Here is a 72,089-nt window from a genome sequence, read left to right on the forward strand (position 1 = left end):
ACATTCTTAGTTTTTGTTTTTCGTTTTTTTTTTTTTTAAATAAACAACCTTTAGGGTTTCCTCAGCGTCCCAGAGGAGGGCCTGCTTCCGGCACCCCGCCTTCGGGGCTGCCTCCGCATAGCACCAAACTCCCGTCCCCGCCATTCCAGGCCCTGGCACTTAGGAGCGAAAACTTCAGGTCAGGCGCACTTTGGGCCTCCAGCCCAGCCCCGCCTCCTCAGCGCTAGCTAGTAGGCAAAAGGAAAACAGCTGCCCCTTAATGAGGCTATGTGGACATTGTAGTTTTTTTTCCAGTCAGTAGCGCAGAGACTGTGATAAGAAAAATCACAATTCCCAGAATGCCGCGGTGCTACGGCAGCCGAAGGGGCCATTCCGTGTGCAGCGCTCCCGCCCACTCTCCGGTCTCGGCGGCTCTCCAGAGCGTCTGTAAACACCCAGAGACTGTCATGGAGGGGGAGGAGGAGGCGGCGGCGGCGAAGGGAGGCGTTTGGGGCCGCCTCCAGGGTCCGCTCTGCCATTCCTGAACTGGTCCCTCGTCCCCGTGACTCTGGCATCAGGGAAGCGAACTGTTAGGCGAGAGGAGGAGGCAGCCAGAACCATATCCCCTTCTTCCTCGGGGCGGGGGCCGGGCCAGGCCGGCTGAGCCGGGGGAGGGCTCCGGGAGGGAGTGCCTGGCCAGGCCGGCCTGTCTGCCGCGATGGATGACAGTAAGGTAAGTCTTGTGGTTTGCACGCGCCGCCGCCTTCTTGTCGCTCAATGCTAGTCCCGCGGCTGAACCTCCGCTATGTAGTTCACGCCAACACCCAAGAGACACCTGCCTAAAACATCCCTGCGCCTCTCCAGTCCACTGCCCGATGGTACCCAGCCAGGAAATCAGGGAACACCGGGGCTGCGTTTTTCCAGGAAGGGCCCTCTCTGGAAATTTTTCACTCCCAGGGCGTTTGCTAGCTTTCCAGGTAGTGCAACCCCTAGTCCTTAACTTGCCTGTCGAGATAAGAAACTACTGTACTTTTTCTTCTTGCACTTTTTTGCTGCCTCCTCTCTCCAGTTTGGAGACTTTAGTGCACGCTGAACCAGCCTTATTCCCCTTGACGATTCCACTTCTCTCAGGCTCCCTTACTCAATGCCCCATTCATATAATCAGTTCACTCCCCCTCTGAGCTATTTCCTGTGGTTGGTTGGAACACCGCTAAGCTCCTGTTGCTATTTGGCCAGTGTGGAGTTTAACCTCCACTAGAAAGCCTTCTCTAAAAAAATACTGATTTTCCTCTTGTTAACCTTAATAGCCCATCACCATCCAATTTCCCTGTCCAAATCACTTACTTTATGATTATAAAATAATAGATAATGTTCATTATTGGTTAATCCAAATAGTTTATCTATGTATAGCCTTTTTGTCTTTATTTATTAATTGAGACGGAGTTTCGCTCTTGTCGCCCAGGCTGGAGTGCAATGGCGCGATCTCGGCTCACCACAACCTCCGCCTCCCGGGTTCAAGCGATTCTCCTGCCTCAGCCTCCCGAGCAGCTGGGATTACAGGCATGCACCACCATGCCCGGCTAATTTTGTATTTTTGGTAGAGACGGGGTTTCTCCATGTTGGTCAGGCTGGTCTCGAACTCTCAATCTCAGGTGTCCGCTCGCCTCGGCCTCCCAAAGTGCTGGGATTACAGGCGTGAGCCACCGCACCTGGCCGCCTTTCTCTCTTCACATCTACCCACATTAGTGTTGTTTAGTTTTATTTCCTGAAGATAGGGATGGGCAGGGATTTGTTTATTGATGTTTCAGGTTGTTTTGGAATTGGACTTTTTTATTTTAAGGAATCAGACTTCTAAAATTTGCCAGTTTTTAAAGTAAAAACCGTCCTTCTTTGTGCTTCTCAGCGTCTTCTGTTTCACAGTCTTTGGCAAACTCTTTACGATAGCTTTGTCCTTTGTTTGGGTGTCTTTTTTTTTCTGCTGCTGCAGTTTTTGTTTCACATATCCTCAGAGAGATTCAAAAAATTTCCAACTTCTCTGTGTTCCTTGTTTTATTCTTTCCTTCTTGTTTTTTCTTCCTCTTCATGTAGAAGGCTGTGAGGAAGTGACAGATGGAAGGGAAAGCCCAGTGCAGTACTCTGGAATTGTTACTCACCTAGAGGAACGGATTGCTTGTGAAGTAGTAAACCCCTCTTAATAGGAAGTGGTATTTCCAAGACAGAAGGGGGGCGAGTTTCAGGAAGCTATCAGCTCATAAGAGTGCTTAATATGCTCAGTACACACATTAATTCCCTTGACAAGAATCTTGCCCTTGTTTGTTTACAACAATGCAACAGAATGCCGGATAACATTGTAGACTCTTCAGTTTTACCATAGTAACATTCGTGGGGTATGATATTGGGGAAGTGGTATTTCCAAGACAGAAGGGTAGCGTTCTAAAAGTTTTCCAGAAAAATCAGCAATTTTTTTTTTTTTTGCTTTGAATATTTCTTTGGGGAGGGGACATCACACTTCTTTCTTTTTTCTTTTTCTTTTTTTTTTTTTTTTGAGACGGAGTCTCCGCTGTATCGCCCAGGCTGGAGTACAGTGGCACGATCTCGGCTCACTACCGAGAATTGCTCTTGGGTTCAAGCAATTCTCCTGCCTCAGCCTCCTGAGTAGCTGGGACTACAGGCGTGTGCCACCACATCCAGCTAAATTTTTATTTTTCGTAGAGACAGGGTTTCACCATGTTGATCAGGCTGGTCTCAAACTCGAGTGACCTCAGGTGATCCGCCCACCTCGGCCTCCCAAAGTGCTAGGAATACAGGTGTGAGCCACTGCGCCTGACCAGGACATCACACTTCTACTCAATGAAGATAAACGTTTTTACACCTTTTGTCTTTTTTACCCCTATTATGCCACGAATTCATAGGGAATAAGTTCTAGTAGCTCAGGCTGTTTTCCACTGGTGGAGTAGGCTGGTGCTTCAATTGAACCCAGGTACCTTTCTTATTTAGTTTGCTTTTTTTTTTTTTTTTTTTGAAATAGGGTCTTGCACTGTTGCCCAGGCTGGATGGAGTGCGTTGGTGTGATCACAACTCACTGCAGCCTCGAACTCCTGGGCTCAAAGCAACCCTCCACCTCAGCCTCCCAAGTGGCTGGGACTACAGGAATGCACATCCATTCCTAGCTAATTTTTTGCAGAGATGAGGGTCTCACTGGCTTCTTTTTCTGATCATTTTCCTTCGCATGTTTCTGGAAGCTGTCAGCTCTTAAGAGTACTTAATATGCTCAATATACACATTAATTCTCTTGGCAAGAATCTTTCCCTTTTTTGTTTACAACAATGCCAACAGAATGCTGGGTAACATTGTAGACTCTTCCAGTTTTGCCATAGTAAGATTTGTAGGGCATTAGTGTTTGTTTTTTTTTTTTTTTTTTTGAGATGGAGTCTCTCTCTGTCCCCCAGGCTGGAGTGCAGTGGCATGATCTCAGCTCACTGCAATCTCTGCCTCCTGGATTTAAGCGATTCTCCAGCCCCAGTCTCCCGAGTAGGTGTGATTACAGGCATGGGCCACCATGTCCGGCTAATTTTTTTTTTGAGACAGGGTCTTGCTCAGTCGCCCAGGCTTGATGCAGTGGCGCAGTCTTGGCTCACTGTAAACTCCGCCTCCCGGGTTCAAGTGATTCTCCTGCGTCAGCCTCCTGAGTAGCTGGGATTACAGGTGCATGCCACCACAACCGATTAATTTTTGTATTTTTCTTAGAGATAGGGTTTATTAGAGCCTGCCATGTTGGCCAGGCTGACAGGGTTTTGCCATGTTGGCCAGGCTGGTCTCGAACTCCTGGCCTCAAGTGATCCGCCCACCTCGGCCTCCCAAAGTGCTGAGATTACAGGCATGAGCACTGCACCTGGCCAACTTTTTGCATTTTTTTTTTTTTTTAACAGAGACAGGGTTTCATCATGTTGGCCAGGCTGGTCTGGAACTCCTGACCTCAGGTGATCTGTGTAAGGTATTCCCTTTTAAACAGTCCCCATTCCATTGATGTCTAAAATATCAACTTTTTTTTTTTTTTCTTTGAGACGGAGTCTTGCTCTGTCACCAGGTTGTAGTGCAGTGGTGCGATCTTGGCTCACTGCAACCTCTGACTCCCTGGTTCAAGCAATTCTCCTATCTCAGCCTCTGAGCGAGGATTACAGGTGTGTGCCACCATGCCCAGCTAATTTTTGTATTTTTAGTAGAGCTGGGGCTTCACTATGTTGGCCAGGATGGTCTCAGTCTCCTGACCTCGTGATCCGCCCACCTCGGCCTCCCAAAGTGCTGGGATTACAGGCATGAGCCACCGCACCCGGCTACAATATCACCTTTCTTGTAGGTTTCCACGTATGTGGCCAAAGGAACAACTCCATGTGTTCTAAAAGGCCTGGAGAACATCTGTTGGTGCCTTTTCTCTTTGCCTTTGTGTTAATCATTTTGGTGAATTACTGGAAGATGGCAGTTCCAGCCAAAAGGCAGAAATAATATTTCATAAAAGTCTTTGCTAGCTTGATCTTTCAGTGTTAATTTTGAAATTAAATGTTAACACTGTATCCATTATCTTGACGAGAAAATAATACTAATGTTATGGGTATTTAAGGATGGTAGAAGAACATACTGTTCTTTATTTTTCCTAACTTGAGATTCAGAATATATTCTTTCTGATTTTCAGTTTTTTCCTTTTCAGACCTTTGAAACATTTAACAACTTTCTGAAAGTCTTCAATAATTTCAAATAAGTCAAAGAAAAATACATAGGATTTTGGGCTACTTAGCTGTAAGATCATATAAAGGTTATTTCTAAAACTAGCAATCTGGTGGGGTGAAGGAAGGTTCAAAATGTCATTGTTTAGCTTAAAAGAGTGAAGTTAAAATTTGAGGGCAAGCTATCCATGAATTACTTCCTAAAGGATACACAGGTAAGCACAGTGAATTTGATTCTCACTCTTTATTAATTCATTGTTTTTATAAGTACTTAGAAACCAGCAGCTTTAAAAACCTTAGTGAACATCAAAAAGAAAATTCATTTAAATGTCTCTGGATGGAGAGTGCCTCTGGAATACTCTACTTGCACTTTGAATACATGTTGTAGTTGTAGATGAGTAATATTTACATGTCATGTATAATACTGGACTCTCCTTCAACAGTCAGGCAGTGTGAAACTGTCCTTATGTAAGGCTTTGGCAGCTCCCAGCCCTGCGTTTTCTGTGCCCTAGTTATAATCCCACAAAATTGTACTGTCCTCCTAGTATATACAGACATAAACACAAAACACACTTTTCCCTCACATTCTGTATGAGTCACACTCTCTCGTCCCATTTTCCTCAGTGTAAGGGAAGACGAGGATTGGGGTTTGGAAGTATGGTGGCTGTGCCCGTGAGAGCATAAAGGATGATAAACTGGCTGACAGCAAGACCAGGGCAACAGGAAGACAGAGTAGGCAGGAACAGCAGTTATAGAGAGGTAGTGTTTGAGTGAGTAGGTCAGGAAACATGATGATGATAATGTGAGGGCCTCCCTTTATAAAGATTTTGTATTCTGAGTTGTTTTTAACCAGTGGTGATAAATGAGTTTGCTGCGAGTTCTCCACACTCTGCCATCTAGCTGGCTGGAGTGAGAGCAGGACAGATTTGAATGGGGAATAGCTTTGCCTCCCAAGTTTCTAGCAGTGTGCCTAATACAGCATAAAGTACTCATTTATAGAGATTGAATTGAATTGAATCAGGGTGACATTAAGGAGATTGCCCTGATGTACTCGGGCTTTATTAATCAGTGTGCTCCAGCTGAGCAAACCAGCCAGCACATACTTACAATGGCAAATGAGAGAAATAAAGCAAGAGACAGATTTGGCATCTCTAAAGTGGGGGTTTAGGAAAGTGTTAAGTAGCAGAGCTCAAATACTGAGTAGATCTCCTACTAGGCTAGTTGGCTAATTTATTTAACTTTTTTGAGCTTCCATTTCCTTATCTGTTAAATGTGGCCAATAGGTGAGGCCTTGGTGAAGATTAGGGTTGATACATTTAAAGCTCTAGTACGGACTCTAACACATAGTAGGCTCTCAAAACACGTTATCATTATTATATTACCTAACAGTGATTCTTTGGGCCTTACTATGGCGCAGTATGTCCCTGAGATGCTCATTTTAGTAATTCTTTTTTTTTTTTTTTTTTTTTTTTTTTTTAGTATTTATTGATCATTCTTGGTTGTTTCTTGGAGAGGGGGATTTGGCAGGGTCATAGGACAATAGTGGAGGGAAGGTCAGCAGATAAACATGTGAACAAGGGTCTCTGGTTTTCCTAGGCAGAGGACCCAGCGGCCTTCCGCTGTGTTTGTGTCCCTGGGTACTTGAGATTAGGGAGTGGTGATGACTCTTTAATGAGCATGCTGCCTTCAAGCATCTGTTTAACAAAGCACATCTTGCACTACCCTTAATCCAGTTAACCCTGAGTGGACACGGCACATGTTTCAGAGAGCACAGGGTTGGGGGTAAGGTTACAGATTAACAGCATCCCAAGGCAGAAGAATTTTTCTTAGTACAGAACAAAATGGAGTCTTCTATGTCTACTTCGTTCTACACAGACACAGTAACAATCTGATCTCTCTTTCTTTTCCCCACATTTCCCCCTTTTCTATTCGACAAAACCGCCATCGTCATCATGGCCCATTCTCAATGAGCTGTTGGGTACACCTCCGAGATGGGGCGGGTGCCGGGCGGAGACGCTCCTCACTTCCCAGACGGGGCGGCTGCCGGGCGGAGACGCTCCTCACTTCCCAGACGGGGCGGGTGCCGGGCGGAGACGCTCCTCACTTCCCAGATGGGGCGGCCGGGCGGAGGGGCTCCTCACTTCTCAGACAGGGCGGCCGGGCAGAGACGCTCCTCACCTCCCAGACGGGGTGGCGGTGGGGCAGAGACACTCCTCAGATCCCAGATGGGGTTGCGGCGGGGCAGAGGCGCTCCTCACATCCCAGACGTTGGGCGGCCGGGCAGAGATGCTCCTCACTTCCTAGATGGGATGGCGGCCGGGAAGAGGCGCTCCTCACTTCCCAGACTGGGTGGCCGGGCAGAGGGGCTCCTCACATCCCAGACGATGGGCAGCCAGGCAGAGATGCTCCTCACTTCCCAGGCGGGGTGGCGGCCGGGCAGAGGCTGCAGTCTCAGCACTTTGGGAGGCCAAGGCAGGCGGCTGGGAGGTGGAGGTTTTAGCGAGCCGAGATCACGCCACTGCACTCCAGCCTGGGCAACATTCAGCACTGAGTGAGCGAGACTCCGTCTGCAATCCCGGCACCTCAGGAGGCCCAGGCGGGCAGATCACTCACGGTCAGGAGCTGGAGACCAGTCCGGCCAACACAGCGAAACCCCGTCTCCACCAAAAAATACAAAAACCAGTCAGGCGTGGCGGCGAGCGCCTGCAATCCCAGGCACTCGGCGGGCTGAGGCAGGAGAATCAGGCAGGGAAGTTGCAGTGAGCCGAGATGGCGGCAGTACAGTCCAGCCTCGGCTGGGCATCAGAGGGAGACCTTGGAAAGTGGGAGACGGGAGAGGGAGAGGAGGGAGAGGGATCATTTTAGTAATTCTTAAGTATATGCTGTTGTATAAGATTTGTAACACCTACACTACCCTTTGCTCCAGACTATGCTCCAGATGGGACAGGGGCAGTGGGGTGGGACATAAAATGAACTTAAGCTCTGTCATTAAGTTAGATAGTGTGAGAAAGGTAGTCTCCTGAGGCCACCTCCATGTTTACCACTAGGAAAAAGTGCTTGTTTTTATGAAAATTTCTTCTTGGCCAGGTGTGGTGTCTCATGCCTGTAATCCCAGCACTTTGAGAGGCCAAGGTGGGTGGATTGAGTTCAGGAGTTCAAGATCAGCATGCACAACATGGCGAAACCCCATCTCTTCAAAACATATAAAAAATTATCCAGGTGTGGTGGTATGCAGCTGTAATCCCAGCTACTCAGGAGGGAGGCTGAGGCACAAGAATCGCATAAGCCCGGGAGGTGGAGGTTGCTGTGAGCCGAGATCACGCCACTGCACTCCAACCTGGGCAATGGAGCCAGACTCTGTCTCAAAGAAAAAAGGAAAGTTTCTTCTCCCTTGACCTGCTGCATTCAATTAGAAAATAGAAATGTGTTATTTTCAGAGGCTTTGATCATAGATAAAAGGTTCTTATTTTTTATTTTATGTTGGACTTTATTGAATGAACACATGAATAAATTGAAATATCCTAAGGCGTCAAGATCCAGTTGAGGGACTGATGCAGGAGTGGGCCAGCTACTGGCTGCAGCATGCCAATGTGAGCTGCCATTTCCCTCCACACTTCTTTTCTACCTTGTGTTCTACGTGATTATCTGGAAATGAGGTTTCTTACACTTTCCTTACCCTTTTAACCCCCTCCCTCTGCCAAAGTCTTCTGATTCTTTCCAGTTCTGAGTAGTGCTGGTTCTCAAAAAAATTTTAATTTGGCAAAAAAATCTCTTTGACATTCCCTCATTTATCTTTTGGCTCCTTAACCATCCTCTGCTGCAGTTGGAGCTACCTTCCTTGGGCCGTGCCTTATAGCCCAGACATTTTCTGCTTTTCCTGTCCTCTTACTCAACATCAACACTTTTCTAGAAGACCAAGACAAAAGAGCCATGTCGTCTATTAAACAAATCTCTGACAGTAGACATTAATGTGCTTGCTTGCTTTTCTTTTCTTTTCTTTTCCTTTTTTTTTTTTTGAGACGGTCTCACTCTGTCACCCAGGCTGGGCACAGTGGTGCAATCATGGTTCACTGCAGCCTCCACCTCCCTGGCTCAAGCAATCCTCCCACTTCAGCCTCTGGAATAGCTGGGATCACAGGCGCCTGCCACCATGCCTGACTAATTTAAAAATATTTTTTGTAGAGACAGCCTGTGTTGTCCAGGCTGGTTTCAGACTCCCAAGCTCAAGCAATCTGCCCGCCTCTGCCTCCCAAAGTGCTGAGATTACAGACATGAGCCACCATGCCCGGCCGCCTTCCTTTCTTGTCTAGGTTACATGCACATTTCAACTTGAGTACCTCTACAGATAATTCAGAAACCAAGGAGTAATTTAAATACCACAGAAACCAGTTGAAATCTAAGTTTAAATAACCTTAATCTAAGTTTAATCTAAGTTTAAATAACCTTATTCAGAATGTTTTGTCCTCTAAGATTTTCAGAAAAGTTTATTTATTAATTCATTCAACATTTGTTGGACACCTGATATGTACGAGGCATTGTGCTAGGCATTGGAGTTGCAAAGATGATTAAGAGTTTGTAACTGTTCTCGGGGAACATTTTATTGGGTGAGGCAGACAAATAGAAAAGTAATTACAATACAGTGAGGTAGAAAATGAGGGCAATAGAGGCAAAGTTCTTTTGGGGCAGTAAGAGTGGGTGCTTAACTGTCAAGGAACGTCAGACATGGGTTTACAGAGTAGGAATGAATCTTTAAAGAACTGGAGTCCCCTCCAAAACAGGAAAGATGGAATATCCTGTTCTAAAGCATCTTGCACAGTAAAGTAAGTATTTTGGTACAGCTAGAGAAGGATCGACAGACTTTCTGTAAAGGGCCATGCACACCATATGGTCTCTGTTGGAATTATTCCACTCTGCCATTGTATCATGAAAGCAACCATAAGCAGAATATAATGAATGGGCATGGCTGTGTTCCAGTAAAACTGTATTTTCAAAAACTGGGCCAGGCACAGTGGCTCACGCCTGTAATCCCAGAACTTTTGGAAGCCAAGGCGGGCGGATCACCTGAGGTCAGGAGTTCGAGACCAGCCTGACTAACATGGAGAAACCCCATCTCTACTAAAAATACAAAATTAGCTGGGCATGGTGGTGCATGCCTGTAATCCCAGCTACTCGGGAGGCTGAGGCAGGAGAATTGCTTGAACCTGGGAGGCAGAGGCTGTGGTGAGCCGAGATCACACCATTGCACTCCAGCCTGGGCAACAAGAGCAAAACTCTGTCTCAAACAAAAAAAAAAAAACAAAAAACTGGCAGCAGGCTGTATTTGAGTTGCCAGCAGGGCGGTGATTTATTAACCCTGAACTACAGCGTAAAGCACAAGTAGAGGTGTGGTCAGAGATGAGGATGAAAGATAAGCAGGGACCAAATTACAATATACCTGGTAAACAAGGCTGACAAATTTGGGTCAGTATCTTTCAGAGTGGAAGAGACCTGGTGAATCAGATTCTTTCGGGATAGGGTCTGGGAATTTAAATTTTAATAGGCTTCCCAGTTGAGTGGCTCTTATGTGTAATGAGGTTTGAAAACCAAGGCCATAAATGTTGGGGAGCCATTGAAGGGTTTTAAAGCAGAAGTGACAAAATCTGATTTGTGTTTTTGAAGAAAAATGCCAATGGCTATATGGAGAACAGATTAGGGTGAAAATGTAGGAACTGGGACAAGACCAGAGGCAGATGGTCCAATTATGAAAGAACATGGGTTTTAGCATATGACTTGAGTTCAAATCTCATTTTCACCCTTTCAAACTGTTGTGATTTTGGACAGATTATTTAATCTCTTCAGATATTACTTTCTTCAGATATGGACTGGGTGTGTTAATAAGGACCTTATTGAGTTATTGTGAGAATTAAATGTAATATATGTGTGATCCCATACCAAAATAACTTAATACATACTGAGTTCAATAAATCCTGGTCTTTTCTGAATTCTCACTGGCATGGTTAGATTGCACAGAAGAAAGGCCTGGACTGAAGACCATATTAGAGACTTTACAATGTAAGTTGCAGTTGATGCGGCGTGCATAAAATTCTGAAAAGATAAAGAGTGAAGAGAATAGAGAGCTAAAGAGAACCCTGGAAAACTCTAAAGTGATCAGAAGATTCTTGAAGAATAGGACTCAGCAAAATAAACTGAAAAGAGAGGTCAGTGACGTAAGAGAACCAGAAGACAGGGCTGTTAATGCCATCTAAGAGTGGAGAGACTTTTAAAAAGAGGACTTACCAGTTGCAGGGGATGGGGGAAGGGATAGGGGTTGAGAGGAGAGGCAGAAGTTAACTCTCAGGCTAGAGATGCCTACTTGATCTTTCTCCTGTCGACTAGAAAAACTGGCAGAAAGGTTAGCAGGAAGATGTGAGTAGACTTTGCTGCTTTCTGTAGATCTGGCAAATATAAAAAGAGAAGAAGCCTAACCCACAGCTGTGAAGGAAGTTACGGGAGCCTTAACATCAAATGAAAACGCCACTGCTTGTTTTTTTTTCTTTAAAGTGGTAAAGAGCAGTGGCTAGCCACATTCATATTTATCTTAATTTTTCTTTAATCCGTGGGAGATAACTTTTCTCTTTATGTTTTTAAGAGAAGGACAAAACAAGCCCTCCTGTTTTCCTTTTTGGCTGAGGCTGCTGGTACTTCTTCATCTAAATACAGTAGTTCTCTTAACTTTAACAACTTGAAACTTTTATTAGTTGCCTTAATTAGAGCATCAGGATGTAAATAAGTGTAAAAAGGGTGATAAAAGAAGAGTTCTTAATTGCTTTTCGGATTTTACATCCCTGAGAGGGAGCATTTCTTTGTAATAACTTCTTTTTTTTTTTTTTTTGTAACAACTTCTTTAAAGTTGTTGGTGGTAGTAGTATCAGTTTAAATCACTTTCAAAATATTGCTGATTTTTCTTTTTCATTTATTCATTAAATTATCAATCTTTTAATAAATATCTCTTAAATGCCTGGCTCTGTGCCGGATACTATGGGGTTGCAAAAGAAGTAGAAAACACAGCTTCTGTGCTCGAGGAGCTCAGACTACTTGGGGAGATAGAAAAATGTGTGAGTCCACTAAAAAAAAAAATATAACAAAGCATATAAATTCAGTGTGTTATTAACTCTGTGTTCCAGAACTTTGAAGAAAAATGACTTATGGACTAAGGGTGGTGGTCAGTGAGAGCTTCAGAGAAAGAGGGCTACAGCTGATCTTAACAAAATAAAACAAGATTTTCCCTTTTGGATGGTGGGAGGATAGAGGGAAAATAGAAATGTAGGTGTAGTTAGAAATGCAGGGGATGGGGTTCAGGCTGGTGGTCTCTAGGGAGACTGGCTTGAGTTGATACAGAGGGTGCCTGCTGGGGATAATGAAAGAGAGAACTGGCTTTTTGTGGGAATCCTGGATGCAGTGGGCTGAATGGTGGCCCCTAAAGAGATATGTCCATGTCTGAATCCCTGGAACCTGTGGTTATCACCTTATATGGTAAAACAATGAAATTACCTTGTATGGCAAAAGATGTGATTAAGGATTTTGAGAAGAGGAGCTTATCCTCCATTATGTGGATGGGCCGTAAATCCAGTGACAAGTGTCCTTATAAGACTAAGGTAGAGGGAGCTTTGATGGACAGATGAGGAAGCAGCGTGACCACTGAGGCAGATTGCAGGGATGTGGCTACAAGTCAAGGAATGCTGGCAGCCACCAGAAGCTGGAGAGGCAAAGAATGGATTCTTCCCCATGACCTCCAGAGGGAATGCAGCTCCACCAGACTGCCCCAGTCTGGACTTCCAGAGCCAGAGAATAAATTTCTGTTGGTTTAAGCCACCACATTTGTGGTAATTTGTTACAGCAGCCCCAAGAAATGAGTATACTGGATATGGTGACTTAGTAAGTAGTGCTGAGCCAGAGGTCTTTTCTTGAACTTGAGGGTGACATGGCCAGGGGCCATTAGAGAAAATTTATTATTTCTATAATGATCAGGTATTACTTTTTTACAGGGAAGAAAAACACCCTAAACTTATTAAAAGAAAGGTTAATCTGGCAGCTCTTTGCAAAATGGATTGACTAGGGAAGTGGGGTGGAAAAGGAGAGATGGTGGGGAGATGCACTGGGAACCTATTGTAACAACCTGTGAGTAGTGCCCTGACTGGTATTAGGGAGTCAGTGAAGCAGGATATTTCCCTGACCCTTTCACGGGACTCACAACGGGTGCCTCATATACTCAGCCCACCACTCTCAACTCCTTGCAGGAGGGAGCATGTGAGCAAACGAGTGAGGGAACTGGAGTGAATGAGCACGGGAATCGGCCAGCTGCTTTGGTGCTAGCAGGAGTGAACTTTATGCAGGCCCAATGGCAGCATCCAGGTAGGGGTGCCTGAGACTTCCGAAGCCCCAGAGGGAGTGTTACAGTGCTCTTTGAGCTCTGCCATCTGTGGATAGCTCAACTGTTAATAGCTCAGTGGACTCTTTGCCTTTTCTTGTGAGGCAACTGCCTTCCACCAGCAAGGACAAAGGGCCAGTGTGATAGCCTTTTGTATCTGCACTTGTGGCTCCCAAGCTCTTATCCAGCGTCCAGGTAAAATGAGGTCACACAAATGAATTGAAGGATGGTGAATGCAGGGGATTTTATTGCTGATGAAAGTGGTTCTCAGCAGGAGGGGGAACTGAAAAGGGGATGGGACTGGTAGGTAATCTTCCCTTGAAGTCCAGCTGTCTCCAGCCAGACTCTTCTCTGAAGTTATGCCATCAAGCCATTCCTCTGAAGTCAAGCCACTTCTCTCTGACATCTAGCCGTAGTCTCGTCTACCAGTCTCGTCTGGGGGTTTTATAGGCACAGGATGGGGTGGGGCAGGGCCATGGGTGATTTAGGAAAAGGCAACATTCGAGTGGGAAAACAGGGATGTAAGTTCTCATTTTGGGCCGTCATTTCAGGCTTTTCGGCTTGAGGATGGGGTTTTGTCGGGGACCCACCCTTTTCTGTCTAGAATTTTCTGTCCCCTGTCCCTCTCAGTAGGAATGGAGAAGAAGAGAAAAATCAGAGGTTTATAAAGGAATACATTGGCATCACTTTAGTGGGTGGGCATGGAGAATCACAATAGCAGAGGGAAACTTCAATGAGGTGTAACATGAAAAAGTTTATTAGTTAACCTTCTCAGCATACCCCTTAACTGAGAGCCTAATATCAAAGTGAGTTACATTAAGTGAATGACTGTATAGCATAAATACAGCAGTGCATTTAATGCACCTGTCAGTGTTAGAGCTTTTTCAGGGAATTATATGATCAGATTAATGTGTCCTGTCTGAGATGTGGATGGTAATAGGCATGCTTGATTACCTTCTGACAGGTTGCCATGATACAAATCTAGGGACTTGGGTTCTAGTCCTTGCTCTGATGGAAGTCTCTGGACTAAAATCTTGTCATCTATGAAATGAAGAGATCACATATCCTTATCTGTGTCTATGTATACACATCCCTCCACCACCAGCATTCTTGTCTATATTGATATTCTGCTATCTGCAATGTTATTGTTTATTTCATATCTGCTTCTTTTCACTAGTCTAAATACATTAAGGTTAGGTGTCCTATTGTTTTGTATTTATCCCTAGAGTTTTACAGTGTTTGGGACAAAGTGGGTATTTAATAAAGGGTCATTGAATAAAGGAATTAATGTGCTCCTCTTTACCTGAAAAAGATGAGAATAATAGTGCTTACCTCATCTGAGGTAGTGTGAAATAACATGAGATAGCGTGTAGAGTGCCTCACTCAAGGCCTTGTTCATAATGAGCGCTTTCTGACCACACACCCTGGTTTAGCCCCGAATTTATGTTTTTATTCTGTTTGTCCTGAAAAATGGGAAGTAAATGGTCCAAGAATCTTTGGAATAGGATTAAATGTGGGTGCTGGAGGCTTCCTCATTTTAAGAAGCCCCAGTTAACTCCTAAAGAGCATGCAACTATAATGATATGTTCTCTTTCTGTGGAAGTTAAACTTGTTGACTGTGAAGCCTAGGCCATCCATAATTTCCTCAGGCCTTTGCAGACTGATTTCTATTTTGTCTTTCGCTGTAATGGTTAATTATAGAATTATCAGCAATCCCTCCCTTGATTAAATCCAGTTTTATCTTAATTCTCAACCTTAAAACTCATGAGTTAGAACCTTATGCTTGACCGCTCCCCTCCAGAATACTCATTCTTCTCATAAGCTTCTGTATCTGTGCTACCTTGATTCTTTCCTTTCAGCTATTTTTGCTTTTTCAGGCTCACTAGGCAACCATGTCTTTTTAAAAAATAATTGCTTTATTGAAAGGTAATTCACAAACCATAAAATTCACCCTTTTAATTTGTTCATCCTGTGATTCTTAGTATATTCACAGAATTGTGCAATGATCATCACTATCTAATTCCAGAACAGTTCTATCACTCCAAGAAGAGACTCTTACAAACAAACTGTGGTACATCCCTCAGGCAGAACACTATTTAGCAGTAAAAAGAAACGAGTTGCTAGGTGCACCTGTAGTTCCAGCTACTTGGGAGGGTGAGGCAGGAGGATAGCTTGAGCCCAAGAGTCTGAGACCAGCCTGGGCAACATAGCGAGGCCCTGTTTCTTAAAAAAAAAAAAAGAAAAGAAAGAAAGAAAAAGAAAAATAAACAAGCTATCAAGCCACGAAAAGTCATGGAGGAGCCTTAAATGCATATTGCTAAGTGAAAGGAGCCATTTTGGAGAAGGCAAAACTGTAGAGATAGTAAAAAGTTTAGTGATTGTCAGGGTTTCAGGAGAGGGAGGAAGAGAGGGAGGAATAGATGGAGCACAGGGGTTTTTAGGGCAGTGAGACGATTCTGTATGATACTGCTTATCAAAATTCATAGAATATACCACACCAAGAGTGAACTCTAATGTAAACTGTGGACTTCAGTTACTAATAATAAATCAATATTAGTTCATCAATTATAATAAATGTACCACACTAATGAAAGACGTTAATAATAAGGGAAACTGTGAGAGTGGAGAGGGGATAGTATAGGAACTCCCTGTACTTTCTGCTTAATTTTCCCTTAAACCTAAACAGCTGTAAAAAAATAAAGTGTATTGATTTAAAAAAGAAAAAAAGAAACTCTGAGGCCATTAACAGGCACTCCCCATTTTTTCTTCCCTTCTCAGCCCTAAGCAACCATTAATCTACTTTAAGTCTCTATAGATTTGGAATAATACAATATGTGGCCTTTTGTATTTGTCTTTCACTTAGCATAATGTTTTCAAGGCTATCAGTGTTGTACCACGTGTCAGCACTTCATTCCATTTTATAGCTGAATAGTGTTCCATTGTATGGATGTACTACTTTTTGTTATCTATTCATCAGTTGATGGACATTTGGGTTGTTTCTGCTTTTTAGGTATCATGAGTAATGGTGCTGTGAACATTGATATAAAAGTTCTAATGTGGACATATGTTTTCATTTCTTTTTGGAATATACCTAGGACTGGAATTGCTAGGTTATAAACTTTATGTTTAACTTTTTGAGGAACTGCCAAAATGTTTTCCAAAGTGGCTGCACGATTTTACATTCCCACAGCAACTTATGAGGATTTCACTTTCTCCACATCTGCACCAGTACTTGTTATTGGTTGTCTTTATTTTTGAGACGGAGTCTCACTTTGTTGCCAGGATGGAGTGGTGCAATCTTGGCTCACTGCAAACTCCAACTCCCGGGTTCAAGCGATTCTCCTGCCTCAGCCTCCCGAGTAGCTGGGCCTACAGGCACGCGCCACCATGCCCAGCTAATTGTTTTTTATTTTTAGTAGAGATGGGGTTTCACTATGTTGGCCAGGATGGTCTTGATCTCTTGACATTATGATCCGCGCACCTCAACCTCCCAAAGTGCTGGGATTACAGGCGTAAGCCACCATGCCTGGCGTTGGCTATCTTTTTGATTATGTAAACATCCTAGTGGGTGTAAAGTGATATATTTTGTGGTTTTCATTCACATTTCCCTAATGACTAATGATGTTGAGAATTTTTTCATTTGCTTATTGGCATTTGTATATCTTCTTTGGAGGAATGTCTATCCAAATCCTTGCCCCTTTTTAAAATTGGGTTGTCTTTTTATTATTGAGTTGTAAGAGTTCTTTATGTATTCTAGATACAAGTCCCTTATCATATTTGTGATTTACAAATATTTTCTCCCATTCTGTGGGTTGTCTTTTTACCTTGATTATCCTTGAAATACAGTTTGATAGCTTGTGCTTATCATATCTAAGAAACCATTGCCTAATCCAAGGTCATAAGGAGTAAATCCTCTGTTTTCCTCTAAGTTTTATAGTTTTATCTCTGACATTTAGGCCTTTGTTCTATTTTTTTTTAATTTGAGACAGGGTCTCACCCTGTCATCTAGGCTGGAGTGCAGTGGCACAAACCCAGCTTCACTACAGTCTTGACCTCCTGGGCTCAAAAGATCCTCTCGCCCCAGCCTCCCAAAGTGCTGGGATTACAGTGTGAACCCCTGCACCCGGTTTGTTCAATTTTTAATTTTTGTATATGGTGTGAGGTAGTGATCCAACTTAATTATTTTGCAAGTGGCTATCCACCTGTCCCAGCACCCTTTATTGAAGAGACTATTCTTTCCCCATTTAATTGCTTTGGCACCTTGTCAAAAATCAATTGACCATAAACGTAAGGATTTATTTCTGGATTCTCTATGCTTTTCCATTGGTCTGTATGTCTGTCCTTGTGCCAATATTACACTGTCTTGATTACTGTAGTTTTCTAATAAATTCTGAAATCAGAAAGTGTGAGCCCTCCAATTTGCATCTTTTTCAAGATTGTTTTGGTTATTCTGGGTCCCTCATATTTCAATATGAACTTTAGGATTAGCCTGCCAATTTCAGCGAAAAGGTAGCTGAGTTTTTGATAGGAATTTTGTTGAAACTGTAGATCAATTTGAGGAGTATTCCTTTCTTAATAATAATAAATCTTCCAGCCCACTAACATGGGCTGCCTTTCCATTTATCAGATCTTCTTTAATTTCTTTTAATGATATTTTGTGGTTTTTAGTGCACAGATTTTACGCTCCTTATGCTAAATTTATTCCTGAGTATTGTATTCTTTTTTAGGCTACTATAAGTGGAGTCATTTTCTTAATTTCATTTTCAGATTGTTCATTGATAGTGTGTAGAAACACAACTGATTTTTGTATATTGATCTTGTATCCTGGACCCTTGCTCTACTCATTTAGTAGCTCTAATAGGTTTTTTCAGGGGGGAAAAAATTCTTTTGGATTGGATTTTCTATATATAAAATCATGTCACCTTCAAGGAGATAGCTTTACTTTTTCCTTTCCTTTCCTTTCCCTGAATGCTTTCTATTTTTTCTCGGTAGTTCAGTGTTAAATAGAAGTGATGAGAGAAGACAAGATTGTTGCCTTATTCATTATCTTTGGGGGAAAGCATTCAGTATTCCACCATTAGTAAGATGTTAGCTGTGGGTTTTTTGTAGATGTCCATTATCAGATTGGGGAAGTTTCCTCCTATTTCTAGGTTATTGAATGTTTTTATCATGTGAAGGTGTTGAATTTCTGTCAAGTCCTTTTTTTGTGTGTGTGTGAGATGAACATGCAAGTTTTGTCCTTTTTTTCCTATTGATACAGTGTATTATAGTAATTGATTTTTCAGATGTCAAACCAACCTTTATTCTTGAGATAAATCCCTTTTAGTCATGGTGTATAATCTTCTTTGTTGCTAGATTCAGCCTTCTAGTATTTTATTGAGGATTTTTTGCATATAAATTCACAAGACCATATTGGTCTGTAGTTTTCTTCGGATATCTTTGGTTTTGGTTTCAAGTACATATTGGCCCCGTGGAGTAAGTTGAAATAAGCTTTCTCCTATTCCACATTTTGGAAGAGTTTGTGAGGTTAATTATTTAAATATTTGGTAGAATTCATTAGTGAAGTCATGTAAACCTAGGCTTTTCTTTGATTACTAATCGAAGAAAATTTTTTATTACTGATTGTGTCTTGTTATTGCTATAGGTCTAATTCAGATTTTCTATTTCTTCTTGAGTCTTTTTTGCTACTTTGTGTCTTTCTAGGAATTTGTCCATTTCATCTAGGTTATCTAGTTTTTTTGGCATGCAATTTTTCCTAGTATTCCTTTGCATCCCTTTTATTTCTGTAGTGTTAGTAATGGTGTCTCTTTCAGTCGTGATTTTAGTATTTTTGAGTTTTTTCTTTCTCTAATGGTCCATCTAGCTAAAGGTTGGTGAATTTTGTTGATCCTTTTGAGGAACAATCTTTTGGTTTCATTGATTTTTGTCTGTTGTATTTCCATTCTTTATTTTATTCATCTCTGCCTACTATTTATTATTACATTCTATCTGCCTGCTTTATGTTTAATTCGCTCTTCTTTTGCTAGTTTCTTAAGGTGGAAGATTAGATTACTGATTTGAAACCACCTTTCTTCTTTAAAACAAACAAAAAGTTGTGTTCCGCTCCCTCTGAGGAATGCTCCAGTTGTACCCCATGAGTTTTGGTATGTTGTATTTTCTTTTTCTTTCATCTCAAAGTATTTTTCTAACTTCCCTTGTAATCACAATTGCCATCTGTTTTCCTCAAAGTATTTTTCTAATTTCTCTCATAATCACAATTTTCTTTGACACATTGGTTATTTAAGAATGTCTTTTGTTTTTTAACTGTCATTTATTAAATACTGATTACCAGGTACTAAGAATTATATGACACAGTTCCAGGTGCTTACTTTGAAAAAGTCATGACCTTTAGTTTAGCTTGTCTTAAAAAAGAAAGTGTTTAAAACAGGGAGTTGGAAAATTGGGACCTTTAGTCTTGCTTGTAATCAGTAGACTTTAACACTTTTGACATATAATGAAGACAGACTTAGTATTTCAGAAACCTTACTGATGTCTAACATCTTTAATAGCCCACCTTTGTGAAAGAAGCTCTCTGTGAAGGGTAAGAAAAATCACTGGCTAGCGGGTTTCTTTTCTAAGTGATTGGAGGTAGGGAGACAGGTCTTTATTGTTTCCCTTGGGCTCACTGTCCGCATCTCACAAATGTGCTCTAGGGCAGAAAAAGACATAAAATGGATAGTGGGTAAAGAGGTATACTGTTTTAAAGCCAGCTGTTTAAATTTTCACATGACTCTATGTCAGTAGAAATAAAATTAGAACAGGAAAAAAAGCTAGATGTGTGGGGTTATTTTCATAGTTTTCTTTGGAGTTTATGTTGGTATGTGAAAGTCAGTACTTTTGTTTACCCATATTAATATGCTTCCTCACAGAAGTATCAGGAAAGAGCAAGGGAACAATGTGGTTATCATTGAGTTTGTGAAAACTATGAATTGTGAAGAATGGTCTTTTGGCCCAGGAATTAGTGGGCTTGATTTCAGTTTTAGCTGCTGGTTCTTGGTTCCTAATTAACGCCCCCTATCTGTTCCTCAGTCTTTATGGCTTATGAAATTTATAAAGTTTAGTAGTTAAGGCAACTGGTACTAACCTACATTTGTATAATACTTTTTTCTCTTTTATTTTTTTAATCTGAAATTCCTTTTACCAAATACTTTTTTTCTTTATAAAGTAGTCTCATATACATTGTTATAGCTAAGATTTACAATAATCCTGTGTTATACTTACTCTCTTAGAACTTTAGGCATTAGCTGTTACAAAAAGCCAAAACATTTGGTTTATTACTGAGAAAAAGTTAAGCTAGAGAAGTGGTGATTATGTGGTTTTAAATGTAACTTTATAGGAAATGACATAAAATACAGAAACCTTGGATTCATATACTATGCCTTTCTAATTTAAAAAAAAGGAATAACACAGTTCCAATTAAAATATTTTGCTGCCATAAAAACTAAACAAAGGGTTATAGCTTTTATTTTATATTTTTATGATTGCTAGGTTTGTTTCAAAAATCAGTGAAGTCCATGAAGTACACTATGTTCTCTTTCTGGCGTCTCAAAAGCAGCTACTCCTGAATTAATTAAAAACAGCAATATATGAGGTATTGGATTATAGTGTTGTATGATTAATGACTCATTTTACTGCATAAAGAATAGATGTCATTATCCATTTATTTCACTACAGACATGAGTTCTTGATGTAATATATAAGCTTTTCAAAAAGTGTGTTCAATAGTAAATACACTTTGTTTTAACTCAGGGTGATTTCAAAATATTTTATTAAAATTATGTGATTGATGAGATATAAGCATAATTTTAAATTTAACCCATTTTAATATTTGGATGAACTAGGTCATCCTGCAATTGCTTTCAAATATTTGGCTCTGAAGAAAGTTTCATTTTTATATATATATATATATATATATTTTTTTTTTTTTTGTTTCAGCTGGGGTCTTGCTCTTGTCATCTAGCCTGGAGTGCAGTGGCCCAATCTGGGCCCACTGCAACCTCCACCTCCCAGGTTCAAGTGATTCTCCTGCCTTGGCCTCCTCCCAAGTAGCTGGGATTACAGGTGCCCACCACCGTGCCCGGCTAAGTTTTGTATTTTTAGTAGAGACGGGGTTTCACCATATTGGCCAGGCTGGTCTTGAATTCCTGACCTCAGGTGATCCACCTGCCTCGGCCTCCCAAAGTGTTGGGATTACAGGTGTGAGCCACCACGCCCAGCTAGATGTATATTGTTATAATGTAATAAAAACATGACGATTGGTTCAGGCCCGGTGGATCACCTGAGGTGGGCACCTGTAATCCCAGCTACTTGGGAGGCTGAGGCAGGAGAGTCGGTTGAACCTAGGAGCAGGAGATTGCAGTGAGCTGAGATCGCGCCATTGCATTCCAGCCTGGGCGACAAGAGTAAGACTCCGTCTCAAAACAAACAAACAAACAAAAAACATGACGATGATGCAGAAGAGAAAAGCTTTAAAAGACCACGTTTTGAAAACTTGAAACTAACTTGGAAGCAGTACTGAAGAACCTGGCTTTAAGACGATGATGGAAAGGACAGATTTTTTTTCCCCAGAGCCTTGGAGTAATCTGTCTCATTTCAGAGCCACCCCACAAAAAATGCTAGATACAATGGTTGGCCATCATGATGTGACAGAGTTTGGTAAATGTGGCTGATTCACATTTAAAGCTTGGTTTTCTTGACCTAACTATTAGACTTAGTAATGATCTCATCTTTTTAGGGTACTTAGCATTGTGAATGTGATACTAATAGTGATTTCAAACAAATCAGAGTTTTTGTATCCAAACAGATACTGACACTTTGAGTTTTGCTATCTGGGAAGGCACCTACATTTATTCTAATGATTTGCCAGTGTTTGAATTTTGCATCTTCTCTTTTAGAATTGCCTTTAAAGCCTTAGCAATATTCCTGTCAGGACACTAAAGATATAAAATGTTTATTCTTCGAGGGCGATTTTCAGAAAGAGCTAGACATCAGTCATTCAGAACCATGTCAGAAAAATGAAGTGGATAATCAGATTGGGAATTTGAAGAATAGTGTATAGCTCTAACATATTGTGTTATGCCTTATAAAACTTATAAAAACTGGCTCCAATACTACTTTCCAGAAAATCTTTGAACTGTGGCATTATTGGAATAAATGTACCCCCTTTCAAGGTGACTGCATTAAAGAACGCTTACTTGATGTGTAAGTTCAGGTTCAAGTGTTTAGTAATTCATCATCTTTACCATATAGTTACATCTTGCATAAAAACTTGGGAAGGTTTCAAAGCTAAACAATGAAGAAGATTAAATTACTTTGGCAGTCACCTAATAATTGTGCCTAGGCAGGTAATTGAGTAACAGGAATATTGAGAGGTTGCTTTATGACATCAGTGGGAGCAGGGAGAAATCTACTGAGACAGTTGAGGCTTTCTGTTTGTTCCTTTGGGCTCAACAAATTTGAGGGAATTTATAGCCAAATTCCTTAGGATACATATTTATGTATATATATATATACAATTTTATACACATATTTTATATTTTATTATCTAATTTGAAAATCATAAAAATATAGGTGAGGAAAAGCTATTTATAATTACACCTATCAGAGAAGTCTTCACTGACCTTGTTAACTTCCTTTCTTCTATGTATTGTCTTATAATGTTGAGATCATAATGAACTTACAGTTTCGAATGTTGAGTTCTTTAAATGTATTTTGTTGCAATTATTTTTCTCAAGGCAATAAAAACTTCTTCATGAGTCCAGGCACAATGGCTCACACGTGTAATCCCAGCACTTTGAGAGGCGGAGGCAGGAGGATCGCTTGAGGCCGGGAGTTTGAGACCAGCCTGGTCAACATAGCAAGACACCATCTCTACAAAGCGATTTTTTTTTTTTTAATTAGCCAGGCATGGTGATGCTCACCTGTAGACCCAGCTACTAGGGAGGCTGAGGCAGAAGATCACTTCAACTCAGGAATGCAAGACTGCAGTGAGCTATGATGGTGCCACTGTGCTCCAGCCTGGGTAACAGAGTAAGCGAGAACCTGTCTCAAAAAAAGAAAAAAAAGTGGGGCCTGGCACCATGGCTTACTCCTAGCACCTTGGGAGGCCAAGGCAAATGGATCACTTAAGCCTAGGAGTTGGAGACCAGCCTGGGCAACATGGTGAAACCCCATCTCTAAAAACAACAACAAAAATACAAAAATTAGCCAGGCATGGTGGCTCACGCCTATAGTTACAGCGACATGGGAGGCTGAAGTGGAAGGATCACCTGAGCCCTGGAGGTCAAGGCCGCAGTTAGCCATGATTGTACTACTGAACTCTATCTAGCCTGAGCGACAGATTGAGACCCTGTCTGGAAAAAAAAAAGAATTGTCATGAACAAAATATTTAGTAGACATTTTTCTTATCTATCTCCATATGGTTTGTAAAGTTTACTGGTGAGCTAAATAAATAAATAAATTAATTAAATTAAATTAATAAATAAAGTTTTTATTATCTCCATATGGTTTGTAAAGTTTACTGGTGAACTATTTAAACTTTATTATCAAATAAATAATAAAAATGTGTATTCTTCTTTCACATTCATGGTTTCAAAAGTGTCAGAAAATAAATTAGGGAAAGACCCAGAAGGCATTTGATGGGATTATACTTTCTTAGTTCCGTAGGGCTTCACTCACGTTTTGTTTATAAATGTTCTCTTTGCTAATATGCAGCCATATTCACTTTTCTGTACACAGAACTAAGGAAAAAATTATTTCTTCTCTCGCTTGCTGAAGGTGGTTGGAGGCAAAGTAAAGAAGCCCGGTAAACGTGGTCGGAAGCCAGCCAAAATTGACTTGAAAGCAAAACTTGAGAGGAGCCGGCAGAGTGCAAGAGAATGCCGAGCCCGAAAAAAGCTGAGATATCAGTATTTGGAAGAGTTGGTATCCAGTCGAGAAAGAGCTATATGTGCCCTCAGAGAGGAACTGGAAATGGTAAGAAATCGTCAGTAAACACATGAAAAAATCACCTTAACAGTCAAATAAATAATACATTAAAATACGAAAATACCAGTTATCACCTGTCCAGTTGGCAAACATTGGAGAGAATATTAATCTGTTAGCCAGGATGGGGGCAAATAGGCATCTTCATACACTGCTGGTGGGAGCAGAGTGTACATGACTGTTAACGCTAAGGGATTGTTTATGAGAGAAGAAAATGGAAAATAACCCAGATGGACAACAATAAAGGACTGGTTAAATAAATGTTACTACATCCATGTATTAGACTACTTCGTAGCCAGTAAAAATCACAATGCACATATATTTACTGATGTAGAAAGATACAATATATTGGTAAGTAGACAAAGCAATATAACAATATGTAACTATGCATAGCATACCATTCGTGTTTAAGTGACTTTATTTATTTATTTTTATTTTTTATTTTTTATTTTTTTGAGATAGAGTCTCGCTCTGTCACCCAGGCTGGAGTGCAGGGCGCGATCTCAGCTCATTGCAAGCTCCACCTCCCAGGTTCACGCCATTCTGCTGCCTCAGCCTCCTGAGTAGCTGGGACTACAGGTGCCCACCACCATGCCCGGCTAATTTTTTTTTGTATTTTTAGTAGAGACAGGGTTTCACTGCATTAGTCAGGATGGTCTCAATCTCCTGACCTCATGGTCCACCCACCTTGGCCTCCCAAAGTGCTGGGATTACAGGCGTCAGCCACTGCACCCAGCCAAGTGATTTTGTTTATTTTACATGTTTTATTCACTCATCCATTCAGACTTTGGACAGTGGCTGTAAAAATGTGAAAGAGAGTAGATAAAACAGAATCGAAACTGCATTGTGAGCTGAGGGAGGAAGTGACAGAAGAGAGAGATGATATTACTGTGATCATTACACAACTGGGACAGGCTTCTACAGGTTTTTAGAAAGTAAGACAACAAGGTTGGAACATGAAGAGGAAGGACATGAACAGTGTTGTATATATTGTCCAGATATATACTATTCAGTAGATTTTTTTGATATGTTGAATGTGACATGCTATCAATTATTTCTTACTTTCTGCAGTGTAAGCCACTTGAGGGCAGAATCTTTGGTCAGCTTTGTCTTTGTATACCCCCAAAGTCCCTAGCATGCACTCTGGTAGATAGTAGATGTTTAACGATTACTTGTTAAAGAGAGAAAGGAAATTACTAACATTCATTTCTTTATTTTGGGAGTAGAAATAATACTGTGACAATTATTAAAAAAAAAAAAGATTAATTCTAACTAGTGGCACACTGTGGGGAGATGTCCTTTTAACCACAGGGGCCTTTTAAATCTGAGCAACACTCCAGTACATCAAAGACAATTCAGCAGCAGTTTTTCCGCCTCTTCTGAAAGATGGCAGATCTCGTACATGTCCTCAGTTATAAATAGGTAATACCATGGAGGGTGGGATTCCCAGCAGCGAACGTGACCTCTAGCCATGGGAGTTCTTATGTCTAGGATTTCTACCAGTGGTTCCTGAACTCTGACAAGTAAAAGTTAATTTAAATATGTTTTAAATTTATATTTGTATTTAAAATTAAATATGTTTCAGTACAAGCAGTGGTGCATGGCAATGGACCAAGGAAAAATCCCTTCTGAAATAAAGGCCCTACTCACTGGAGAAGAGCAGAACAAATCTCAGCAGAACTCAAGCAGGCATACCAAGGCTGGGAAGACAGACGCTAATAGCAATTCCTGTAAGTGCCATCAATGGGAGAATTTATATTTAAGAGAGTGTGTCTGTTGGGCGCAGTGTTTCATGACTGTAATCCTAGCACTTTGGGAGGCTGAGGTGGGCAGATCGCTTGAGCCCAGGAGTTCAAGACCAGACAGGGCAACATGGCAAAACCCCATCTCTACAAAAAAATACAAAAATTCGCTGGGCATAGGGGTGCACGCCTGTAATCCCAGCTATTTGGGAGGCTGAGGTGGGAGGATCACCTGAGCCCAGGGATGTTGAGGCTGCGGTGAGCCATGATCATGAAACCCTGTCTCAAATGGGGGGAACAAAAAGAGGGTATCTCAAGGTAGGGTATCTCAAGGTAGGGTTTCTGTTGACCACTTTTCTTAGTATGTCTTTAAATAAAATGTTGATGCCATTTTTAATACACTAATAAGCAAATGAAATGGCATTAGATTCTGGCCAGGTGTGGTGGCTTATGCCTGTAGTCCCAGCACTTTGGGAGGCTGAGGTGGGCAGATCACTTGAGGCCAGGAGTTTGAGATCACCCTGGCCAACATGGTGAAACCCCATTTCTATTAAAAATACAAAGATTAGGCGCAGTGGTGTGCACCTGTAATCCCAGCTACTCAGGAGTCTGAAGCACAAGAATTGCTTTAACCTGGGAAATGGAGGTTGCAGTGAGCTAAGATCATGCCATTGCACTCCAGCCTGGGCGACAGAGTGAGACCTCGTCTCAAAAAAAAAGAAAAAGAGAAATGGCTTAGATTCTAAATATTAAAATGCATTTTACATGGAGTCTATAAAGAGCAACTGATAAATTTATCGAAATTTTATTATTAATAGACTTAGTCCATAAATGGGAGTGGCACGAATCTAGCTTTTTGTTAATAATACTACCTTTTATTTGTATTTTGATTTACAGTTTACAGAGTACTTTCATTTATATTTATCTTAAATATTCCCTCCAATGATTGTGTTAAGGAATTATACTTATTTTATAGATGAAAAAATAGCAGAAAGGCTGGGTAAGGTGCCCAAGGTCACACAGCTTTAATGGTAGAACCTGTCCTCACCTAATCCAGGCTGTCTAGTGCAGTAGCCCATCATTGTAAGGATTATTTTTAATTGAGGTAAAATTCACATAACATAAAAATTGAGAGCCATTTAGTACATTCACAATGTTGTGCAACCATTATGTCTACCTAGTTATGAAACTTTTAATCACCTCAAAAGAAAATCCTGAACCCATTAAGCAGTTATTCCCCATTACCCACTTCCCCCAACCCCTGGCAACCATGAATCTACTTTCTGTCTCTATGGATTTACCTATTCTATATATTAATATTTTATATACCTGGAGTCTATACAGTATGTGACTTTTTGGGTCTGGCTTCTGTCACCTAGTATAATGTTTTCGAGGTTCATTCACATTGTAGCATGTATCATCAGTATTTAATTCCTCTTTATGGTCAAATAATATTTATATATATACAGTTGTTTATCCTTTGATGGACATATGTTTTTACCTCTTAGATATTGTAAGTAGTACTGCTGTGAAAATGTGCATATAGGTATTTGTTTTCATACCTGTTTTGAATTCATTTGTATGTATACCTAGGAGTCAAATTGCTGGGTCATATGACAATTCTGTGTTTAATTTTTGAGGAATAGTCAAACTGTTTTCCACAGTACCTGAAACATTTTACATTCCCACCAGCAATGTATGTCTGCTCCAAATTGTCCGCATCTCATCAACTTATTTTCCATTTTTTAAAACTATAGCCATCCTAATGGGTATGGAATGGTATCTCATTGTGTTTGATTTGCATTTCCCTAATGCCTAATGATGCTGAACATATTTTCTATGCTTGTTGGCCATTCGTATGTGTTCTTTGGGGAAATGTCTAGGTCCCCTGCTCATGTTTTAATTAGGTTGTTTTTGTTGTTGAGTGGTAACAGTTCTATTGGGGGAACCTGCCCCCAATATTTCAACATAGGTTCTTTCTATTTTCCATAAATGTCGGCCAACTGAGAAATAAAGAGAGACAGTACAAAGAGAGGAATTTTACAGCTGGGCCGCCAGGGGTGACATCACATATCGGTAGGACCGTGATGCCCGCCTGAGTCTCAGACCAGCAAGTTTTTATTAAGGGTTTCAAAAGGGGAGGTGGTGTAAGAACAGGGAATAGGCACAAAGATCACATGCTTCAAAGGGCAAAAAGCAGAGCCACTAATAAGGGTCCAACAAAGATCACATGCTTTTGAGGGAACAGGACAAGGGCAAAAGCAGAACCACTGATAAGGGTCCAACAAAGATCACAGGGCAAAGGGCAAAAGCAGAACCACTGATAAGGGTCTATGTTCAGCGGTGCACATATTGTCTTGATAAACATCTTAAACAACAGAAAACGGGGTTTGAGAGCAGAGAAGCGGTCTGACCACAAATTTACCAGGGCAGGGTTTTTCCCCACCCTGGTAAGCCTGAGTGTTCTGCAGGGGACCAGGGCATATCTCAGTCCTTATCTCAACTGCACAAGACAGACATTTCCCAGAGTGGCTGTTTATAGACCTCCCCCCAGGAACACATTCCTTTCCCAGGGTATTAATATTAATATTCCTTGCTAGGAAAAGAATTTAGCAATATCTTTCCTACTTGCATGTCCGTTTATAGGCTCTCTGCAAGAAGAGAAATATGGCTCTTTTTGTCTGACCCCACAGGCAGTCAGATCTTATGGTTTTCTTCCCTCGTTCCATAAAAATCACTGTTATTCTGTTCTTTTTCAAGGTGCAATGATTTCATATTGTTCCAACACACATTTTACAATCAATTTGTACAGTTAACACAATTATCACAGTGGTCCTGAGGTGACATACATCCTCAGCTTACGAAGATAATAGGATTAAGAGTAAAGTAAAGACAGGCATAAGAAATTATAAAAGTATTATTTGGGAGCAGATAAATGTCCATATTAATATGAAATCTTCACAATTTATGTTCCTCTGCCGCGGCTCCAGCCGGTCCCTCTGTTCAGGGTCCCTGAGTTCCCGCAACAGAGTTCTTTATTGTGGTTATAAAACCTTTATCAGATACATGATTTGCAGATATTTTCTTCCCTTCTCTAGGCTTCTTTTCACTTTGTTGATAGTGTTCTTTGATACACAAAATATTTTAATTTTGGTGAAGTCCAATTTATCTATTTTTGTTTTTTTGTTACTCATGCTTTTGGTGTCATATCTAAGACTCCATTGCCAAATCCACAGTTATGAAGATTTACCTGCCTCATGTTTTCTAAGAATTTTATGGTTTTAACTCTTTTATTTGGGTGATTGATCCATTTTGAATTAATTTTTCTATATGGTGTAAAGTGGGAGTCCATATGTTGCATGTGAGTATCTAGTTGTCCAAGCAACATTTGTTGAAGAAACTGGAAAGACTTTAAAATGAATATGTCCTATGTTGATTTCTTCATTATTGTGATTGCTCTGGGAGCACTTTAAATAGCTATAAAGAAATGTCACAAACCTTTATTATTATTATTATTATTATTATTATTTTTTTTTAGGTCAACCTCTGGGAGCACAGAACAATGTTTCAATGTTTTTTTTTTTGAGAAGAAGTCTCGCTGTGTCACCCAGGCTGGAGTGCAGTGGCACGATCTTGGCTCATGCAACCTCTGCCTCCCAGGTTCAAGCAATTCTCCTGCCTCAGCCTCCCAAGTAGCTGGGGTTACAAGTGTATGCCACTGCACCCGGCTAATTTTTTGTATTTTTAGTAGAGACAGGGTTTCACCATGTTGGCCAGGCTGGTCTTGAACTCCTGACTTCAGGTAATTCACCCGCCTTGGCCTCCCAAAGTGCTAGGATTACAGGCGTGAGCTACCGCGCCCGTCTAGAACAAACTTTTTATGTTTTCAATATTTTTTACAAAATTGAAGAAATTGGCTTTTTGATAACTTTTATTAGATAACATTTGTCTTCATCTAGGTTGACAAGTGCACTAAAATATCAGACTCCACCACTATACAATTCACCCATGTAACCAAAAACCACTTCTACCCCAAAAGCTACTGAAATGTTTAAAAATTAGGAAAACAAAACATTTGGCTTCATCTAAATTAAATTAATGGAAGAAAGCCAAATCAGCTTTTTTTTAGTCTGTATTTTTAAAAATTAGCCTTACTGAAGATACTAAACTGAAAAAAAAAATTATGCATCTTAAAACAGATTAATCAAACTTTATTGACTCTAAAAACATTCTTACATTGGTAACTTTTATTTTTCAGGGTGAAGATTATATAAAGATGAGTCAGTGATTGAAGCCAATATTCTGATTCCCATGGAAGATGGATGGGCAAGAGTGTACTTCTTGGCTCCATTTACTACCTACTGCTCAGTAGTCATCTCTGTAAATCTGCAATTTCTACCAAAATGTGTGATCGTAGATCTCAAAGGATCTTGCTTTAACTTTCAACACTTAGAAAATCTACAAACATTCAGACCTGTCTGGGTTGGTATTGCCACCCATGACATTTAACATGTTGTGATGCTTGAAAACACAGGAGTAGAGAAAATCGATGAAGATTGTATTTTTGCACCTTAACTCCACATTGCTTTATTGGTTAATTTATATTCTTTCCATGTAATTCATGTAATTGTATGTCTGTGTGTGTTTTATGTGTCACCACCTTTCATGTTTTTGATTGCCCTACAAAGAGAAACCAAATGAGCTGATTACTGACTATAAGTTCTCAGCCTTTATGGACCTAATCTTATTTTTATTTACTTGAGTAATGTTTATTCTCTGCATGAACCATGATTTCTCCTGTGAGCCATTCCAGCATAAGCTGTGAATATGTATTAACAAATATATACATTTCTATTTTTATAATCCATAAGGATATGCCTGTTTTAAATAACATACATATTAACAATATCTATCAGGAAAACCCTCAAGACAGCTTCTAGTTAAAACCTTTGTTGCTGTCCTCTCAAACTATATTTACAAAAATTTGCTAGGGCCAAATCCATACTTGCAGAATAATTCATCAAATTTTATTTTTAAGTGAAAAGTAACCTTTCAGGCATTTCAGCAGCATACATTGACAACCTAGGGTATATATGTATGTATGTTTCTTATTGTATGTCTATATATGTATGTGGGGAGGACAGGAGTGAATGTTCACACACTTTTCTTGCGTACTCAACTAAATTGGAGAATGTTTCTGAAGAAAATTGGATGAAATTAGCTGCTGAGATTGAGTTTCTGCCTTAAAATCTGAAACAAAAAAAGGGACAAATTGCTGGTAGATCTACTGACCGTAGCCATCACCAGAACACTTAGTTTCTTCCCAGACATGAATTTCCTGACAGGCTCTGAGCCAGAAACACACTGTGGGCGTGCATCTGGTTCAGCCCTGGATATGCCTCCACTGTGGAGGGAAGCATTGGAACTGGAGTTGTGCACAGCACCGCAGCTAGTGGGCCTGGCTGGGGGTGCAGAAGGGCAGGGTAGTTCTTTCCAGTTCCCCTTGCAGCTACACTTACTTTCTCCCTGACTACCAAATGGAGTGACGGTTGAAGAATCAAGCTCATAATATGATACACCCAGACAGACCCAGAAATCTTTTGATTTCCCCAGCGAGATACTATCACTCTCTTCTCTTTCCCATGGTTAAAACAGGAGTTGTGTTCTCTGTCGCAGCTAAATTATTCTTCACTTGAGTGAAGCAAATATTTAGCTTCCAAATAAAGTATATTTTGTTCTGAACTGGCAGTTTAAGAGGAGATACCGTAGTCTAGATTGTCTTTGAGGTAGAATATGCGATGGACCACATAGTTTAAGATTACAAGGTACTTTCCCTCTTCTCTCAGGCCATGCATTTGAATAAAGTGCCTCCCTTAGCCTGAGCTCCTAAAGACCTCTTGTACTTGGTTGCAAACTCAGATCTCTAGTCTAGTCTAGTCTAGTCTAGTCATGTGTGACTGTGTACTGAGATACCACTAGCCCAGTTTGCTGGGTCTCTCTATGTTTTGGAAGTTGGGGGTTTAATAATATTTAATATCTTTTTAGGATCATAAACATAAATAGGTTTGTTGATATTCAGGCCTTCAGAATTTAAGGGTTTTAAATATAGCATTCAGATTGTAATTGGTATGTTTTTGCCATCTGGTCTACTCAATTGTATATGTTTATTTTGCAAAACAACCCAAGACTTACTTTATGTTGCTTTGTTCAGTACCTTTTGAATTCCCCCAGAAGAGTTGTTTTCAAAACAAACATTCCAGAATGAATGTCGCTCTTCAATGGAACGTCTCTGTTGTGCTTGAAGTATTTCTTCTCTGGTTGTAATTCTAAATTACAGAGTCATTTGAGCTTTCTCCCGTCCCGCTAGTATCTTTACAGGAGCAGGGAAGAGCAGTGACTTTATCCTCAGGTAGAGGATGTATAATTTTGGACGAAGTTAAATTACAATTTATTTGAGGTTATTCCTAAACCTATTTATTTGGTATTTTGGAGGAGATCACACACTAAGAGAACGTTGATTGCCTCGGCTATTGTGCTGGCTGGACACTTTGGTCACTTTTGAAGCATGTTAATAAATGTCACTGATTAAAACAGCTGGAGCATTTCCTTCCCTTTCCAGTGAAGGAGCAGCGTAGTGAAATCCTGGCACCCCTCACCTTTTTGTGATGACAAGATGGCTGACAGTCACGGAGTCCAGGAGAAGGTGCTGCTCTCCTTGCTTTCTGAGTAAACAGAGTAATGTTTTCTTTTTCTTATTTTCCCAAAGAAAGAAAGATAAGGGGGAAAATATATTTGTATGTTTAGACCAGCCAAATTCTGTCATTATTTTAGTATCAACCTGCTGTATATTAGAGCAACTGAATATAATATGGAATAAGTTTGACCAGGTCAAGTTTTAGGATATAGTTGAATTTCTTTAAAAAGTTTTCTATTTTATCTAAAATCTTTCTATTATATCTAAATTAGAATGATCGTCCTGCAGCAAATTCACATTACTGTTTGCTGGCTAATTGACAGTATTTATCAGCATCACTATGTAGCATTCTATTTTAGCATCTTTGAACTATGATCATTTGATTTGGCTAATTACAAAAAGTACAGGTTTAAACTGGACTTACCTTGAGTTAAAGGCAAAGAAAATCTAAAAACATACATGTTATATTTCACAAGAAATCAGTTGCATATTATCCATTACATATTTAGTTTTAAAAGGAGGAGTCACCTTGAATTATTTTCTGAGTCACCTTGAATTATTTGATCTCTCAACCTGCTTTCTCATCTGTAAAAATGGGGGGAGGATAACTTTCACAGGGTAATTGGTAGGCTAAATAAGAGTTACAGAAAACTGTTAAATAGGAAAGAACTACATTAAATTTAAATATTCACATTATGCCTGTGTTTGACTATTGTTAGCATTTAAGTCACTAAAGATCAATATATTTAATGAGTTGGACTCTAAATATGTGGTACTGTAGGTATCACATTTCCCAAGTCTTTTTAGCTATATCATGTCTATCCTTGGAATGGTATAGTCGGGGGCCCTTTTTATCAATAATAGCCTTCTATTAGTTAGACTAATTTTAAGAACAACTAATATTCCTACTGGCAATATCATCCTATAATTATCCGCATAAAGTAGTCTTTCAGGCTGCTAGGTAACTTGGCTGTCTTCTATTCCATCCGTTTTATTTAACTACAGGATGGTCATGAATCAGTGGCAGGACTGCCTTGTAAAGTTGTGCTGATTTTGCACTGCACAAAAGTACATAGTTAAGGAGGCGAATGGACTTCAAAATCTAGTTCACATTCCCCTCAACAAGCTACGTGTGGAGGAAGGGGCTCCTGCCTTCTCACCAAGTTGTACATGTGGCACAGGTCTCCCCAGAAGAGGTGTCTTTTTCTAATTTGCCCAAAGGGGATACCTGTCTTAATTCATCCACCAGGGGGTGCCTTTTTAAAAATGTGCAAAGCCGTGGTGTGTTGCAGCTGGCTTTTGCTGGCTCCCCAGAGGAGAACCAATTGTGTGCATCTCTTCCCAACTTGATGTTCAGTGACATCAGGTTGGTAGCTTTTAATGGACAATGGTAGGAGTATTTGTATCATAGAAGTTAGTAAATGCTGCAAATTGTGGATCCCCCACCCCCTCAGTCAGTTTCTAACACACAACTGAAAAAGGCCGGATGTAGGCTAGCATTGCATTTCCCAGAGCAGGCACACTGGAGTCCTAAAATGTGTATGATTAAAGGACACATAGACCTGGAAGAACTCTTTTTATAAAGCTGTAGGCAGCTTGGAGATGTCCGTATCAAATTCAGATTGGTTCACAGACACATGGTAGTTCTGACTCAGAAACTGTTATGGGTCACAGAAAAATATGCAGTCCAACTCTAGAAATGACTAGGAAGTGAATCAGCTGAATTACTATTTTTGAGATGGAGTCTTGCTCTGTCACCCAGGCTGGAGTGCAGTGGTGCCATCTCAGCTCACTGCAGCCTCCACCTCCCAGGTTCAAGTGATTCTCCTGCCTCAGCCTCCTGGGTATCTGGGATTACAGGCATGCGCCCCCACGCCCAGCTAATTTTTTGTATTTTTAGTAGGGATGGAGTTTCACAATGCCGGACAGGCTGGTCTTGAACTCCTCACATCAGGTGATCTGCCTGCCTTGGCCTCCCAAAGTGCTGGGATTACAGGAGTGAGCCACCACACCCAGCCGAATCAGCTGAATTCTTAAGCCTTAGCGTAAAAGCAGGCACAACTAATACACCTACTGTGTTGTGGTACAGTTCACCAGACACTCCTGGATTGAGGAGGGCTGGAGCTGGACAGTGAACTCTCGCTTACAGGCCATTTTGACTTTGCAATAAGATAAATATTTGGGCAGGAAAATTTTCCCATGATCCAACAGAACCCAATCCAATCTTATTATGCCTCAGCAACCCTTTCCTGAGAAGGAAAGCAGTGCCTGGCAAGCACATTATAAACGTGAGTCCAGGTTTATCCCCTTGTGTAATCAAGTCCATGGGCTGGATGTGACAACACCTGTGCCTAAGCTAGGTAGGCTTGAATAGTCCAGAATGAAATAGGCCAAAAGGCTGTCCCAAGCCCACACTGAGTTTCAGATCTTACCTCTTAAATGGAACAGAGACCATGCTTGTCAGCACCACAAGAAAAGTTTGTACAAGACTTGTGGCAATAAATAGATACCTCTAAACCTGCTCCTTCTCAGGCCAGGACAGGCCTCAGCTGCCACAAAGGAAGAGAAAGAATGTTGAAAATGTAAGGAAGAAAGAAAACCAAAAGATGGCCAAGCCTTCTTTCAGAAGGAGGAAGATAGTTCATATAGGGGCTATATTAGTCCATTCTCTCATTGCTATAAAGAAATAACTGGCAGAGCTTGCAGTGAGCCAAGATGACACCACTGCACTCCAGCCCGGGCAACAGAGCAAGACTCTGTCTCAAAAAAAAAAAGAAAAAAGAAAAAACTGAGACTGGGTAGTTTATAAAGAAAAGAGGTTTGATTGGCTCACATGTGGTTCTGCAGGCTGTACAGGAAGCATGACTGGGGAGGCCTCAGGAAACTTACAGTCATGATGGAAGACAAAGTGAGAGCAGGCATCTTGCATGGCAGCATTGGGACCAGGGATCAGGGGGTACCACACGCTTTTAAACAACCAGATCTTGTGAGCACTCACTATACAGTACCAAAGGGGGATGGTGCTAAACCATTCATGGGAACTCCACCCTCATGATCCAGTCACTACCTCCCAACACTGGGGATTACATTTTGATATGAGATTTGGTGGGGACCAGATCCAAGCCGTATCATTCTGCCCCTGGCCCCTCCAAATCTCATGTCTTTCTCACATTGCAAAGTACAATCATCCCCTTCTCAGTAGCCCCCCGAAGTCTCAACTAATTCCAATATTAACTCAAAAGTCCACAGTCCAAAGTCTCATCTGAGACAACACAAGTCCCTTCCACCTATGAGCCTGTACAGTCAAAAACAAGTTAGTTACTTCCAAGATACAAAAGAGGTACAAGTATTGGGTAAATACTCCCACTCCAAAAGGGAGAAATCAACCAAAAGAAAGGGGCTACAGGCCCTATGCAAGTCTGAAACCCAGCAGGGCAGTCATTAACTCTTAAAGCTCCAAAATATCCTTTGACTTCATGTCTCACATCCAGGGCACACTGGTGCAAGGGGTGGGCTCCCAAAGCCTTGGGCAGCTCTGCCCCTGCAGTTCAGCCTCCATGGATGCCCTCATGGGCTGGTGTTAAGTGCTAGTGGCTTTTCTAGGTGCATGGTGCAAGCTGTTGGTGGCTCTACCATTCCAGGGTATGGAGGATGGTGGCTCTCTTCTCACAGCTCCACCAGGCAGTGCCCCAGTGGGGACTCTCTGTGGGGGCTCCAACCCCACACTTTCCCTCTTCAGTACCCTAGCAGGTTATCCATGAGGGCTCTGCCCCTACAGCAGGCTTCTGCCTGCACATCCAGGCTTTTCCATACATCTTCTGAAATCTAGGCAGAGGCTCCCAAGTCTCAACTCTTGCACCCTGTGCACCTGCAGGCTTAACACCATGTGGAAGCTGCCAAGGCTTATGGCTTGCACCCTCTGAAGCACCAGCTTGAGCTGTATCCAGACACCTTTGAGCCATGGCTGGAGGTGGAGTGGTTGGGATGCAGGGAGCAGAGCCCTGAGGCTATTCAGGGCAACAGGGCCCTGGACCTGGCCCGTGGAACCATTCAATCCTCCTAGGCCTCTGGGCCTGTGATGGGAGAGGCTGTCTCTTAGGTCTCTGAAATGTCTTGAGGGCTTAACCTCATTGTCTTGACTATCAGCAATTGGCTGCTTTTTACTAAGTAAATTTCTGCAGTGGGCTTGAATTCCTGCCCTGAAAATGGGCTTTGTTTTTATACCACAAGGCCAGGCTACAAATTTCCCAAACTTTTATGCTTTGCTTCCCTTTTAAATATAAGTTCCAGTTTTATGTCATTTCTTTGCTCATGCACATGAGCATATGCTGTTAGAAGCAGCCAGGCTAAATCTTGAATGCTTTGCTGCTTAGAAACTTCTTCCGCCAGATACCCTAAATCATCATTCTCAAGTTCAAAGTTCCACATATACCTAAGGCAGGAGCACAATGCCTCCGAATTCATTGCTAAAGCATAGGAAAAGTGATCTTTGCTCCAGTTCTCAGTTAAGTTCCTCATCTCTGTCTGAGATGTCATCAGCCTGGCCATCTCTGTTCCATATCACTATCAGCATTTTGGTCACAACCATTTAACAAGTCTCTAGGAAGTTCCAAACCTTCTCATCTTTCTGTCTTCTTCTGAGCCCTCCACACTCTTCCAACATCTGCCTGTTACCCAGTTTCAAAGCTGCTTCCACATTTTCAGGTATCTTTATAGAAATACCCCACTTCTGGTACCAATTTTCTGTATTAGTCTGTTCTCACATTCCTATAAATAAATACCTGAGACTGGATAATTTATAAAGAAAAGAGGTTCAATTGGCTCATGGTTCCATAGGCTGTATGGAAAGCATGGCAGCATCTGCTTTTGGGGAGGCCTCAGGAAAAAGCAGGAGCAGGTGTCTTACATGGCAGGAGCAGGACCAAAGGGGTGGGGGAGATGTCACACACTTTTTAAATCAACCAGATCTTGTGAGAACTCACACTATACAGTACCAAAGGGGGGATGGTGCAACTCTGCCCTCATGATCCAGTCACCTCCCACCGGACACCACCTCCAACACTGGGGATTACAATTTGACATGAGATTTGGTGGGGACACAGATCCAAATCATATCAGGAGCCAAAGCAAAGATGAAAGCTGGCAATGCCTGTTTTCTTGTTGGAGTAACCTCACCTTTTTGCCACTCCAGACAAAAAAAGAAAAACCCATGTGCCCATGAGCCTTTTGAACCAGGCAGAGTAAGAAATCTACCTAGCAATAACCAATAAAATGTCTTTAAAGCTGACTATAGTAGCAACAGTCCTCTTCCTGAAATAGTGGGGAGAAGGGAGTCTTTAGCACAAATCAGAAGAATACAGACTAGTGTAAGAAACAAACCATAATAAATCTGGGCTCAGGAGATGATAACTCATTTTAGATGATACAGGGGTAACCAGCTAGATATATTTGAAGTAGGAAATTGGGGAAGATGGTTCCAAATACATGGGACTCATCACAGGGTTCCTTTATTTTTATTTATTACTATTTTTGAGGCAAGGTCTTGCTCTGTCACTCAGGCTGGAGTGCAGTGGCATGATCTCAGCTCACTGCAACCTCTGCCTCCTGGGCTCAGGTGATTCTCCAACCTCTGCCTCCCAAGTAGCTGGGACTACAGGTGTGTGCCACCACACCTGGCTACTTTTTTCTTTTTAATTTATATTATGTATATGCTGGGAATAACTGGCTGATTTTTAAAAAAAATTTTTTGTAGAGATATTTTGTTATGTTGCCCAGGCTGGTCTTGAACTGCTGGCCTTAAGCAATCCTCCTGCCTCGGCCTCCCAAAGTGCTGGGATCACAGGTGTGAGCTACCATTCCCAGCTGCCTTTAAATGACCACGCTTAGTGAAATTAATGTTTTCAGATCATTAGGCATACCATTATGTGACTGGGGGTGACACAAAACATCAAGCTAAAATGTGCTTATCCATTTGTTATTAGGTAAGATGAAAACAGAATGGCTCTGCAAGTCTGATATGTGCCAATATTATTTTAAGTAAACATGACTTTTTAGGAGTTTTTTGTTTTTGTTTTTGTTTTTTTTTAGTAAAAAAAATGTAACCAGTTGTGTACTGATAGATGTTTAACACCTGACTCTTGGTTGAGGGGAGGCCTAATTTGTAGTATTTGCCAATTTCTGGGGTGGAAATATTCCCACCATAGTAGGTTTCAAGCTACTGTGTTCTTAACCAGCTCCCAAAGTTTTTGAAAATTTAGGATTGGCTCTTGCAAGTGTGTATGAGCCAATTGTACATCATGGGATAACATATATGGTATAAAGATGGGATATCAGTTAGGAATCTCTCGGCTGCAAGTAAAGAATACACAACTAAAATTGACATAAATAATAAAGACCTATCTCACATAATAAGTCTGAGGACTACAGTGGCTCAACAATGTCATTAAACAGTTTACAAATGTCATGGCAAAGTCAGGAAGTTACCCTATATGGTCTAAAAAGGGGAGGCATGAATGATCCACCCCTTATTTAGCATATAATCAAGAAATAACCACAAAAATGGGCAACCAGCAGTCCTTGGGCTGCTCTGTCTATGGAGTAGCCATTCTTTTATTCTTTTTTTTTCTTATTTTGAGAAAGAGTCTCGCTCTGTTGCCCAGGCTGGAGTGCAGTGGCGCAATCTCAGCTCACTGCAACCTCTGCCTCCTGGGTTCAAGTGATTCTCATGCCTCAGCCTCCCAAGTAGCTGGGATTACAGGTGCCCACCACCATGCCTAGCTAATTTTTGTATTTTTAGTAGAGATGGGGTTTCACCATGTTGGCCAGGCTGGTCTTAAACTCCTGACCTCAAGGAATCCACCCGCCTTGGCCTCCCAAAGTGCTGGGATTACAGGCGTGAGCCACTGTGCCCAGTTCATTCTTTTATTCTTTACCTTCCTAATAAACTTGCTTTTACTTTAAAAAAAATGACATTAAAAACCCAGAATCTTTCCTTCCTTCTGCTCCACCATCCTCTGCAGATTGGCTGTCACCCTCAGCTTACCCACTCATGGTTATAAGACAACTGCTCCAGGCATCACTCTCACAACCATGATCCAAGGAGGAAAAGGAGTTTTTTCTTGCTACTGTTAATGGTGGAGGGTCTCCAGGTTCTTGACGTTTTGAACAAAGAATTGGACAAAACGCACAAACAAAGCAAGGAAAGAATGAAGGGTTTTACTGAAAATGAAAGTACACTTCACAGTGTGGGAGCGGGCCTGTGCACAGGGGCTCAAAGACCCTGTTAACAGAGTTTTTGTGAGCTTAAATACCCTCTACTTGGGGTACGCCCTATGTAAATGAAGAGGAGGAAGTAAAGTTACAAAGTCATTTACTCAGTGTATGCCCTATGGAGAGGATATTTCCTGTCATAGCTGAAATGTGAATCAGCCTTATGTTCCCTGCCTCCAGACCCTATTTTTCTGCCTCACTACTTCATCTTATCAGGGAGAAAAACCTTTCCCAGATGCCCCCTCAACAGACTTATCTTTACATCTCATTGGCCAGAAGTTTGGGCTAGATGAACACCAATAAGTGATTCACTGATAAGAGGGAATGGAATTGCCATGATTGGCTTAAACACAGTTAATCCCTTAAAACCAACTAACCTTGACTTCATTGCTACTTCACACCTGAACAAAATCAGTGCTGTTGGCAAGGAAGGGAGTGGCTGTTAGGAAGTACAACCAACAATGTCTACCACAACAAATGAATGCAGTTAACTGTGGAATAAACCAGAGATCATCAGTAAACAAATGACTGAGCTTTGGGAGAACTTCCTAAATTCCAATCAAGGTGACTTTGGTAGACTCTCAAGAAAGCATACCTAAATGTGATATAATTTATTAAGTACAAACCAATTCTGCCCTCTTATGAGAATAATGACTAGATGGAGGATGATCAGAACAAAGAAAATGGAAATCAAAAGAGTCAGAAGGTGGTAGAGTTTATTCAGCACTCTTCAGAAAGAGACTATGAATATGGCATACAAAAGTCTAGTTGTCAAAGAGGTACATGTAAATATTGGGCTGAGATGGTTCGTTAGGTCCTTTCATGGCCTGAATGAAATAAATATATTTCAAAATACTTCAGTACTATAGAGGCTGATTCTTTTTTTTTTTTTTTCTTCTTCTTTTTGAGACAGGGTTTGGTCTGTTGCCTAGGCTGGAGTGGAAAGGCATGCATGATCTCAGCTCACTGCAACCTTTGCCTCCTAGGCTCAAGTGATCCTCCCACCCCAGCCTCCCAAGTAGCTGGGACTACAGGCATGCTCCACCATACCCAGTTAATTTTTTTGTAGAGATGGGGTCTCGCCATGTTGCCCAGGCTGGTCTCAAACTCCTGGGCTCAAGTGATCTGCCTGCTTTGGCCTCCCAAAGTGCTGGGATTACAGGCATGATCCACAGTGAGCCACTGTGCCTGGCCAGTTCCCATTTTATTTATTTATTTATTTATTTATTTATTTACTCATTCATTCATTCATTTATTGAGATGGAGTCTCGCTCTGTCACCCAGACTGGAGTGCAGTGATGCTATCTGGGCTCACTGCAACCTCTACCTCCCAGGTTCAAGTGATTCTCCTGCCTCATCCTCTCGAGTAGCTGGGATTACAGGTGTGCGCCACCACACGGCTAATTTTTTGTATTTTTAGTAGAGACAGGGTTTCACCATATTGGCCAGGCTGATCTCGAACTCCTGACCTCAGGTGATCTGCCTGCGTCGGCCTCCCAAAGTGCTGGGATTACAAACGTGAGCCACCACACCCGGCCCCCATTTTAAATTAAATACTTCTTTCCTTTGACAAAATTAATTCTAGATGAGCAAAGATGTAAACATTCTACAAAACCAAAACCAGTCAGGCATGGTGGCTTACGCCTGTTATCCCAGCACTTTGGGAGGCTGAGGTGGGCAGATCATGAGGTCAGGAGATCGAGACCATCCTGGCTAACACAGTGAAACCCTGTCTTTACTAAAAATACAAAAAATTAGCTGGGCGTGGTAGCACACACTTGTAGTCCCAGCTACTCAGGAGGCTGAGGCAGGAGAATTGCTTGAACACGGGAGGCAGAGGTTGCAGTGAGCTGAGATCGCACCATTGCACTCCAGCCTGGGCAACAGGAGCAAAACTCTGTCTCAAAACAAAAACAAAAACAAAAACAAAAAACAAAAAACCAACCAACCAACCAACAAACAAAACCAAAACCAAAACACCTATAAAAATCCTAAGAGGAAACATGGAAAATAAAAGAAAAAAATCAGAGTCGGGGGGCTTTTTAGGCAAGATCCACAAGACTGATAAATGGACTGCAGAAAAGTGTCTGTTTGAAAAAATGCCATAACAAAGCTTTAAAAGACAAATGATAAAATAGAAAATATCTTTGATATGGTTTGGATTTGTGTCCCTGCCCAAATCTCATGTTGAATTGCAACCTCCAACCTCCAGTGTTGGTGATATGGAACGGGGGGCAGGGAACTGCTGGGTAGAGAAAGGCAGGGAACTTCTGGGTAGAGAAAGGCAGGTCCCTGGTGAGGGCTCCACCCCAGGCCTGTGCCCACGGACCTAGGTGAGAACAGGGACTCCTGCCTTCGTGCCCAAATGTTGCATTTCCCAGGACCACCCTGGCCCACCACACCCCCATCCTGTGCCTATAAAAACCCCCAAGACCCTAGCAGGCAGGCACCCCAGCAGTTGGATGTCCAGAGAAACACATTGGCAGAGGAACACACAAATGGCTGGATGTTGAGAGGATATCAAGAACACATTGACAGGCACGCTGGCATGCCAGCAGGCCACCGACCAGCAGAACGATGTGGAGTTTGGCCGGGGTGGTTGGAGGAGAGTCCGGGCCACTGACCGGCCCGACTCCAGGAGAAAACCATCTCCCTTCTGGCTCCATCATCTGCTGAGAGCTACTTCCACTCAATAAAACCTTGCACTCACGCTCCAAGCCCACGTGCGATCCGAGTCTTCCAGTACACCAAGGCAAGAATCCCGGGATACAGAAAGCCCTCTGTCCTTGTGATGAGGCAGGGGTCTAATTGAACTGACTAACACAAGCCACCTATGGATAGCTAAACTAAAAGAGCACCCTGTAACACACACCCACTGGGGCTTCAGCTGTAAACATTCACCCCTAGACACTGCCATGGGGTTGGAGCCCCATAGCCCGCCTGTCTGTATGCTCCCTTAGAGGTTTGAGCAGCGGGGCACTGAAGAAGTGAGGCACACCCCCATTGCATGGCCTGCGAGGGGGACAAGGGAATTTCTCTCGTTTCATTGGGAGGTGATTGGATCATGGGGGCAGATTTCCCCCTTGCTGTTCTCGTGATAATGAGTGAGTTCTCATGAGAGCTGGTTGTTTAAAAGTGTGTGGCATCTCCCACCTTCTCTTCCTCCTTCTTGGCCTTGTAAGATGTGCCTGCTTCCCCTTTACCTTCTGCCATGATTGTAAGTTTCCTGAGGCCTGCCCAGCCATGCTTCCTGTACAGCCTGTGGAACGGTGAGTCAATTAAGCCACTTTTCTTTACCCAGTCTCAGGTAGTTCTTTATAGCAATGCTTGAATGGACTCATATAGAAAATTGGTACCAAGAAGTGGGGGCATTGCCATACAGATACCTGAAAATGTGGAAGTGACTTTGGAACTGCGTACCAGGCAGAGTTTGGAACAGTTTGGAGGGCTCAGAAGAAGACAGGCAGATGAGGGAAAGTTTGGAACTTCCTAGAGACTTATTAAATTGTGGTGACCAAAATGCTGATAGTGATATTAACAATGAAGTCCAGGGTGAGGTGGTCTCAGATGGAGATGAAAAACTTATTGGGAACTGGAGTAAAGGTCACTTTAGTTATGCATTAGCAAATAGGATTGTGCCCCTGCCCTAGAGATCTGTGAAACTTTGAACTTGAGAGTGATGATTTTGGGTATCCGGCAGAAGAAATTCTAAGCAGCAAAATGTTCAAGACTTGGCCTGCCTGCTTCTAGCAGCCTATGCTTATATTCATGAGCGAAGAGATGATCTGAAAGTCATCTTATATTTAAAAAGGAACTTATATTTAAAAAGGAAGCACAGCATAAAAGTTTGGAAAATTTGCAGCCTGACCATGTGGTAGAGAAGAAAAACCCATTTTCTGGGGAGGAATTCAAGCTGGCTTCAGAAATTTGCATAAGTAAAGAGGAGCCCAATGTTTATAGCCAAGACAATGGGGAAAACGCTTCAAAGACATTTCTGGAGACTTGCTTGCACCATGCCTGGATAAGCACAGGCACTCAACCCCAGCTCATGAAAGCAGCCAAGCAGCCGAGGGGGCTGTACCCTCCAGAGCCATAGGGACAGAGATGCCCAAGGCCTTGGGGGCCCACCCCTTGTACCAGTGTGCCCTGGATATGAGACATGGAGTCAGAGGAGATTATTTTGGAGATTTAAGATTTAATGACTTCCCTGCTGGGTTTCAGACTTGCATGGGGCTTGTAGCCCCTTTGTTTTGGCTGATTTCTCTCTTTTGGAAAGGGTGTATTTACCCAATGCCTGTACCCCCATTGTATCTTAGAAGTAACTCACTGTTTTTTATTTCACAGACTCATAGGTGGAAGGGACTTGCCTCGTCTCAGGTGAGACTTTGGGCTGCAGACTTTTGAGTTAATGCTGATATGAGTTAAGACTTGGGGGACTGTTGAGAAGGGATGATTGTAGTTTGCAATTTGAGAAGGACATGAGATTTGGGAGGGGCCAGAGGTGGAATGATATGGTTTGGATTTGTGTCCCCGCCTAAATCTCATGTCGAGTTGTAACCCTACTGTTGGAGGAGGGGCCTGGTGGGAGGTGACTGGATCATGGGGGCAGACCTCCCCCTTGCTGTTCTCGTAATAGTGAGTGAGTTCTCACAAGATCTGGTTGTTTAAAAATGTGTGGCACTTCCCCTGCCCTCTTCCTCCTTCTCCAGCCATGTAAGACGTGCCTGCTTCCCTCTTGCCTTCCTCCATGATTGTAAGTTTCCTGAAGCCTCCCCAGCCATGCTTCCTGTACAGCCATGCTTCCTGTACAGCCATGCAGAACTGTGAGTCAATTCAACCTCTTTTCTTTATAAATTATCCAGTCTCAGGTAGTACTTTACAGCAATGTGAGAACAGACTAATACAATCTGCTTCAAAATGACAGAGTATTTTCCTGAAATAATTAGACCATCATGTTTTCCAGGTGAAAATGATTGGTTTAGTGACTGGGTTGGGCCTGACCCAAGTCCAGCCAATCAGAATCAAAGAGACTCAATTCTGCAGCTTTTATGATATCTGTGAGAAGTGAATTAGCTCTTTCCTGCTGAACTTGGCATATGAAAAGCTGTAGGGGATAGAGCTGCTACTCTAATTTGCTCCCAGTAAAGCCAAGCTACTTCAAGGCAGAGGGCAGAGAGAGTACCAACTCTCTCACTGATACAGGAACCAGAAAGAAATTATTTAGGCAGATAGGGTAAATGAGTCTTTGGCAGAATTTCCCTTTTAACAAAAAGCAGCCCCCAAATTATTTTTTTCTAACTAAGGACAGCCTGAAAAATTGAGCTGCAAAAATAGATAAGCAACTGGAAGCTTACATGGGTGAATGCCAGCATCTGTGCCAATAGAAAAGGGCTGCCTGGGAACCAGGTATGTTCAGCATGGAGGCTCCATCTTCCCTTTTCTTTGTTACCATGTGTACAGTAAAGAAACAGGCAACATGGCACCGGCCAGGTAAATAACCCATCTGCGTAATAAAAGATTAGGGTGGGTGCAGCCAGCTTTTTGTGCCCTATGCATATGGCACCCCTAGCTCTAACCAGTTTTTCACACCTTATGCAAATGGCACACCTGGTCCACGCAATCTTTTGTGCCCTATGTTAATCAGACACCACCTCCTCAAGCTCACCTATAAAACCTGCTGCATGTGCCTGTTCGGGACCCCTCTCTCTGCAGGAGAGAGCTCTTCTCTTTCTTTTGCCTGTTAAGCCTCAGCTCTTAACCTCACTCCTAGTGTGTCCACGTCCTTGATTTCCTTGGCATGAGACAACAAACCTAGGAAATCACCCCAGACAGTGAGGCCACTTCATCATGACATTGTTTGAGTCTCAAATACAGTTATGCCTGAAGTTCTACTCCCACAATTTTTAGTTAGGGGAGCAGTTCATTCTTTTGTCAATTTGGGTCTGTCACTTAAAATCAAAAGCGACCTAACTGATATACAATTCACTATGAAAACAGGCAAAAGACATGAAAAAAAGAGTTGCTTTTAAATATAAAAAGCTATTCAACCTCACTCATAAAGAAATGTACATTAAAACAATAGGGGTTGGGCATGGTGGCTCACGCCTGTAATCCCAGCACTTTGGGAGGCCGATGTGGGCGGATCACCTGAGGTCAGGAGTTTGAGACCAGCCTGGCCAACATGGTGAAACCCCATCTCTACTAAAAAAATACAAAACTTAGCCAGGCGTGGTGGCACATGCCTGTAATCCCAGCTAGTTTACTCAGCAGGCTGAGGCAGGAAAATCACTGGAACCTGGGAGGCAGGGGCTGCAGTAAGCTGAGATCACACCACTGCACCCCAGCCTGGGTGACAAAGCGAGACTCCATCTCAAAAACCAAACAAACAAACAAACAAACAACAACAACAACAACAACAAACTCAATAACCTTTACCTCTAGAGAGAGGTACTGGGAGACAAGCCTAGGGTAAGAGACAGATTTAGTTTTCACCACATGTCATTTTGTTGTGGTAGACAGCCTCTAAAATGGCCCCCCATTTCCCTGCCTCTGATACTCACACCCTTGTTTGGCCCCTCCCCTTGAGTATGGACAAGAGCTGTAACTCACTTCTGATCAACAGAACACAGGAAAGGTGATGGAATGTCACTTCCATGCTTAGGTTACATAAGATAGCAACTTCTGTCTTGATAGCAGCCCCTCTCGTTTGATGCTTTATGAAGCAAGCTGCCATACTGGAGAGGCCCATGTGCAAGGAGTTGAGGGCCAACAACCAGCAAGGGACTGAGGCCCTTGATGAATTGAATTCTGATAACGACTACATGAGCTTGAAAGCAGATCCTATCTCAGTTGAGCCTGTCAGATGAGACCCCATCCTGGTTGACACCTTGATTGCAGCCTTGTGAATCAGAAGATTCACTGTTAAGCAGTTAAGCTGTGTCCAGATTTCTGACCCACTGAAACTATGAGATAATATATGTGTGTGGTTTTAAGCTGCCAAAAAAAAAAAAAAAAGCCCCCCAACAAAACAAAACAAGACAAATTAGCTGGACATGGTGGTGTGCAGCTGTAGTCCCAGCTATTACATTTGGAGGGCAGAGGCAGGAGGATCATTTGAACATGGGAGGTTGAGGCTGCAGGGAGCTGAGATTGTGTCACTGTACTCCAGCCAGTCTGGGTGACAAAGTGAGACCCTGTCTCCAAAAAATAAACAAACAAAGGCTGCAGCATCAAATCTTGCCTGCTGGCCTGCCCCACAGATTTCAACCTTGCCAGCAGCACCCATAATTGCATGAACCAGTTCCTAAGAGTAACTCTCCATCCAACCATCATCTATGCATATTTCCTGTTGGTTCCGTTTCTCTGGAGAACCCTAATATGGGTAAGTTCTGTTATTTCCCCCATTTTACTCATGGAGAAGGCGGGGTCTGAGAACAATTTGCTTAAATAGCTGGTAAGCAGAACCTGGACATGGACCCAAAAAGTTTGGCTTCAGAGCCCTTGAAAATAACCATTATACTATTCTGTAACTAAGGACAACTGTGCTGGCTGCCTATCTCACTGGAGTTTTGTACCTTTTTTTTTTTTCTGATTTGTAAAGGGTCATTCAAGTGCAGTGCATCTGCTTAGAGAACCAGATAGCATGGAAGTGAAATGACCCTTGACTGATGAGCAGAGACCCATCCGTTCTTCTCAGCTGTTGTGCTGCCATCCTCCCCACCATGCAACTCTTCACAGCTACTATTTTGTTGTCCAGCGGTCTATGCTATGGTCTTATTGTCCTTCCTGAGCAAGCATAGCCAGGGTCCTGCTGGCCAAATGTACAGTAGTCTTTTAAAGGAGACTGTTCTTTGGAAGATACTGCAGGGAAACAGAATAGAGAGGATTCATTCAGAATTCCCCTCAAGGAGTTTGAATCTATATCTAGGGGTTGTGGGTAAATAACTGGAACTGCCTTCCTGACTGCCTGCTGGGAACCAGCCTATGTTCCCAGACCTCCAGACCTGCATCATAATCCTCAAACCAGATACATGCAAACTCCTCACTGCAGAGCCCAGCATTTGTTGGAGGTCTTTCTTCTGTGGAACTAAACTCACACATTCTTCAAATTATTGGTGAATCCAAATTGCATAACCCTACACATAGAACTTAATTAGGGTTCACAGAGAGTCTGTAAAGCAATTCTTTTAAAGAAGCTTCTTCTGGCCAGGCCAGTGGCTCACACCTGTAATCTCAGCACTTTGGGAGGCCAAAGCAGGAGGATCATTGAGGCCACGAGTTCAAGACTACCCTGGGTGGCAAAGCAAGATTCCGTCTCTACTAAAAAATAAAAAAAATATATATATTTATAAAAGAGGCTTCTTCTGAGAAAGAAAATATAGAGCTCTTGAAGTGTTCAATTGTGCAAAAAAGTTCAGAATGGCCCAGATTGTAGGGGCTTACTTTAAAATACATTTAACTGCCTGCTTACCAGCAGCATATGAACATTCACTTGTAGGGAAACTCTAGATACACTGCGATGAAAAAGTCCATGAATTCTCTGAGTCAATGATGAAAAGAGCGGAAAAGGAAAAGACAGGCCCTGGCAAATGTGGGTGGCACTAATGCCAGCTTGGTGGTCTGATGGAGTTTTTTGAAAATGATCACATTTGTAAAATGGGTTTAAAACAATATTTTGACTAGTGATTTCATGTCTGAAAAGGGTATTATTTTGGAATTTCCTCCAGTGTTTAAATGCTTTGTGTTTTGAACACACTGATTGATTACTTAATCTACAGCTGCTTCTGGGTGCTCAGCAATTTTCCCTGTCTTGTTGCTATGAGACGAGGACTTCCCTGAATTCGCCAGTGTGACAGGCATCGTGAAGAGGTGGTGGGCTCTGCCCACAAGTCACAGTGCCATCAAGCGGTCATTCTGGAAAACTGTTAGAGGAAGTCGATTTGTTTCCACTGTTCTCTAATTATGGCACTCTAAGGTCAGGTTAAATGAACAGTGAAGGCTTATGTATTCCTTTCATATTCTCCTGCACACAGTTTGGATTTTTAAAAATCGAATACATCCAGCCTGGACAACATGATAAACCCCGTCTCTACTAAAAATACAAAAAAATTAGCAGGGCGTGGTGGCACGGGGCCTGTAATCCCAGCTACTCAGGAGGCTGAGGCAGGAGAATCACTTGAACCTGGGAGGCGAAGGTTGCAGTGAGCCAAGATGAGTGCAGTGGCAGATCTCAGCTGCAACCTCAGCCTCCTGGGTAGCTGGGGCTACAGGCACACGCACCACACCTGGCTAATTGTAGAGATGAGGGGTCTCATTATGTTGCCCAGGCTGGTCTCAAGCTCCTGGGCTCAAGCAATCTGCCTGCCTGGCCTCCCAGAGTGCTGAGAAATAAATAAAACTAATGTATTAAAAAATAAATGAATCAGGCCGGGCGCTGTGGCTCACACCTGTAATCCCAGTACTTTGGGAGGCCAAGGTGGGTGGATCACGAGGTCAGGAATTGGAGACCAGCCTGGCCAATATGGTGAAACCCCGTCTCTATTAAAAATACAAAAAATAGCTGGGTGTGGTGACGCATGCCTGTAGTCCCACCTGCTTGGGAGGCTGAGGCAGGAGGATTGCTTGAACCCAGGAGGCGGTGGTTGCAGTGAGCTGAGATTGCACCACTGCACTCCAGCCTGGGCGACAGAGTGAGACTCCATCTTGAATACTAATAAATAAATAAATATATAAATAAAGCCACAGCAAGCCAAATGGTAAAGTTGAAAGAAAGTTGAGGCCGGGCGTGGTGGCTCACGCCTGTAATCCCAGCACTTTGGGAGGCCAAGGCGGGTGGATCACGAGGTCAGGAGATCGAGACCATCCTGGCTAACACGGTGAAACCCCGTCTCTACTAAAATAAAAAAAAAATACAAAAAATTAGCCGGGCATGGTGGCGGGCGCCTGTAGTCCCAGCTACTCAGGAGGCTGAGGCAGGAGAATGGCGTGAATCCGGGAGGCGGAGTTGCAGTGAGCCGAGATCGCGCCACTGCACTCCAGCCTGGGGGACAGAGGGAGACTCCGTCTCAGAAAAAAAAAAAAAAAGAAAGAAAGAAAGAAAGAAGAAAAGAAAGAAAGAAAGTTTAACCGGTGGGTAGGGGACATTGCAGGTTAGCCCTAACTTCACATCTCTTGGTCTCAATTTCCGCTTCTAACTAATGAAGGGCTTGGCCTAGGTCTCCCAACATCCCTTCTGCTCTGAAAGTGTCTAATTCCTTGCTTCTTTTACATATGGTTTTTAGAGGCGCATAACCTGGAAGCGGATCCTGGTCAGGTCTCCCCAGCTGAGCTTGGTTATGTGACTTCAGAGTGAGCTTGTGCAAATGGCAGCAAAGATGGAAGGGCGGAAGAGGGTCTGTGCCCACAGGGGGAGGTGAAATTGCCAGCAGTCTCTGGCAAACGACTCCACTCCCCACATGCTTGGTGGAGATGGGCCTCCACCAAGGATAAAATTGTCATTCCTGAGGGAGAAGTCTGGCCCGGGGTATCAGCTCCGGGCATGGGGGCTAAGCCTGTGATGAAAGGCTCACAGGCAAGCGCATCTGTGCAGGATGTGCTTATTGACTCAGCAGCAGGCTGGACATTAATGTATTCGATGAAGATGAGAAGAAAGGGAGAATTCAGATTCCACTCAAAGGATGCATCCCTGCCCCTTCCCTCCCCACCGACGGTTTACGAGAACCTGGAGCCAGGTAGGAGAACTGCCTCTACTGTGGAGCCTGCTTCCAACTGTTTCCTTTCTTGTACTCCTGTTTGAAGGGCCACATGATTCTGGGTGTGTGGTGCACCTCATTGTCTCCCTGTGGCTTAATTCTGGTTCTTGTGGAGTAAATGTGAGATGTAGTGAATGCTGTTCTTGTGTTGAGGGACTTAAGCAAATTTTCATCCATCTGTGCATTATGTAAAGCCTCTTCCAAATTCAGGATAAGAGAAACACCAGGAATGCTGAATATTAAGCTAAACAAAAAATACAGTGAATTACCAACACCCTGAGAGAACATAGCTGAATTAATACAGGTCACACGACTTTGGGGCTCTCTTGATTGTGACTTAATACTCTTAATTTGTCATTATTTGGGGGATTAAAAAATACCTTCTGGCCGGGATGGTGGCTCGTGTTGTAATCCCAGCACTTTGGGATGCTGAGGCGGGTGGATCACTTGAAGCCAGGAGTTTGAGACCAGCCTGGCCAACATGGGAAAACACTGTCTCTAGTAAAAATACAAAAATTAGTTGGGTTTGATGGCTGTAGGCCCAGCTGCTTGGGAGGCTAATGCATGAGAATTGCTTGAACCTGGGAGATGGAGGTTGCAGTGAGCTGAGATCGTGCCACTGCACCCCAGCCTGGGTGATAGAGCGAGACTCTGTCTCAAAAAGAAAAAAAAAAACAAACTGTTTACACAAGAGCTTGTATCACATTGTCTCACTGAATATCCACCTACTGTAGTAAACTCCCAGAACGTTAGACACAATAGAGCTTAGAAATCACCTAGTGTAATTCTTTTCTGTTTAAACCGAGACCTATAAATATATAAAAACAAAATGGAAACAAATTAAACTTTTCACACTGTAACTCGAAAAAATAATATTTCACTTAAAAAGACAAAAAATAAAACTACGGCAGGGATCTCTTCTATATTTTAACAAGTCTGAACCATGAAATTCAAGGGCTAAGTGAGGTAAATATCTGGCACATTTTGCTGTTTTAGAGCCATTTGCTGATGGGATAAGAATGTGAGGAGGATGGGAAAAGGGAGAAAGAAAAATATGACATATTATTTCTTCTTTGGAATCTGCGATTGAACAAAGCATCTCAACTTAAAAACATCAGCTCTGTAAATGTTTTGTAGATTAAATATTTTGTTATTCTTTGTTCCAAATATCAAAACGTAATCTTGTCTCATTCCCCTGTGTCTGGGAGGGAGGAAGGTACAGGTTTCCCTCCTTATTGCAAACATTCCGCAGCACAAGTTCAAGAACCTAGCTACAGCCAAGGAACAGGTGAAGGCCAGCTCATTACATTTCAACTAGACCCTTTTTAAGAATCACCAGTGAACCTTAAATTCAGCTGATTTTTTAAAATTGAAAATAAAAAAGAGGCCAGGTGCGGTGGCTTATGCCTGTAATCCCAGCACTTTGGGAGGCCGAGGCAGGTGGATCTCCTAAGGTCGGGAGTTCGAGACCAGCCTGGCCAACATGGTGAAACCCCCCCCCCATCTCTATTAAAAATACAAAAATTAGCTTGGCATGGTGGCGGGCACCTGTAATCCCAGCTACTTGGGAGGCTGAGGCGGGAGAATCACTTGAACTCGGGAGGCAGAGGTTGCAGTGAGCCGAGATCACGCCATTGCACTCCAGCCTGGACAACAGAGTGAGACTCCGTCTCAAAAGAAAAAAAAAAAAAATTAAAAAAAGAAAAAAGAATGGCCACTTTCTCTTAGACCTTTGACTTCCACCAAGGCAGTGGTCAGGAGGCCCTTCAGGGCCTGGATGGGTTTGGCGCCTCCTGTTGTCTAGGGAGACATCTGAAATGTCAAGGAAAGAGCAACAGACAGACATGTGGTTAGAGGCTCGAGTTTGAATACCAGCTCTGTCACATTCCAACTTGGGCAGGTCACATAACTATTGAGTTCCAGTTTGCTCATCTATAAAAGGGATGATAATAAATATATCACAGAATTGTTGAGAGGATAAAGGAGATAATGCATGTAGAATTGCTGAACAACTGGAGTTATTATTTGCAGCTCTTGTTAACTAGGGCGTGAAAATGCATACCAGTCTTGTCTGTAAACCCTTTATTGTTTAAATAAAAACATTTTTTAAATGTGCTGGCTGGTCCTCGATTTGAAATAATGGAGATCTGGGAACCAGAGGAAAAAAAATCCCTAGTTATCACAGGCAAAGAAGAGTTTGAGGTTGGCCGGGGTATGGTGCTGTGCCCTGGAGAGAGATGAGGGAGAACAGGCTCTGGCTAGAGAAATGGCCTCCAGTTTCTAGGAGAATGAGGAAGGCAGTCCTTGCACTTGCTGTCCTGGTGTATAGGGTAGGGCTGGGCAGCTGAAAGTCTCGGCTTGAATTGCAGAGCACAGAGAAATGCCATCTGTCATTTCTGTCTTTGGCATTTTTTAGATAAGCTAGCAACAGCACCTGCTCATTTACTTGTATATAACTCAAAAATGGGAGGTGAATGTCCTAGACACAGCCTAGATGGGACACAGGTGTGAGGAAAACATTGCATTGACTTTGCATTTTTCAAGGCTTCATCAGCTGCTTAGATTAAGGAAGGATAAAAACAAGAGAAAGAGCAAGAGAAATTAAGCAACTCGTATGCTTTCTTCCCCTAAGAATCCTGATTAAAATCCAACCACAGAAGACTTGCCAGCAAGTTCCAATATATGGCATGCTTTCCATAGCAGATCTGGCTAGTGGTTACTTGGAGGAAGGTAACGTGACAACCTATACGATATTAACTCATCCTAAATGTTGCTTAGTGAAAGAAATATAAATCTCTGAGATAGGTGACACGGGGATTTCATTTGGAACTGAAGCCCATAGTTATAAAAATTCAGTAAGGAGGAGAAAAAGAAAACAAAATAAAACTAGATTGAATCATTAATCAAAGACTGTGTGTATGGCTTAGGTTTATGTTTTTGAACCAACAGTAAATAGTAAGAAAGCATTTTCTTTTTTATGCATGTAACTAATATATTAATAGTAAAAGGACTGTTGGCTATAGTTCAAAGTGAACGTTTTTCCTAAAACATAAAAAGCAAGTAAAATAAAACCCACAAAAACTACAGTAAACAAATGAATGCATTTTACAAAATAAAACATTTCCCTTGGAAAGTTGAGTGAAAACAAATATGTAAATAGCTTCTGTTTTTATAGTTAAAGCTTTTTAATCTCTGGTGCATAACAATTGAAAGAATGAGAACTTAGACAAAAGTATTTGGTGGATTTGAGTTAATGGGCCAAGCAAGCTTTTTTTCCTTGGCTTCTCTGTCAAATGAGTCATAGATCGAGTCTTTGGTAATAGTTTTGGCCATGGAAGGGATTTCTGAAATGCCAACGTAGTTTTTTTTGGCCATCCTTGAACTGGTTGTGATAGTATAGGCATTGCTTCGGTAACATTTCATAGAGGACATGCAAAAAGTCTCTTTCATCCCTCTCCGAAAATTGGCATTATAAATTGAATACAGAGTAGGTTTAGAGGCTGAAGAACTAAAGGATATCCATGTGATAGCTGTGAAAACAAGGGAACTTTTCTTATAGTCTTGTTCATGGGGGTGCCATAGCTGAGCTACATGAAAAGGCAGCCAGGAGAGCAAAAACAACAGATTTAAAATGAGGAACATCTTGATAGTTTTCACTTTTGTCCGAGGGACAATGTTCATGGTCCTCCTCACTGTTCGGCCATCTGTGCCTATTCTCCAAATATATTTTATGACCTTTTGGTAAAATAAAATTATGAGGACAGATGGAATCACAAAGCCCACCAAGAAGTGGATGACAGTGTAGGCAGTGCCTTCCCAAGAGGAAGGGAGGAAATAGTTACAATGACCATCCCAGTTGGAGCCATAGAAAAAGAGCACAGGGGTCACAAAGGCTGCATCAAAGATCCACGATGCCGCAATCATTTTCTTGGCTTTTTCTCTGGACACCTTGAAGCTCAGAGGATAGACGATTGTGTAGAACCGGTCTATGCAGATGGAGAGGAGAACGTACATCTGGACACCTGGAGTGAGATACTGAAAATATCGCACAACCTTGCACATGGCACTACCAAGCGCCCACCTTCCAGTGGTGAACTGCAGCAGGGCGAAAGGCGTGCTGGCAATGCTGATGAGAAGGTCAGCACACGCCATGGAGACCACAAAGTAGTTGGTGGTAGACTGAGTCCTCCTACTCCTATGGATGACCAAACAAACCAGGGAATTGCCGAAGATAGAAAACAACCACAGAATCCCAAAGAAGATGCTGGCTGTGGCCACTTCCCCGGGTTTCAGCACATAGTGAAGGTCTGTTTGGTTGCTCATCCAACTGTGCTCCTCACTTAATTCCATCAGGTATTGGCTTGGCAGAGGTGTGGCTGTTTCAGTGCAGCTGCGGTTTTGGAGGGGCACCAGAAGTGTAGGAATAATCAAATGTGGCTTGCTGTTATCCATTCTGTGAGCAAAAACCATATTCACTTTTTTTCTCTTAATTCTGGATGGGGAAAAGAAGAATGAGGCCTCCTGTTAAAAAGGTGTCATACAGATTGGTTATGATTACTCAGGCTAACGATCTTATTTGACATTTAGATTGATTGTCATTTGTCTTTGTGTAGGACTTGAGCGTTGGCAGGAAAACATAACTACTATCCAGAAAAAATTCTGGCCCCCACTTTGTTTTCATTTTAGGAGCTGTTTCAGCAGATCTCAGCTCAGGCTCTCTCTGGCCTCACCTTCTCTTGACCCTTAGTCATACTGAGCTCCCCTCCTACACATATCCTTGTTCCCTTCACTCATCAGGGATCACAGAAGATTAGGGATCTCAAATCTGGCTCATGGTAAGGGTGTTACCACCAACTGAAGATCTGCTGGAATTCTGGGCAAGCATGTGAGAAGTTCCTAATTGTCCTAAGGTTGCAAAAGAGGAAAGCTTGGGCAGATGAAAACACACAGATTTTGACTATGGAAGTAGCTAACAGCAGTCCGTGAATGTAGACTGGCTAGCTACTGGGAAGGGTGCTGTCCTTACTTAGTGTAGATTTTCCATCACAGAAGGATTATGGTAACACATGGAGCAGTCAACACTGCTACATGAGCCAGAAATAGCTCCTAATTTAATGACATCTGAAAATAGCTTGCTTTTTCTAAAAGACGATACAGTTCATGCACTAATAGCTTGCCACCTACCAGTGACATATATTTTGATGCTATTCTGTTGTTATTGTTTCATAAAATACTGACTGAAGAACATACAAGATGTCCTCTAAGAAATGTAACCAGGTTACGGGAGACCTTATGGCAGTCAGGTGATTAAAAACAACAAAAAAATGTAACTGTTAGCTAAGCACAGTGGGGAACACCTATAGTCCCAGCTACTCAGAAGGCTGAAGCAGGAGGATCAGTTGGTCCAGAAGTTTGAATCCAGCCTGGGCAACATAGCAAGACCCTATCTCAAAAAAAAAAAAAGTAACTTAAAATTACTAAGCACTTTTTAAAAGCTTATAAAGCTTACAAATCTTAGATACAAAAGAATATTTTAAAGTTTAGCCTTTATTTTGTACTTTTTGTATTACTCAGTGAGAAAAAAGTCACACTGTTTAAATAGGCAAAAAGATTAAATAGTTGTGGGTCATTCAATTAAAATTGAGGTGATTTTGCTCACAGATTATAAAGGCTTAATTTGGTCTGAATCCAGGAAACAAAAAGAGAAACAGTAGCAATTTAATCCATAATAACCATAATAATTATGGTTATTAAGGTAAGATAAGGATAAACATTAATATTTTCAAAAATGTGCCCACTAAAAGTAAAAGCCCATGTGGGGTTACAGCCACCATTTTGCTGAGATTCCATCTGGCCTGTGGCACAAGGGGATGTGGCTCCATAACAGGCTTTTCTAGTAGTCACTAGTTTCTTTCCTGGTGGGCTCCTGTGTCTGCACCTCACAAAGAAACATTTCTCAAGTGACAGTCAGGATTAAATAATAGTTCATAATGAAAGAACGGTTCTTAACGACTAATATTTTCTTTTTTTTGAGACAGAGTCTCGCTCCATCCCCCGGGCTGGTGTGCAGTGGCGCGATCTCTGCTCAATGCAACCTCCACCTCCCAGGTTCAATTCTTGTGTCTCAGCCTCTCGAGTAGTTGGGACTAGAGGCGCGTGCCACCATGCCTGGCTAATTTTTGTATTTTTAGTAGAGACCGGGTTTCCCCATGTTGGCCAGGCTGGTCTTGAACTCCTGACCTCAAGTGATTCGCCTGCCTTGGCCTCCCAAAGTGCTGGGATTACGGGTGTAGCAATTGCGCCCAGCCCTCATTTTTTCTTTGAGGGATTTTTGTACTCATTTGTGGTAGAGAAAGAAGTGTTAATATATATAATCTTCACCAAAAAGCTATATTCAATACAAGTCTAGTGCTCAAGGCAATATACTCAATGCCTGTTCTATATTATCTTTAGGCTTTTTTGTCCATGAGGCAACCTTACTTAAGAAAGCTTAAGTAAGATAATTAAAATTTTAAAAATTAAAAAAAATTTTTTTTTGCTCACCACACAGAAAGCAAAAATAATTAAACATTTTGACTACTAAAAGATCTTTAAGCATGCTGGGAAAATGATAGCCAATGGTAAGAATAGCAACCATACACTTTCCATATAAGAAATCAGGGCCAGGCACGGTGGCTCATGCCTGTAATCCGAGCACTTTGGGAGGTCAAGGCGGGCAAATCACGAGGTCAGGAGATCGAGACTATCCTGGCTAACACAGTGAAACCCCGTCTCTACTAAAAATACAAAAGATTAGCCGGGCGTGGTGGCAGGCGCCTGTGGTCCCAGCTACTCGGGAGGCTGAGGCAGGAGAATCGCTTGAACCCGGGAGGCGGAGGTTGCAGTGAGCCGAGATCGCGCCACTGCACTCCAGGCTGGGCGACGGGGTGAGACGCCATCTCAAAAAAAAAAAAAAAAAAAAAAAAGAGAAAGAAATCAGGACATAAGATCTAAAATTAGCATTGTCCTAGAAAATCTGGACTGCACCCTCATACATATAAGATTGAAATCATCTTTTCGCCTTCATGTGTGTAAAACCTATTAAACTTTTTTAAAAAACTGTTAAGATTTAAAGTTTAAAAATAAACTAAAACAGACAATTTCCCCAGACAGAAAACTGTTCTAACTTTTCTGGGATGCCTGTGGCCTGAATAAAACAGGAGTCCACACAGGCACTTTTCCTTAATGCACATACTTGAAAACTTGTGAACTTCCTTCTGTTTCTTTCTTCCTCTAACAACAAAACTCTGCAAATGAAACTCAAGCTCACCGCTTTAACTAAAGCCCGGAGGCGGGGGACCCTTCCATCATTTCCTCCAGCTGCTTTACACCCATGAGTCTGTCTGCCCATTTCCCCAGCCCAACCACTTGGAAGCAGAGGATCCCAATGCTCAGAAACAGGACGAGGGAGCCCGAGGAGTTCCTGAGTCTAGGTCTCCCCTGCTGGTGGCATGAGTTCTCACTCCAGCTAAAATCGCTGCAGTTCTGAATATTCATTCAATAAGCCGAGAAACTGGGCTAGGTATTAAGAAAACAAAAATCGGCCGAGCGCGGTGGCTCACGCCTGTAATCCCAGCACTTTGGGAGGCCGAGGCGGGGGGATCACAAGGTCAGGAGATCGAGACCATCCTGGCTAACACAGTGAAACTCCGTCCAACTAAAAATACAAAAAATTAGCCCGGCATGGTGGTGGGCGCCTGTGGTCCCAGCTATCCAGGAGGCTGAGGCAGGAGAATGGCGTGAGCCCGGGAGGCGGAGCTTGCAGTGAGCCGAGATTGCGCCACTGCACTCCAGCCTGGGGCACAAAGCCAGACTCCGTCTCAAAAAAAAAAAAACAAAAAACAAAAAAACACAAAGATACGTAAGGCCCATAAAATAAGCAGTGTGCCATATTATAACTCAATTTGATAATAATTATAATTCACTGCTAAGAACAGAACTTTGTACAAGGAGCTAAGACAGACAAAAATAGGGACCCAGTTTTGCCCGGGTAAGGGGAAGAAAAGGAAAGGCTTCACAGAAGAGGGAAAGTTTGAGCTGGGAGCTTAGAGGATGAATAGGACTTCTTCAGGAAGACAAGTGAATAAAACATTCCAGGGGAGAGAGATAGCATGTGGATTGAATTTTGGGGTCATTTTTCTGGGTTGATCTTTTTTGGGGCCCTTTTCCCCTCAGAAACATAGTTTCCTTCAGACCATGCCTCCCAGAGTATATAGTTTCTAAATGCCCTACAATCAAACTGACCTAAATTTTTCCCCTGGTTACAATGAGAGGTTATATTTGCTGCATTCATGGGCAGAAATGCGGTCAGACAGTGGATAAGAATATTAGCATATCCAGAATGGTTGTGGTACCCTTGCTCATACAGCATCTTGTTAGTCCTTTACTGCAGCATTTTCCAAGTTTGTTTTTCTCTAGCTTAGCAATACAGTAGATTGGAGTCTTCCAGGCAGCCTAAAGAAATATTGATGCCTGAGTCCCAGCTTCAGGGATTTTAATTTAATTGCTCTGGAGTGCAGCCTGGGTGTCGGATGTTTCAAAGTTCCCAGGTGATCCTGAGTGTAGCCAAGATTAAGATCTCTGCTTTAGAAATACCTCCATGTTTCTGTCTTCTCCAATAAACTGTGGACTCCAGTAGGGAGATGGGGATGTTATTCTTTTTCTCCATGCTCTACAGCTTCCACTGAAGTTCTTTACATTAATAATTGCTTATTAGATGTTTACTAAATTGGATCTGTAAGGACAGAGAACTGAAATAAATGACTCTTACTCTATGTGCCTCTGCTAGGAGAATTAAATGCAGATAGAAAATCACTATATATTCTCAGAGAGTTAAAATATTGGGGATTATGGTGATAGGGGAAAACATGACTCCTGATAAAAGCAGGGCAGGTGAAACTGAAGCTACCAGGTCAACTGCTGTATGAAACAGATATCTCATCTAAGGGAAAGCCAAGGTAATTTAGGTGTCCTCAGACAGGTTCTTGCACTTTCCTCCCAGAAAAAAGGTCTGCCATATGATAACTAAATTCTAGGGTCCCAAAGTAAAGTTTCAGAAAGGCTTCCCCTGCTCCATTAATTTAGATAAAAATATATCTTCAAGGGGGTGTTTCTGAAATATAAGATCTGGTTAATTAGTAATTCTGTTCAGAGCCGTCCATATGCAGTAATTTTAGGAGTGACAAGAAAGGCTTCTTCACCTCTTTCCTGTTCGACCTATCTCTTCCCAGCCAGTTCTGAGACTACCATTTGACATACTCCCTTGGCTGAGGTATTGAAGGTCCTTATTTATCTCTACCTATATATGATCTAAAAGAGGAATCATTCATTTATCCTATTATCTACTTCTCATCCATCCAAGCTTTAAGATTAATACACGAGTGGGGAAAATGGTAGATGGGTTGTCATAGCACAGAACTGGGGGCCAGGCATGGTGGCTCATACCTGTAACCCTAGCACTTTGGGAGGCTGAGGCAGGCGGATCACCTGAGGTCAGGAGTTCAAGACCAGCCTGGCCAATACGGCAAAACCCCGTCTCTACTAAAAATACATAAATTAGCCAGGCGTGGTGGCATGTGCCTGTAGTCCCAGCTACATGGGAGGCTGAGGCAGGAGAATTGCTTGAACCCAGGAGGTGGAGGTTGCAATGAGCCGAGATCATGCCACTGCACTCCAGCCTGGGTGAGAGTGAGACTCTGCATCTCAATTAAAAAAAAAAAAAGAACTGGGGACTGGTTACCCCTTTAATGATGGGATCTTGGGGCACCTGGGAGGAGAATGTACCCTATCACTTTGCTTTGTAATTTTTATTTTGCATGTTTGTCTCCCCCATTAGGTTATGAGTTCCTTGAGGATAAGGACTATGTCTTTACTTCTATATCCCTGGGGCACATAGCTATTAAAAAAGGTTTAATGAATATATGAATGGGTGGATATGTTAGTAAAAATTATCCAATACTTGAAAATAAGGCAAAAAAGGACATATCCTCTTAAGATCTTGCTGGGACATTCTTAAATGGGCCTCTCTCTCTGGGAGAATGTACCTGTGCTTGACTTTGCTATTTAATATTTGACTAGAGCTGAGACATTGTGAAGATATTGATATGTTAACTTGTAGATTTCTTTCTAGCAGAAAATAATAACCCCAAAGGTTATGGACTTACTGCCCTCTAGGACATTAGCCAGTTTAGCGTTTACCTAGCAATCTTATGCTGAAATTCTTTTAAAAAAATGCCTATAAAGATGCATTCTTCAAATGCTCTTGGAACCAGCTTTATTATCTCATTGGTTCCTTCGGTATTATGTTAATAAATCTTTAACATATGTTCATCCAATATTTGTAAAAGTCATGATTCTAACTTTTTAAAAATCATACTTTGTTGGATGGAATGGATGGATGAATGACTGGAAGCTAATAAGAGGGAGCGGAGGACCACAGAGAGGAATGGGGCATGGATGACAAACTTTGCTTCACAATTCTGCATCAACTGTTGGATAGGTTTTTTAGTTAGTCTATTTTTTAAGTCTACAAATACCCTAACAACTAACTTTTTGTCCTCTTGAGATTATAAAGATTCACAAACATTCTCACAAGGTATAAAGATCATTTTTATTTCTTGAGATTTGTTTAAAAATTTAATGTCAAACAAGAATTTTTATAATATTGATTTTTTACATGATTTGGTTGAAAAAAAAAACAGAAACATTTTCTGTAGAATGGGAAGTACCTGCTGGACCTACATGGATACATATGGGTATTTACTAACGAGCAGTAAGATTACAATCATGACAGTAGTTATAGCATTAATACTACCAAGAGTTAATACTTATTTTTGTGCTTACTATGTGCCAGGCACTTTATATGTGTAACCCCTCAAAGTAGGTAAAATTACTGGCCTTGTTTTACAAATGAAAAAAAACTGAAGTTCTTCCCCAAAGTCATACCGTTGGAAAGTGGTCACTCCAAAGCCCTTGCTCTTAACTACCATCAGGGTTTCCTGACCAGTGAGACCACAGAGGGCTGGATCTGAATTCAGAGAGTCAAATTGGCTGTACATGGGTAAGTCTTTCTTGACTATTCATTCAAAGAGAGGAATACAAAGTTATTCCCTATAGCCTCTTGCCTACCCACAGATACCTCTGTTCAATATGCTAGCTCAGAAATATGTGACATAGTGAACAGTTTTAAAAAATGATCACTCCCACAACGCACTGCACAGAAGCTTAGCATCAAAAGTGCGCCAGACATGCTGGCCTGGAGAAATAGCCTTTCTTCAGAATAAAGAATGTGAGAGTATTGGCATTTCAACATGCTGCATAATTAACTGTTGCCTTTAAACAGAATGAAAGCAGAATTCTAGACTTCAATTTGAATTGAAGTGAGGAAAAAATTTGATCAATTGTATTATCCCAAGTAGGAAATTATCTTTTAAAATTTTAGTTGTTTAAATTCAAGAAATACCACGGTACGGAGATTTTAAGGTAAACCCTTCATTGTTGTGTAGGCTTGATTTGTTTACATGTGAAAATGAGAAATGCCTGTAACACTGGTGGGCTGGGACTGGCTTACATAGGGAGCCCTGAGCCAACTGTATATACATTTCTTCCCAACTCCAGGCTCAAAGACATCATGTTGGCATCATGAAGCAGCCATGGTAGGAGTATGGCAAACACCAAAAATTGAAGTTTTGTTTTTTTCCCCCTCTGCAGAGCCAGTTGTTAAACATTTACCCGCACACCACTTCCAGTAGGGCAGGGCTTTCAGGGCAGCCTACCCTAAGTGCTGAACTTACACACATTGCTGAACTTAAAAATGGCTCAGGAGGCCACACAAGCTCTTCTGAAGCTTCCTAACTGACTCTCTTGCTATGTGGCCTTGAGATAAGACTCTGGTGTATGTGTGCTTGTGTGTGTTTTATAGAGATGAGGTCTTGCTATGTTGTCCAGGCTGGTCTTGAACTCCTGGGCTCAAGCAATCCTCCTGCCTTGGCCTCCCGAAGTGCTGGGATTATAGGTGTGAACCACCATGCCTAGCTGAGATAAGACTGATATGAACATTAGGTGATTTATAAAACTACATAAGGCTAGGTAGCCACCACCATGACTGTGTGGGGTAACAGGAAAATCAGAGAGGGTGAGACATGTTCTTACAATGTCGACTCAGATGAGGTTGCTAGATAAAATACAGGATGCCCAGGTAAATGTGAATTTCAGATAAATAACAAATACTTTTTTAGTAAAAGTATGTCCCATGCAATATCCCATGCAACATTTTACTGGTGTCCTGTATTTTCATTTGTTAAATCTGGCAAACCTACACCCAGAATGTAATCTTCTGCTAAAAAAATCTCATGTTTTAAATCTCACAGTGTAGGCATACTGCAAAGTGGATACGTATGTAGGCTTTGAAGTCAGTTGCATCCTATTCCTGTCACTCACTCACTAGCTGGGTGACCTTGAGCAAGTTACCTAACCCTCTTGAGCTCCAGTTTTCTTCTGTAAAATGAAGATAGTCAGTTCCTATCTCATTTGATTATTATAACTAGATGAGAGAATATACACAGGACTTAGATGAGTTAATACATGTGCATCTGCCTGGTATGAGGAAAACAACAGGTGTTATTTTTATATACAGTTCTACAAAACACCTAGTTCTGTGTCTAGAACAAAGCAAGTGCTTCAAAAATTAGTCTTTTAAACCATATGACAAACAAATTTTAGTAACCATATTACACATCACATACTATAGTAATAATACTAACATTGGTCACATAATTTAGCTTTGTCAAGGGTAAATGGCTTTTGTGAAGAGGCCTGGGTACCTAATCATCATTTACAACAATGTTTTTAAGGGGGAAATCATTGAGGCCAAATAAATAAACACATTTTCTCCAAGTTGGGGATGATTTTATGTGACATGTTGTCCAGATCAAACTTTTTAAGGTATCCTACATCAAAATACATAATACAACTGGATTGAATACGCCTTTTTCAAAAGCCCATAGAATCCATTCTGCTTAAATTATTTCCATTAGAGGCTGGGCGTGTAATCTCAGCACTTTGGGAGGCCGAGGTGGGCAGATCATCTGAGGTCAGGTGTTCAAGACCAGACAGGCCAACATGGTGAAACCCCATCTCTACTAAAAATACAAAAAAAAAAAAAAAAAAAATTAGCCGGGTGTGGCGGCTGGTGCCTGTAATCCCAGCTACTAGGGAGGCTGAGGCAGGAGAATTGCTTGAACCAGGGAGGCAGAGGTTGCAGTGAGCTGAGATTACACCACTGCACTCCAACCCAGACAACACAGTGAGACTCCCTCTCAAAAAAAAAAAAATTATTTCCATTAGATATTTTAAATAATTGCAAAAGAACCTCACACCAATGAAAACAGAGCTTCTTTCCACCACCTGAAACTCCTGGTGCCACAAGCTTATAGGCCTGGAATTTTCTCTACTGGTCTTTTTCCTTTCCTCCTTTTATATAATATATAAAAGTATTCCTCCATAATAATCCAGCTCTGTACCTTTCAAACTGTTTCCTAACTGGCATCAAGCAGTTTCAGACTGGGTATATTTTCTTTTTGTTTGGAAACTCGATATGCTTTCATGGGAACATAATTTTTTTTTAAACAGAGATGTTTTCAAAACAGCTTCTTCTAACTTCACAAAATAGCTTAAAACAACCATGAACATTCCTGGCTCAGAAATTCTGCCTATGTAGATTTAAGGGACTATTACTCTCCTATCACATTTGCCTCTTTCTTTACCCTTCACATGAATTCAAAAAATCAGCCTCTCTCACAATTACAGCATCATCCTTTAAAGTCAAGATCCCTATTAAAATATAAATGTTTCTTAAAGACCAGTTGTACATTTTTTTCAGTTTTATATTTTATCAGTAGAGTAGTGATTTCTGAGACCCATTCATTCTATCTCTGAAATCTACGATTAGTGAAAATGAAAACAGAAGAGATGCCAAAAGCAAAAGCCGTGAGGACCATCAGTAACTGAGAGAATTAAGATGGGGTGTCATTATGAGAAGGGCCGGGTGAAGGGTGAAAGGTGAAGTTGAAGAAGATAAACTTCACCTCCTTGACAGTTTTGTGAAGGAATGGATAACCACTGGGTAGCTACCCTACCCAAAGGAATAAAACAGAAAGGAGCCTGAGCTTTACCCCACATGAAGGTTTAAGTTGTCCACAGGCTGCAGTCCTCCCCTAATGCCTTGTAAGCAATGTTGCATGAAAAAAATGTTAGGTCATGTTGGCATCTCTTTGAGGGCCCCCACGGATGTATAAAGAATACTATCTAATATTTCTCTTCCCAACTGCTGCTTAGTAGCTTAGTAGAGTTCCATGTATACAGGACACAGCTGCAGGTTTAATACTGAACTTCCCTACCTCCCTACATTCACACAAAATCTGTAAAGTAAGATACAATGTAAAAAAAAGAGTGCAAAAAAATTTCACCCTGGCGGGGTGTGGTGACTCATGCCTATAATCCCAGCACTTTGGGAAGCCGAGGTGGGTGAATCACTTGAGGTTAGGAGTTTGAGACCAGCCTGGCCAACACGGTGAAACCTCATCTCTACTAAAAATACACAAATTAGCCAGACGTGATGGTGGGTGCCTGTAATCCCAGTTGTTCGGGAGGCTGAGGCAGGAGAATTGCTTGAACCCCGGAGGCGGAGGTTGCAGTGAGCCAAGATTGTACTACTGCACTCCAGCCTGGGTAACAGAACAAGACTCCATCTCAAAAAAAAAAAAAAAAAATTCACCCTAAGAAATGACCATTTTGTTATGATGGCATATGCAAAATAGTCTTCAATCATAACATTTATCCATTTTTTAAAAAGATCACTTAGTGTGGCCAGAGTTGTGTTCATTGCTGGGGACACAGACATTATAATAACTAGACAGACAAGATCCCTGTTTTTATGGAGCTTACTTCTAACATGGGAAACAAATAATAAACAGCTAAACAAATAAAAATGTCAATAATTCAGAAATGATTAGGGCTATGTAGAAAAAGAAAACAGAATGAGGGATCAAGAATTGATGGGAAATGGAATGGCAGATGGCTGGTTAGCTGGTTACCCAGTGACCATTCCCAACTCCTCCCTCTCCTGCCTCTTAAGAGGCTAAAAAGGTAAGATAATAATTTCCCCACCATCCCTTTCTGCTAGGTGTGGTCACATCAATATAATCGTCTTCTGGCCAGAGACAAGAGAAAGTCTCCTGGCAGGGTGTTGGGAGGTTCTTGGAAAAGTGTTTCTTCCTTGATAAAAGGAAAGAGGTGTGTAGTGAGTATTCTCATGGGCCTGACTGCCTCTCTGCTTCTTGCCACTGTAAACTGTCACATGAAGATGTCAGGGCACTGGGTGGTATCTTCTGAGGTCAGGGGAAGTCCTGAGACTCACTGGGACATAGTACCCTGACACTGTGGTGCTGCTAGGACACTCACCTCCAGACTTACTAAGTAAGCAAACAATGTCTTTATGGCTTAAGCCACTTTGAGTTTTGTTACTCATCTCTGAAAGCACCCTGGCTGAAACAGGGTCTGGTTTTAGATGGAGTGGTTAGAGAAAGGTTCTCTGAAGAGGTTATATGGCAGCTGAAACCCCAGCGACAGGAAGCCCGCCATAACATTCAGGCAGAAGAAATGATGAGTGCAAAGACCCTGGTGTAGGAATGAGCTTGTTATGTGGCTACAGCATATGAATACCAAAGAAAATGATACCTGATATAACCGGAAAGGTGGGCAAAGGTAGGATCACACGGGGCATTGTAGGGCATGGTTTTAGTCTATTGAAGGAAAATTCATCGCAGGTTTCAGGCAAAGGAGTGAAATGAATATGACATTTTTTTTAACCCCCTCACGCAGATTTATGTTTTAAAAATACAACTTTAGTTGCTGTGTAGGTGGCCAAGCATAGAAGCAGGGAGAATAGTTAACAGGCTATTACACCCAGCACTTTGGGAGGCTGAGGCAGGTGGATCACTTGAGGTCAGGAGTTCGAGACCAGCCTGGCCAACATGGCAAAATCCTGTCTGTACTAAATATATAAAAATTAGCCCAGCATGGTGGTGAGTGCCTGTAATCCCAGCTACTCGAAAGGCTGAGGCAGGAGAATCACTTGAACCTGGGAGGCGGAGGTTGCAGTGAGCCGAGATTGCACCACTGCACTCCAACCTGGGCGACAGCCAGACTTTGTCTCAAAAAAAAAAAAAAAAAAAAAAGGCTATTACAACCTGGGCAACATAGTCAGACCCTATCTCTACCAAAAAAAAAAAAAAAAAAAGTAAAAATTTGCTGGTTGTGGTGGGAGGCTCCCAGCTACTTGGGAGGCTGAGGCAGGAGAACTGCTTGAGCCTAGAAGGTTGAGGCTGCAGTAAGCTGTGATGCTGTGATCACACCACTGCTGATGATGGTGGCTTAGACCAGGGTGATGGCAGTGTAGGTGGAGAAAAGTAGATGAATATTGAAAATATTATGGAGACAGAGCCAACAAGATTAGTTTATATGTGATGAGGTTAGGGAATGGGGATGACCCCTAGTTTTGAGAGCCTGAGAGCGAGAGAGAAAAAGTTTAGGGAGCTTGAAATCAGTAATACTACTATACACAAGTTAAATTCCCACTAGATATCCATGTAGAGATATCAGTTGGCTATTGAATATGTACATTTGGAAAAATCTCTTTTGAAAACCTGTGCCCATTTGAATCAATTCATTCATCACTCCATAAATATACACTAAGATCATACTACACTCCAGAATGTACTATGTTAATAATTAGATATACAATGGTAAACCAAACTGTATCCCTACCCTCATGAAGATCTAGTATAATTAGTTGTAGAGGGGTAGAGAGTAGTAAACAGATAAGAAGAAATGAATGTATTAAGTTGTAGTAAGTCCAATGAAAGAAGAGTAGGCTGCTATAAGAGAGCATGGTGAGGACCCTCCCCTGGGCTGGGGTCAGGGAGGCAATGGAAGCAGCAGCAGAGATGATGAAGAATGGCTCATCTAAGGTAGACTCTCCAGGACCCCTGCTGCTGACAGATGACAAGAGAGTCTAGCCAACATGCCGCCTTGGGTCCCAGCCATGTTCCAGGTCCTTAACAATGTTCTAGGCTCCTTGAGGCCTGGACTTAGGACTGTTGTGATAGTCTGTTGTCCTGGAAGCAATTCAGAGGTTCTTTATAGACAAAAGAACCTAAATTATCACGTGGGGAGCAGGTTAGAGAGAAAGAGGGATAAGTGGAGCCGAGAGGAACAAAGTATCCCCATAGATTTTGTTCTGTGTAAGAACCCCAGGACCTAGGAAGGGGAAGAGAGTCTCAGTAATGTTTGCCATTGATGTTCCCATCAGCCTGGTAGGATAGAGCCTTGTCATTATTTAAAGGAAATAATGTGAGTAGTAGGCAGAATGGTTCCCCAAAGATATCCATGCCCTAATCCCTGGAACCTATGAATTTTTTTTGTTATATAGCAAAAGGGATTCTGCATAATAATTAAGGTTATGAACCTTAAAGTGGGGAGATTATCCTGGATTATCCAGGTAGGCCCAATCTAAGCACATGAGCCCTTAAATGCAGGGAACTTTCTCTGGCAGCAGCAGGAGAAGTCAGAGAGACTCCAAGCATGAGAAAGAATTGACATGCTATTGCAGGCTCTGAGATGCAGGGGCCCACATAGAGGGACCAGGATGAGGCCTCTAGGAGGTATGATGGCTCCCACCTGATAGCCATCAAGGAAATAGGATCTTAGTCTTACAACCACAAGGCACCGGATTCTGCCAACAACCTGACTGAGCCTGGAAGGGCAGTCAACCTCAGAGCCTCTAAAAAGGATCACAGTCCTGCTAAGATCTTGATTTTAGCCCTGGGAGACTAAGCAGAGAACTCAGCCAAACCCACCCAGACTTCTGATGTACAGAACTGTGAGATAATAAACAGTGTTATCTTAAGCCACTAAATTTGTGTTAACTTGTTACAGCAGCAATAGAAACTAATTCAATGTAGCATTTCTTATATAATTGAATTTGAGTACTAAAATTCATACCAGTCATTCTATCACCTTCTACTACCCTACTAGCACCTGAAATATTAGAAAACCAAAAATCTTAAAGAGTATAGTGCTTTCTACTTCACCTTACACATTGGGCTGGGGGCTAAGAAACCTGGGTTCTAATTCTGATTATAAGCACTGAACAAGTCAAGAGACCCCGGTCTTATTTTTTATTTCAGCATAAGGACCTTAAGTAAATCAATCTCCTTGAACCTCTGTTTCCATATCTACAATATGCATGAGTTGGCCTAGATGATTTCTAAGGTCATTTCAGCTCTATGAGCAAAAAGTGACAGGTGGACATTGTTATCTGAGATGAGCTAATTTAATTTATAACCCACCACTTTCATCTGGCAGGGAGCTCATCCTGAGAGTGCATTTTGATGGGAGGAGAGGGAAGTTGTTTAGGGCTGCTGGGGCCCAGCACTGAGAGTTTTTGATATCAAAGGTCAGTAGCATGGGTCTCCAAAGGAAAGATGAATTTTACCTAGGGTCCAGCCCAGCTTTCCACAGTAATTATCCTAGATGTGTCAACAACTTCTTACTGAAGATTCCTTGCAAGAAGTGGTCTGGTCAAAGAGGACCTGCCACCTGTGTTTGCTTTCCATTCTATCTAATACCAAACCTCTCAGAGAAGAGACACATTTCTAGAACCCCTGAGTGTCCTCTGTCAGTTTCTACATGTTTCTTCCCAGTATGAGGTCTTTCAAATTCTGAAGAAAACAATTTGGCCAAGGAATTTGCACCTCACTAAATTCAATTCACTACAGCAAACATTTTTTGAACACCTGCTGTGTGCTCATTGAGTTAGAGGGAACCAGTTGTTTTGGAGGTAAATGTTTGGTTTCATTTCTAAGTTCTGACTTCAGTATCAAGAGGCAAAGACTAGACTTATTAAAGTCAAAGCAAAGAACAACGAAGTAGTTGAGATTTACAGCTGTTTGAAAAGGAGGTGAAGGACTTGTTAAGAAGCGAGTATAAGCACTGAGCAGGAAGTTACTAAGCATTATTTCTAGGAGCATTCACCTTCTGTCTCACATCTTATTCACATCAACATTCCGGGTAAATTTTGATCTGTACCACTGTCCTCAATCAGGGTTTTCTAGAAAGCAACCTTCAAGTTTATGAAGCAGATGTTAATTTTTTTTTTTTTTTTTTTTTTTTGGAGACAGAGTCTCGTTCTATCTCCCAGGCTGGAGTGCAGTAGTGCGATCTTGGCTCACTGCAACCTCTGCCTCCTAGGTTGAAGCGATTCTCATGCCTCAGCCTCCCGAATAGCTGGGATTACAGGCATGTGCACCACGTGCAGCTAATTTTTGTATTTTTAGTAGACATGGAAAATGAAAAATGAAAGTCTTTCCACTTATATTTGTATATTTGCTCTATTATTTGAGAATTTTCAATTCTGCGTTACACCATGTTGGCCAGGTTGGTCTTGAACTCCTGGCCTCAAGTGATCCACCCGCCTTGGCCTCCCAAAGTGCTGGGATTACAGGCATGAGCCACTGCGCCTGGCCACAGATGTTAAATTTAATATCGCATTAACATGTATTTTTTCATGGACAAATTATGTGACTATATGAAAACATGGCTGAACATGTATTTTCATATATTTCACATGGATAATATATATATTCAGTATATTAGACAGTTTATAAATGATCATTTCTCAGTGCTTCTTAATTCAGTCCTCTCTGCATATCAGTAATGGTTGACTCAAATCACCTATGCTGGCTAGGCAGGGTGGCTCACGCCTGTAATCCCAGCACTTTGGGAGGCCGAGGCGAGTGGATCACCTGAGGTCAGGAATTCAAAACCAGCCTGACCAACATGGTGAAACCCCATCTCTACTAAAAATATAAAAATTAGCCGGGCGTGGTGGTGGGCGCCTGTAATCCCAACTACTCAGGAGGCTGAGGCAGGAGAATTGCTTGAACCTGGGAGGCGGAGGTTGCGGTGAGCCGAGATCGCGCCACTGCATTCCAGCCTGGGTGACAGAACGAGACTCTGTCTCAAAAAAAAAAAAAAAAAAAAAAATCACCTATGAAGCAATTTTCAACCTTTCTTCTTCAGAGACACATGACAAATGTGTTCATATGTGTGATATACCCCCATATATCCAGAATTATGTGCAATTCTAGGAGCTCGACCTGTAATTCCAACCCTTTAATCTCCATCTCAGAAATCATACTGAAAAAATATTGTTATGTATATATCCTTAAATTTATTCCAATTAATTTAAAAAACCAATGATTATTTATTAGTAAGCAGTTATTTGCAACATGCTCTGTTTAGGACATAGCAATATATTTTGACACCTTTGTTGATATGCACGGTCCTGATATGCCACAAGTATAACATGAAATCTAAATTCTTGAAGGCTAAGGTGCTTGGCACAGAGAACCAGAGAAAGGTAATAAGAGAGAAAAGTGCACTTATTCTCTCTGCTGGGCAACTGTGAGCTTATAACTAGTTCTCCAAGTCTACTAATAAGCATTTAATAAGAATCTACTAATGAGCACTTTTCTTGATCCATAAAGTCACTATTGACATTCCAGCAAAGTTTCACGGCCCGCACCCAAATTTGAAGATTTATTTCTCTCTTTGGATATAGAACAAAATAACTTTATGTACATTTTATTTCACTTTATTTTACTTTACTGGGTTGGTGCAAAAAAAATTGCAGTTTTCCCATGAAAAGTAATGGCAAAAACTGCAATTACTTTTGCACCAGCCTAATATTTTATTTTGAGACAGAGTCGCACTCTGTTACCAAGGCTGGAGTGCAGTGGTGTCATCTCAACTCACTACAGCCGCTGCCTCCTGGGTTGGAGAGATTCTTGTGCGTCAGCTTCATGTGTAACTGGAATTACAGGTGCACGCCACCACGCCCAGCTAATTTTTGTATTTTTTGTAGAGATGGGGTTTCGCCATGTTGCCCCGGCTGTTCTCAAACTCCCGACCTCGAGTGATCTGCCCACCTCAGCCTCCCAAAGTACTGGGATTATAGACATGAACCACCGTGTCTGGCTCTTTATGTGCATTTTAAATATGAAGAGGCTATATAATATGGTGGCTGAGAGCACAGGTTCTAGACTAGTGGTTCTCAATCAGAGATAATTCTGCCTCACAGTGAACATTTGGAAATGTCTAGAGACATTTTTAGTTGTCATATCTGGGAGAGGGAAGTGTTACTGACATCCGGTAGGTGGAAGCCAGGGATGCTGCTAAACATTCTACAATGGTTTGGGCACAGTGGCTCATGCTTGTAATCCCAGCACTTTCGGAGGCTGGGGTGGGAGCATCACTTGAAGCCAGAAGTTTAAGACAAGCCTGGGCAACATAGTGAGTCCCTGTCTCTATCAAAAAAAAAAAAAATTAGCCAGGCATGGTGGTGCA

The 72,089-nt window shown here is 41.9% G+C and overlaps 2 protein-coding genes across 9 annotated transcripts in view; one reads left to right on the forward strand and one right to left on the reverse strand.

Moving 5' to 3' along the window:
- Nucleotides 1-336: 336 nt before the first annotated feature.
- Nucleotides 337-33,261, forward strand: CREBL2 (cAMP responsive element binding protein like 2). 2 transcript variants are annotated; one of them, XM_001153386.5, is made up of 4 exons: nt 337-712; nt 23,923-24,120; nt 25,715-25,859; nt 30,130-33,261. In XM_001153386.5, the coding sequence occupies exons 1-4, from the start codon at nt 698-700 to the stop codon at nt 30,132-30,134; spliced, it is 363 nt and encodes a 120-aa protein (XP_001153386.1). In that variant the 5' UTR covers nt 337-697; the 3' UTR covers nt 30,135-33,261. The 2 variants fall into 2 exon arrangements, with proteins under 2 accessions (XP_001153386.1, XP_063641530.1); XM_063785460.1 differs by lacking the exon at nt 337-712 and adding an exon at nt 23,128-23,175.
- A 20,485-nt stretch (nt 33,262-53,746) lies between these two features.
- Nucleotides 53,747-72,089, reverse strand: part of GPR19 (G protein-coupled receptor 19) — a 48,594-nt gene continuing 30,251 nt past the window's right edge. For 4 of the 7 annotated variants that reach the window (XM_016922989.4, XM_063785457.1, XM_003313500.7 and 1 more), the window contains one exon: nt 53,747-55,077. In XM_016922989.4, coding sequence (XP_016778478.1) covers nt 53,808-55,055 — 1,248 coding nt within the window. In that variant the 5' untranslated portion in view covers nt 55,056-55,077 and the 3' untranslated portion in view covers nt 53,747-53,807. Of the gene's footprint in view, nt 55,078-58,868; nt 59,359-72,089 lie in introns of all 7 variants that reach the window. The other 3 variants (XM_054664089.2, XM_063785459.1, XM_063785458.1) reach the window with 2 other exon arrangements.

Source organism: Pan troglodytes, chromosome 10 (assembly GCF_028858775.2).
Source record: "Pan troglodytes isolate AG18354 chromosome 10, NHGRI_mPanTro3-v2.0_pri, whole genome shotgun sequence".
NCBI lineage: Eukaryota > Metazoa > Chordata > Mammalia > Primates > Hominidae > Pan > Pan troglodytes.

Excerpts from the sequence above, each read along its gene's own strand:
- CREBL2 (XM_063785460.1), top strand. The coding sequence starts at position 23,140 with ATGATGGTGCCACTGTGCTCCAGCCTGGGTAACAGA. Across the intron at positions 23,176-23,922 it reads GCTCCAGCCTGGGTAACAGA|GTGGTTGGAGGCAAAGTAAA; the intron begins GTAAGCGAGAAC and ends CGCTTGCTGAAG. Across the intron at positions 24,121-25,714 it reads TCAGAGAGGAACTGGAAATG|TACAAGCAGTGGTGCATGGC; the intron begins GTAAGAAATCGT and ends AATATGTTTCAG.